This window comes from Eleutherodactylus coqui, chromosome 3 (assembly GCF_035609145.1).
Source record: "Eleutherodactylus coqui strain aEleCoq1 chromosome 3, aEleCoq1.hap1, whole genome shotgun sequence".
NCBI lineage: Eukaryota > Metazoa > Chordata > Amphibia > Anura > Eleutherodactylidae > Eleutherodactylus > Eleutherodactylus coqui.
In genome coordinates, this window is record NC_089839.1 from 25,421,431 (window position 1) to 25,493,519 (window position 72,089).

Sequence of the window (72,089 nt, forward strand, 5' to 3'; positions counted from 1 at the left end):
ATGTCAGCGGTGATTATACAGTAAATGGCGTCTCCAGCGATGAATATATCTCCGTGGTGACGGCGGTGTCCGTCCGGCTCTGGTCACACCGCTGTCAGGCTTCTGTCCTCACAGATACGTCACATCCATCATCATTCCCCTTTATCATCGGTCAGATATCGCTTGTTGTCGCCGGATGGAACCGCGGAGCTCGCCGCGCCATTCTGTCCTCCACAGAGCAATGAGAAGCTGATGAGGAGAGGGACACAATGGTGGACAGAGGCGTTATTATTACCCATCACCATGGTGATCACAGCGGCCCCCACAGACCCAGCAGACCTCCTTGCCCGGCTTACTCCTCATTATCAGCTCCTCACACCCCACAGACCCAGCAGACCTCCCTGCCCGGCTTACTCCTCATTATCAGCTCCTCACACTTCTCTACAAATCTCCATTACTTCTGGAAAATCCCGACATCTTACTTTCACTTTCTCCGCCGTCTAACCTCTCCGGCCTCACTCTGCCCGGCAACTGCTGACCAGCCGCAGATTTATTTTACTATTGGAGGAGAGGATACCTTCCGTCCAATCAGAGCTGAGCTCCGCCTCCAGTCTGCGGAGTCACTGACTGACGGCTCCAGTTGTTTGTAGGAGAAGTTCTTTATGTTCTCGTCACTCGGGGCTACAATGTATCAGGATGAGGAAGATGTTCCCCCTCATTGTGCTTCTCCTTCACTTATCTGCAGTGTATTCTGGTGAGTATGGAGGGGATCAGTTATTATATCACTTATCTGCAGTGTATTCTGGGTAGTATGGAGGGGATCTGTTATTATATCACTTATCTGCAGTGTATTCTGGGTAGTATGGAGGGGATCAGTTATTATATCACTTATCTGCGGTGTATTCTGGTGCGTATGGAGGGGGATCAGTTATTATATCAGTTATCTGCAGTGTATTCTGGGGAGTATGGAGGGGGATCAGTTATTATATCACTTATCTGCAGTGTATTTTGGGTAGTATGGAGGGGATCAGTTATTATATCACTTATCTGCGGTGTATTCTGGGGAGTATGGAGGGAATCAGTAATTATATCACTTATCTGCAGTGTATTCTGGGTAGTATGGAGGAGGATCAGTTATTATATCACTTATCTGCAGTGTATTCTGGGGAGTATGGAGGGGGATCAGTTATTATATCACTTATCTGCAGTGTATTCTGGGTAGTATGGAGGAGGATCAGTTATTATATCACTTATCTGCAGTGTATTCTGGGTAGTATGGAGGGGATCAGTTATTATATCACTTATTTGCAGTGTGTTCTGGGGAGTATAGAGGGAGATCAGTTATTATATCACTTATCTGCAGTGTATTTTGGGGAGTATGGAGGGGATCAGTTATTATCAAATCACATTTGATAATAAGATTTGTCAGCAATAGAAAAAGAGAGGAAAAGAAAACCCTTGCAAAAATAATATAAACTATATTGCTGTTGGAATATGGGGTTATCCCTGTAACTTCCCTGCAGGTGACATGTACGCATAGACCTGCCTGGCATTATTATACTGCTGAACATAACCCTGATGGGCACTACTGTGCAATCAGACAATAAAGTGTATACATGCTGCAGACATGTGTTTTTTTTTTCTACATGAAAAACATATAAAACATAATTACCGTATATACTCGAGTATAAGCTGATCCGAGTATAAGCCGAGTCAACAAGTTTTACCACAAAAAACTGATAAAACTTATTGACTCGACTTATAAGCCTAGCTATACTTGAGTATATACTGTGTGTGTGTGTAATATATATATATAGATATATATAGAGATATATATATATATATCTCTATATATATAAAGACGAAAGCCCTCACTGACTCACTGACTGACTGACTCACTCACTCACTCACTCACTGACTGACTCGCCAAAAGTTCTCCAACTTCCCGATGTCGTAGAAACATGAAATTTGGCACAAGCATAGATTATCTCCAAAATAGGAAAAGTAATTGGGTCCCAACTCGATTATTCAATTCTAGCGCAAAAGAATTGGCGTCGAAATTTTACGTACATAATCTAAATCTGTCACTTCCCAATGCCATAGAAACTTAAAACTTGGCAAGAGCATTGATTATGTCATAAATAGGAAAAGCTAATGGGTCCCAACTCGATTATTCAATTCTATGCGCAAAAGAATTAGCGTGCAAATTTTACACACGGAATCTAATTCTCTCACTTCCCGGTGTCATAGAAACTCGAAATTTGGCACGAGCATTGATTATGTCATAAATAGGAAAAGCTAATGGGTCCCAACTCGATTATTCAATTCTATGCGCAAAAGAATTAGCGTCCAAATTTTACGTACGGAATCTAATTTTCTCACTTTCCGGTGTCATAGAAAAGTGAAATTTGGCACAAGCATTGATTATGTCATAAATAGGAAAGGTTCATAGGTCCCAACTCGATTATTCAATTCTAGCGCAAAAGAATTGGCGTCAAAATTTTACGTGCAGAATGTTATTTTTTCACTTTCCGGTGTCATAGAAACAGGAAATTTGGCACAAGCATTGATTATGTCATAAATAGGAAAAGCTAATGGATCCCAACTCCATTATTCAATTCTATGCGCAAAAGAATTAGCGTCCAAATTTTACGTACGCAATCTAATTTTCTCACTTTCCGGTGTCATAGAAACGTGAAATTTGGCACGAGCATTGATTATGTCAAAAATAGGAAAAGCTAATGGGTCCCAACTCGATTATTCAATTCTAGCGCAAAAGAATTGGCGTCGAAATTTTACGTGCGGAATGTAATTTTTTCACTTTCCGGTGTCATAGAAACGGGAAATTTGGCACGAGCATTTATTATGTCATAAATAGGAAACGCTAATGGGTCCCAACTCGATTATTCAATTCTATTCGCAAAAGAATTAGCGTCCAAATTTTACGTGCGGAATGTAATTTTCTCACTTTCCGGTATCATAGAAACGTGAAATCTGGCACGAGCATTGATTATGTCATAAATAGGAAAAGTTCATAGGTCCCAACTTCATTATTCAATTCTAGCGCAAAAGAATTGGCGTCGAAATTTTACGTGCGGAATGTATTTTTCTCACTTTCCGGTGTCATAGAAACAGGAAATTTGGCACGAGCATTGATTATGTCAGAAATAGGAAAAGCTAATGGGTCCCAACTCCATTATTCAATTCTATGCGCAAAAGAATTAGCGTCCAAATTTTACGTGCGGAATGTAATTTTCTCACTTTCCGGTGTCATAGAAACGGGAAATGTGGCACGAGCATTGATTATGTCATAAATAGGAAAAGCTAATGGGTCCCAACTCCATTATTCAGTTCTATGCCCAAAAGAATTAGTATCCAAATTTTACGTACATAATCTAAATGTCTCACTTCCCAATGTCATAGAAACATGAAATTTGGCACAAGCATTGATTGTGTCCTAAGTATGAAAAGTTAATGGGTCCCAACTCGATTATTCAATTCTAAGCGCAAAATAATTAGTGTCCAAATTTTATGTACGTAATCTAATTCTCTCACTTCCTGATGTCATTTTTTATGAAGGAAACGTCACATGGTTGCCTCCACGTGGTGTTTCCTGGGTAACGCAGAGAACTATGCAAAATGGTGAACATATGTTTTTCCTCAGTATCTCTAAAGTAACCACGACTTCATAAGATTTTCCGTGTGAACACCAGATAAACAGCAGTACCAAATTAACTCGGGCGAAGCCGGGTATATCAGCTAGTATATATATATTACACACACACTATACATATACATACCATATATACACAGACGGTACAGTGTAGTATACAGACATATATACACACATATAAACAGACATTAATACACACATACATAGTATACAGACATATATACAGCCATATTCCCCCATATGGACAGACTACTTACATGCAGCAGGATGAATCTTCCCTCCTTCAGGCGCAGTAGGAGCTTCGGGGATGCAGAGCCACTCACCATTATCTTCTCGGGCCTGGCAGACTGTCCGGCGGGGAGGAGAGGAGGACTGGCATCAGCGCTCAACGGGGGATGGCGACTTCCGGCAGCAGAAGGAGGAAAAGACCTCCCACTACTCCATGGCTGTGCGGCAGAAGAAGGAGCCAGCGCTGTGACTTGATCGAGCTCCGGCTGTGATTGGCTGTGATGCCACTGAATGGCTGTGATTGGTTTATCGAGCGTCGGCTGTGATTGGCCGGCGCTCGATCCAATCACAGCGCTGATGGCAGGGGAATCGAACGAGCCAGGGAGATGACAGCGGGGAGAAGAATGAAGTCGCTTGCCGCACCGCCGGGAAGAGCATCACTTCAGGGAGAGCGACGCCGGCTGAGAAGTGAGTATTGCGTTTTTTGGGTGTTTTTTTAAACACCTCACTCGAGTGTAAGCCGATAGGGGCTAAGCGCTGCGGAATAAGTTGGCGCTATACAAATAAAGATTATTATTATTATTTTTCAGCACATTTTTTGTGCTGAAAATTTGGCTTATACTCGAGTACATACGGTACCAGATATGTCGGCAATAAACCAGCAATAGAAAAAGAAGGGGGGAGCCAACACCTGCTGCAATAATATAGAATGCAGTGGTGTTATATTATGGGATTATCTCTGCAGGTGACATGTGATTCTAGACCTGCCTGACATTATGGTGGTGTCCAACATGACACTATTAGGCATCACTGCGCAGTCAAAAAATAAAAAAAAATAAAAAACTGAAGTGCCTAAGTGCTATAAACATGCATTATTGTTTCTTCATAGAAAGCACAAAAAAAAAAGATTTGTCGGCATTGTACTAGCAGAAGAATCCCCCTCAATAACGTAGATAGTAATTAGTGTCACCATATATCAATATATACATAACAGGGCTGATTTATAATTTCGGCCCTTTGGGGTTCTGGTATGAAGCTCCCGAATCCAGAATGCCTCCCTCTTTACAATCATCTCCTTCCTCACTTTGCATCTCTTACTGCCTTTTACTATCTCCATCCCAAAGCTGGAGAAGCCCCTCATGTTGCCCCCCTGATGATGTATAAATGGTCGGCTGCACCAGCACTCCCTCCGGTGCTTCTGGAGATGTTTCTCCCACGTTCCATCATCCTGGTGTGGAGTCTCCTTGATGCGCCTCCTACAGATGACAAGCTGCATTGTGTACAGTGTGTGTTATATATCACATTCATGGGGCCGCAGTTCATGAAGCTACATGGATCACATTGTTTCCTCCTGTCAGAGGGGCAGAAATCCTTCCTTTTGGCCTCCTGCAGACGGTTGGATCCCGCTGTTATGCGAGCCGTGCCCCTGCAGTGACCACCGTGGTTCACCTCCTCCCGACGTCTTCCCTACTCTGCTATGTGCCAGCTATTGCCCAGCCAGCACATGGGCAGAGCAGAAGCGGCGCGTCAGCCATGACGAGTCTTTGCACAGTTCGCACAGAAATAGGACATCCCGCGATTTGTTTTCCCCCGTGGGGTTTCACGCGGTCAAATCACGGCTATCTGCATAGGATTGCATTATCTATTGGCGTGCGTTACATTTATTTTTACCACATTTACAATACCCTTTGTCTGGCGACCAGTGTTCCCTGCGGGGGGCGCTCCAGAAGGTACTTGGTGACAGTTTGTTCCCTAGACTCCTCCTCTTTTTGGGCACAATATGTACCTTTCTCTAAAATAATTTTCAGCTCCCCGTCTTATTTCAGGATGGGCAACAAATTGCCAGAGTTTCCTGATGCTGTTATATTCCGCAGGCTGGGGTCACACGGGAAACATTCCTGGCGGAAATGTCGCGGTATTGTCACACCGAAAACCTGCAAATGTGAAAACGCAGCTTCAAAATCCGCAGCACTTAGGCGGCTGGGAATCTGTGCCGGTATTGCCCCGACGGATTCGCCGTCCACATGGCTGGCTGAACCCGGATTCAGCGGTCGCAGGCAGATTTGCCACGATGAAACTCCAGATGGAATTTCTGTGGCAAATCCGCCCCGTGTGAACGCAGCCTTCCTGTAGGCTGTTGCATAGGTTAGCCTCTTCTCATTAGATTTGCTAATGTGGTGTTTGTTTATCAAGGTCTTTCCACCCATGGAGTTAACCCTTTCCTTGGCTCTCCCCACAGTTTTTGCATTATCCCCCCCCCTCCCCAATTATAACCTTAGGCATATATCTTTCAGCCTCACTAGAGCCCCTTCCATCAGATCATTCTCTCTTAGCTCTGACTCCCCACTGGTATAGCCTGTATAGTGTGAGACGGGTGACAGCTACTCCCAAGCAGGATGGTACTACCAGCATTGGGCTTGTGGTATAGGGGGATGTTAACCCTATGCTGGCGCACATCACCCCTCATATGGGGATCCAAAGATGAGATCTCCAACGATGATTACAGGTTACAGTTGTTATAAATGAATGCAAAAAGCTGGAAATGTAGTTTGGAACGTGATCCGATGTCCCGGGTGCCTCAATCATACGGCGTTTCTGTTCCGCACCAGAATCAGGTCATCTATATATCTTGCATATCACACCACACAATGCAAAAAAGGGTTAGAATATGAGAAAACGGTATGTTCCTCCCACCAGGCCGCAAACAAGTTAGCCATGGTGGGGAGAACTTGGAGCCCATAGGGGCTCCCACAATCTGTAAACACCATCAAACAAAAAATAATTGTTTTAAGCAGAAATTCAGCCCTGGACAAGATGAGTTCTTTCATGTTTTCACCATACTGACTGTATCTGTTTAGATGTAATGTTAATGCCTGTAGTGCCATGTGGTGCGGTATGCAAGAATAGAGACTTGTAACATCATGTCACCCATCCATATCGGCTCTGACATCTGACATCATCCAGCTGTTGGATGACACTTCTACTGTCATTGGGGAACCCCGGGGCTCCCAACCCAAGAGGCTGTAGAGCTCGATCAATCCCTGCGCTCAACCTTTTACTAAGGGAACCAATGCCCAACACAATTGGACGCATGGGTGGGGGAAGCACATTCTTGGGGACTTTAGGGAGGCTGTAAAAAACGGCTTTAGATGGATTTTCTGGGGCCAAATATTTAGTCTCCTTTTCAGATAATATCCCAAGACTCGAACCTTCTTCTAATAGATTCAGTAGTTTGATGGAGAACAGCCCGGGGGGATCCCCGCTCATTTTTCTGTATGTTGTAGAGTCATCCAGAATAATACGGATCAATTTGGCGTATAACACAGAATCCAGGACAACGATGTTACCGCCTTTATCAGACGGCTTAATTACCAGGCTGTCATTCTCCATCAGACTGTTCAATTCCCTAGGTTCCCCCACTGATACATTCTATATGTTCTTCCTTCTGTGTTCCCTGCTTTGTGTTTCCTTATACGGGTTTTTTAGTTCTCTTTGTATGTTGGAGGTCCTCAATAGCTCTCGGCCTAGATGTTAACTGGGACTTGGGACTGTCAGATGTAGATTCTCACACTCTTCCAAGGAGACCTTACTGTCCTCTTCCAATGCTGCAAATCCAATAGAGCCGTCATCTCCAATAAACGTTTTGCACAGAAATTATCTTGTGTCCCTTGGAGTTCAGAAGAAACATATCGGCCCGATCTCCTTTATTTTTGTTATTTTGAAAATATTTCTTGACAACTAAGGGCTCATGCCCACGGCCGTGTCGGGCTCCGCAGGCAGAATACCCCATACTCACCTCCGGATCCACTGCATAGCTCCCGCATTACGCGCCGGCGGTGTCATATGGCGCTGCTGGTGGTGGGCGTATTTACGCTATACTTCTGTTGTGCTACAGTGGAAGTATAGCGTGACGGGCGGCTTCCATTGACTACAATAGAAGCCGTCCACGCGTATTCCCACGGCAGATAGGACATGCCGTGGGTAATTTCACTCTGTGGAATTCCGCAGCGGGTACATTGAGCTATTAGCTTCAATAGAAATCCGTCCGTGGGCATTAGCCCTAACGTCCTGACAAACTTATTTAGGTCAAGAATAGTTTGAGATGGCTTAGAGGTGGCATCTGGTACAGACGTTAGTCCTTTATTGAGAACATTGATCTGTTCCTGGGACAAAATGTGAGGGGTCATGTAAATATCATTATTCTCCATTATCTCCCTTCGGGTTGGATGCCGTCTTCTCCCTCCTTCTTCTGCGTCGTTTTTTGAACCCCTTTACTTCGGGTTCCCAGAATTTCTTGTATAGGACTTGTCTGAGTTGGATTGCTGGAAGTTGGACGTATGAAAGCACCCGTCAGACTCCTCCAACTCTGAGGATGAAGAAGTCACTCTGGGCCGTGATGTATTATGTGGTCTCCTCGGTTTCGATATGGACCCAGGATAGGTTATTGTAAATGTGGTAAAAGTAAACACAACAAATGCCAATCTGCCTCCAAAAGGAAGGATTTCTGCCCCTCTGACAGGAGGAAACAATGTGATCCATGTAGCTTCATGAACTGCGGCCCCATGAATGTGATATATAACACACACTGTACACAATGCAGCTTGTCATCTGTAGGGGGCGCATCAAGGAGACTCCACACCAGGATGATGGAACGTGGGAGAAACATCTCCAGAAGCACCGGAGGGAGTGCTGGTGCAGCCGACCATTTATACATCATCAGGGGGGCAACATGAGGGGCTTCTCCAGCTTTGGGATGGAGATAGTAAAAGGCAGTAAGAGATGCAAAGTGAGGAAGGAGATGATTGTAAAGAGGGAGGCATTCTGGATTCAGGAGCTTCACAACAGAACCCCAAAGGGCCGAAATTATAAATCAGCCCTGTTATATATATATGGTGACACTAATTACTATCTACGTTATTGAGGGGGATTCTTCTGCTAGCACAATGCCGACAAATCATGTTTTTTGTGTTTTCCATGAAGAAACAATAATGCATGTTTATAGCACTTCAATGTATTAGTTTATTGTTGGACAGCCCTGTAAGGCCGGGTTCACACGGGGCGGATTTGCCATGGAATTTTGCTGTGGCAAAACCCCCTGCGGCCACTAATCCTGGCATCGGCCAGCCATGTGGACGGGATTTGACAAAAGTCTCGTCCACACGGGGCGGACGATCCGTCGCGGCAAAGCTGGCATTATCCGGCTCTGTGGCACAGATTCCCGGGACGCAGCGTGTCAGTTCTATTTTTTTTTTCTGTTGCGGCCTCGCTCCTCTCTGTGGGAGAGCCGGCCACAACGGATATCATTGCAGCGGATTTTCTCCCCCCCCCCCCCCTCTTTCTATTGCTGGTTTATTGCCAACAAATCAGGTAATTATGTTTTATAGGTTTTTCATGTAGAAACAAATCCCATGTCTGCAGCATTTCTGCACATTATTGTCTGGTTGCACATAGTGCCCATCAGGGTGTTCAGCAGTATAATAATGCCTGGCAGGTTATGAACATGTGTAATATGTGATTTACTAATGTGCATGGCTCTGTAGATATATTTATATGTTTAATACACCCACTGTAAGGGCTCATTCACATGGATGTATATCGGTGGGTTTTCACGTCCGGCCGATATATGCTGCCCCTCTCTGCAAGGGGAGGAGGCGGTATGGGTGGGGAGCTCGGTGCACTGAGCTCCCGCCCCCTACGCCCCACACCACTGTTTGCAATGGGAGGGCATGACAGGGTGGAGCTTACCTCTGCCCAATCCCGCAGACAGTGGCAGGGCACGGGAGCTCAGCACCTAGCTCCCACCCCATCCCGCCTCCTCCCCTTGCAGAGAGGGGCAGTGTATATCGGCCGGGTGTGAAAACCCAACTGATGTACGTCCCTGGGAATAAGCCCTAAACCTGCAGCAAACCTGGAGTGAATGAATGGATTGTGGATCCACCCAACAACCAATCAGGTCCGGCATCTGCTTGTCTTTAGATCTGTGTTATATAAGACGTGTTCGTCAGTGTGTACAGAGCTGGTGAGAGGCTGCAGGACCAGCCGAAACGCGTCCAGGACCGCGACAACTTGTCGTCATGTCTGATCCCGGAAGATAAAGATTTCAGACCTAGAAGCCGACCTACCTGTTTATTACATATGTACTGATATGCTGTAATCTATAAGACGGCGGGATGGAATGTGCACTATAGAGGAAATGCAGCTATTGTCGGTGAACTCGGCGTTTGTTCTTCTGTCACTAGAGATGATGCAATCACCGTGTGACAGTATGGCGGTATTACTCCACTACATGTAAAGGGAGGGGAAATAATGGAGAACATGATGTGCGGGAAATATATTATATATTACAGAGCATAGAAAATAGGGGAGCAGCTAAGAGTCATAACATGTGATACATTTATTAAAGCCGTGTCAGTTTGTGGTGCGAGTTATTGGTGTGTATGTACACCCGCCATGAGGTTGTGTAAGGTAAGAAATGTATCTAACATGTCTAGTGACCTGCGGCAGTTATATCACATGCGCCATATCCTCTGCGGTATAGCGTCATGTATCTTATAAGACTGATGATATCCCTCATCCGTACCCCACAAGTCCTACACGGCTGCGTCCTCCCCTCATCATCCTCACAGACTGTACATTATATAATGGCTGATTGATAGTTTGTTATATAAATGCCACAACTGGCGGTCCGTACCGCTCAGACGCCGGATGTAATAATCGCCGCTGTGTGAACGGACATTGGGGTCCAGCTGCTGCAGAACATCTTCTTGATGAAGCAGACAAAGGGTTCTTGTGTACTATTACAGTTTGATATAAAACTTTCAAAAGAGGTTCTGCAGCAGGTTTAGTGTGTGCTAAACAGTAAATAACACCAGCTGCCTCAGAAGCTCTTTGAGGAGCTATAAGGTACTGTGAAGCGCACATTATATCACATACAGGGCAAAAACCCTGAAACAGCTGTCTGTACATGAAGTCTGGCTTTGCTTGTAATTCCCAGTCATTGTAACAAGGCTTGTATAAAAAGTCTGACTTTGGCTTGAAGGAATGCTGCCTTCCAATAGGTGGCGCTGTGGAGGATTTATTCCGTCTCCCTTATTTGCATATTACCCAGAGGAGCGTGCGTGGCCATTTGAGCCTCCTCACTTAGTTTATAATTTATAGTATATAGTTTCTGACCGCTGTACATACATACATGACCAAGACCCTGTCCCCTACATGCTGTACATACATATATGACGGAGACCCTGTAACCTACATGCTGTACATACATATATGACCGAGACCCTGTCACCTACACGCTGTACATACATACATGACCAAGACCCTGTCACCTACACGCTGTACATACATACATGACCGAGACCCTGTCATCTACACGCTGTTCATACATACATAGCCGAGACCCTGTCACCTACACGCTGTACATACATACATGACCAAGACCCTATCACCTACACGCTGTACATACATACATGACCAAGACCATGTCACCTACACGCTGTACATACAAAGATGACCAAGACCCTGTCACCTACACGCTGTGCATACAAACATGACCAAGACCCTGTCACCTACACGCTGTACATACAAACATGACCAAGACCCTGTCACCTACACGCTGTGCATACATACATGACCGAGACCCTGTAACCTATACGCTGTACATACATACATGACCGAGACCCTGTCACCTACACGCTGTACATACATACATGACCGAGACCCGGTCCCCTACACGCTGTACATACATACATGACCGAGACCCGGTCCCCTACACGCTGTACATACATACATGACCAAGACCCTGTCAACTACACGCTGTGCATACATACATGACCGAGACCCGGTCCCCTACACGCTGTACATACATACATGACCAAGACCCTGTCACCTACACGCTGTGCATACATACATGACCGAGACCCTGTAACCTACATGCTGTACATACATACATGACCAAGACCCTGTCCCCTACACGCTGTACATACATACATGACCAAGACTGTCACCTACACGCTGTGCATACATACATGACCAAGACCGTCACCTACACGCTGTGCATACATACATGACCAAGACCCTGTTACCTACACGCTGTACATACATACATGACTGATACCCTGTCACCTACACGCTGTACATACATACATGACCGAGACCCGGTCACCTACACGCTGTACATACAAACATGACCGAGATCCTGTAACCTACACGCTGTACATACATACATGACCAAGACCCTGTCACCTACACGCTGTACATACATACATGACCAAGACCCTGTCACCTACACGCTGTACATGCATACATGACCAAGACCCTGTAACCTACACGCTGTACATACATACATGACCAAGACCCTGTCACCTACACGCTGTACATACATACATGACCAAGACCCTGTCACCTACACGCTGTACATACATACATGACTGAGACCCTGTAATCTACACGCTGTACATACATACATGACCGAGACCCTGTTACCTACACGCTGTACATACATACATGACCGATACCCTGTAACCTACACGCTGTACATACATACATGACTGAGGCCCTGTCACCTACACGCTGTACATACATACATGACCGAGACCCGGTCACCTACACGCTGTACATACAAACATGACCGAGATCCTGTAACCTACACGCTGTACATACATACATGACCAAGACCCTGTCACCTACACGCTGTACATACATACATGACCAAGACCCTGTCACCTACACGCTGTACATGCATACATGACCAAGACCCTGTAACCTACACGCTGTACATACATACATGACCAAGACCCTGTCACCTACACGCTGTACATACATACATGACCAAGACCCTGTCACCTACACGCTGTACATACATACATGACTGAGACCCTGTAATCTACACGCTGTACATACATACATGACCGAGACCCTGTTACCTACACGCTGTACATACATACATGACCGATACCCTGTAACCTACACGCTGTACATACATACATGACCGAGACCCTGTAACCTACACGCTGTACATACATACATGACTGAGGCCCTGTAACCTATATGCTGTACATACATACATGACCGAGACCCGGTCACCTACACGCTGTACATACAAACATGACTGAGATCCTGTAACCTACACGCTGTACATACATACATGACCAAGACCTTGTCGCCTACACGCTGTACATACATACATGACCAAGACCCTGTCACCTACACGCTGTACATACATACATGACCTGTCACCTATAGAAATATACATGATAACTCTTCCTGTGATTGTAGTATATGGCGGCTTCACATCAGTGTAAGCACCGTGTATTTGCTTTGTAAAAGACGTTTTCGCGTGTGTTTTCGCACATATTACTGTACTTTTTGCGCTCGCTGTGTGATTTCACACGCACACGGGTCACAGCCCCTCCCGGATTCACATGCTATTTGAAATGCCTAATGAGTTCCAGATGTGTTCTTTCTTCCTCAAAAATCGTGCAGCGCATTCCGATATCACGCGGGAACTGAATGTGAATTTGCGCACCTCTCAGACTTTCTGTGGGGCTTTTGGAGCGCAAATGTGCACAAAAATACAGCGTGGAGCTTATTTTTCGCAAGCGCAAAAACCAGTAATGAGAATGAAGCTACTGAAATCAGTGGGTTCTATCCTCTGTGTATTGTGTGTGAACACGCTGGTGTGACTCCGCCCCGTGTGATATGTAACACTCTGTATCTCTCAGACAGTCACTCTCTGCGCTACTATTACACGGCGGTCTCGGCTCCGGGGTCCGGGGTACCTGAGTTCTCTTATGTTGGATATGTGGATGATCAGGAGATTGTGAATTATAACTCAGTCAGCCGGAGGTTGTTACCGCGAGCGGAGTGGATGAAGAAGGAGGAACCCGAATACTGGGAGACACAGACACGCATTGGTAAAGGAAATGAGGCTGTATCCAGAAATAATGTGAGGATACTGATGGAGCGCTTCAACCAGACTGGAGGTGAGAGACATATATACTTATATACCCTACTGTATATACACAGTCATATACACGATACACACTAATATACATGGTATACTCTCTGCTCACCGATATATACACACAAAAAATCCAGAATTCCAGAAAAAAAATATCGCTCCTGTGAATACATTCACAGTAAATAATGGCTCCTCTCACTGTACGAGTTCCATCCATGTCGCAGTCCAACAAACCCGCGTGATAACATCGCCCTGTGGGGTGCGACCTCCGAGCGCCTGTGACTCTGGTTTACAGCAGTTTTCCCCCAGTTTCCTGCGTGTGAATGGCGGTGAGCCGCTGCCGCCTGGTATAGTCACATGACATTCCCAGCGGTAACTAACGCGGGGGTCCTAATGTGAGCCGAGGGAGGACAGAAACCTCTATGGAGCGGAAGGACGTGTATTCCCCATCACTACAGAAGGATGGCGCTATGTGATGACGCTCCCCTCCGTCAGGACCTCCTGGGGTTTGTGTTCGGGCAGGAATTCAGCTGTTTTAGCGTTGTGGCTAAACAAGAACAGTTCCCAGCGGTGCTCTGCATGAACCGCCTCATGTGTCCGTATCACCGCTAACTAGAAGGTGGGAGGTCCGATGACATCACATGTGATGTCACCCTGCGATCTGATGACATCACATGGTCACTGATATAGTGGAGTGTGAAGTCCCGGCCGTTGGGTGGCCGTACACACAGCGGATGGTCTATCGTATTTGCATGCAGGTCACAACAGAATGTAAAGGTGTATTTGCGTCGGGATAACAAAACCCACAACACGTCCGTGGAAGCATCTCCGCAGTGAGAATACCCCCCACACCGTTCTCTGCTTGTGTTGTGGATTTTGCGCTGTTTTTAGGCCCCGCCCACACCGGCGTTGTCAGGTACATTTCTTGCAAGCGAAAAACGCAGAGAAAGTGTAAACAGCGCATTTTATAGGATACAATCTCATTATTACATGTATGTGTGATATACGGTAGAATACGCTATAAATGAGCAGCGTCCGTATTTACTGCAATCCTCATAAAATGTCAGAAAAGTTCTGGAACTAAATACAGAAAAACTGAAATCCCAGATAAACGCGCCGCGAGACGAGCGGAAACTAAACCCATTGGCTGCAACGTAAACACATAATTGTATCCGTTATTATCCGCTGTATTTGCGGACAGAACGCGGCGCTTCAATCCCACAAACATAAGAAACGCACAGAAACGTTCGCACGGCTTCACTACATTTAACCCCTTATGGCCTGCGGGTCAGTGAGACGCTACGTAATCAGCCACTTTTTGGACTAAACCGTGTGCGTCTCACGGATGCCCATATGGTGGTGAGGACGGGCGCTGACGCTACATGTGATCCACCATTATTGTATCAGTCGATAGGTCCAGGCGCAGCGCAGATCCGTATGTGGTGACCGCAGATCGTCCGCAGCGAGTTCCAGGCCCTTATAGTTAGTGATCGCCTCCATGATTCTGCAGATTTCCTGCGTACGATGCGGAGTGATAGGTGTGAGGACACGGGACATGTAATAAGTCAGTGAGGAAGTTATATAATAATGTACCGAGAAGTACAAATATGGGGGCATTAACCCCTTCCTCCCCCCGTTTCTCCATTACATCTATCAGTTATAGGAAACATGACAGTTACCTGCCCAGGTGCCATATGTGGGCAGGGCTGTCCACCATTATGCTAGCCTGTCAGTCAGATGACTAGGGATGATGTAGCGGTACATACTGTGTACAGCCCACTGAACTACAACAGGTAGCTGGCGGGGCATGCTGGGAACTGTAGTTCACACACAAGTGTTCGCACTCGGCTGTTAATAAGCCGTGTTATAGACTGTATGTAGTACATGTGAAGGACACGTATAACATCACATGAGTGACCTGTGTATATAATATGTACAGTATGTGTCATACACCTGTATATTACATGTCACACACACACACTGCACATATGACCGGTACATTACATACGTGTTCTGTATAACATGTTCTGTGATGTCTGCAGGTTTCCATACCTCCCAGTGGATGTACGGCTGTGAGCTGGATGATGACGGCAGCATCAGAGGATATGAGCAGTACAGATATGATGGAGGAGAGTTCATGGCGCTGGACACACAGACCTGGACATTCACGGCCACCATGAGCCAGGCGCTGATCACCACACAGAGATTGAACAGTCCGGAAGAACGAGTGGGGGAGATACTGAGGAATTATCTGGAGAATGAATGTATAGACTGGCTGAAGAAATATGTGGAGAACGGGAGAGAAGAGCTGGAGAGGAGAGGTGAGGCTCATCATCATGTCACATACATGTGTGTGATGTATGATATGTGTGTGTGATATGTGTGTGTGATGTATATATGTGTGATATATGTGTGTGTGCTATATATGTATGCGTGATGTGTGATATGTGGAGAACGGGAGAGAAGAGCTGGAGAGGAGAGGTGAGGCTCATCATCATATCACATACATGTGTGTGATGTATGTGTGATATGTGTGTGTGATGTATATACGTGTGATATATGTGTGTGTGCTATATATGTATGCGTGATGTGTGATATGTGGAGCTCCGGCCATCGCACATCTGTATACACAGCGGGTCTTCAGCTTCAGTATAGTCACAGACCTTTTCCTTTCCACCTTCCAAGAGCCATAACTTGTATTCTCCGCCGTACGAGGACTTTGTTTTATCGAGATGATTTTTATTTTTTGATACATATAAAACATATTGTATAACTTATTAGAGGAGTTTTCCACGAAAGCTAAAAAGTTGCAAATTTTTGCAGAAATTTTCCACTTGCGCAGAAATTTTCAAGTTATTTATTCCAGAAACTCTCATTATAAATGTCCCCCAATGAACCTTCCTGTGAATATTCCTCCTGTGCTGACATCGTCCTGACACTTACAAGCTGGATCCAGTGCTTGCTGCAGGGTCTCCAAGCCGTTACTCACCCAGATAGTCCCGGTAGTCTGGCTGCTGACGCTGCACTGGGCCGAGTCGCAGCACCCAACAGTCTGAACAGGAGTCTTGCAGTAATACAGGCTACAATCAGGGCCGGCAGCACAAGTGTATTAACGAGGTCCAGGCTACAATCAGGGTTGGCAGCACAAGTGTATTAACGAGGTCCAGGCTGAATATCAGGGCCGACAGCACAAGTGTATTAACGAGGTCCAGGCTGAACATCAGGGCCGGCCGCACAAGTGTATTAACGAGGTCCAGGCTGATCATCAGGGCCGGCAGCACAAGTGTATTAACGAGGTCCAGGCTGATCATCAGGGCCGGCAGCACAAGTGTATTAACGAGGTCCGGGCTGAACATCAGGGCCGGCAGCACAAGTGTATTAATGAGGTCCAGGCTACAATCAGGGTTGGCAGCACAAGTGTATTAACGAGGTCCGGGCTGAACATCAGGGCCGGCAGCACAAGTGTATTAACGAGGTCCAGGCTACAATCAGGGTTGGCAGCACAAGTGTATTAACGAGGTCCAGGCTGATCATCAGGGCCGGCAGCACAAGTGTATTAACGAGGTCCGGGCTGAACATCAGGGCCGGCAGCACAAGTGTATTAATGAGGTCCAGGCTGAACATCAGGGCCAGCAGCACAAGTGTATTAATGAGGTCCAGGCTGAACATCAGGGCCAGCAGCACAAGTGTATTAACGAGGTCCGTATTAATGAGGTCTCTGCTTAACATCAGGGCCGGCAGCACAAGTGTATTAACGAGGTCCGGGCTGAACATCAGGGCGGGCAGCACAAGTGTATTAATGAGGTCAAGGCTGAACATCAGGGTCGGCAGCACAAGTGTATTAATGAGGTCAAGGCTGAACATCAGGGCCAGCAGCACAAGTGTATTAATGAGCTCTCTGCTGAACATCAGGGCCAGCAGCACAAGTGTATTAACGAGGTCCGGGCTGAACATCAGGGCCAGCAGCACAAGTGTATTAACGAGGTCCAGACTGAACATCAGGGCCGGCAGCACAAGTGTATTAACGAGGTCTGGGCTGAACATCAGGGTCGGCAGTACAAGTGTATTAACGAGGTCCAGGCTGAACATCAGGGCAGGCAGCACAAGTGTATTAACGAGGTCCGGGCTACAATCAGGGTTGGCAGCACAAGTGTATTAACGAGGTCCAGGCTGAACATCAGGGCCGGCCGCACAAGTGTATTAACGAGGTCCAGGCTGATCATCAGGGCCGGCAGCACAAGTGTATTAACGAGGTCCAGGCTGATCATCAGGGCCGGCAGCACAAGTGTATTAACGAGGTCCGGGCTGAACATCAGGGCCGGCAGCTAGAGATGAGCGAACACGTTCGGCCCCGCCCCTTTTTCGCCCGAACACCGAACTTTGCGAACACCTCGGTGTTCGGGCGAAAAAGTTCGGGGGCCGCCGTGGCAGCGCGGGGGGGTGCGGCGGGGAGCGGGGGGGAGAGGGAGAGAGAGAGGGCTCCCCCCTGTTCCCCGCTACTGCCGCCCGCGCCGCCGCGCATCTCCCCGCCCCCCGGCGGCACCCGGACACTTACGCGCGAACACTCCAGTGTTCGCTAAAGCCGGTGTCCGGGTGCGGATGTGTCCGTTACGGACACGTTCGCTCATCTCTACCGGCAGCACAAGTGTATTAATGAGGTCCAGGCTACAATCAGGGTTGGCAGCACAAGTGTATTAACGAGGTCCGGGCTGAACATCAGGGCCGGCAGCACAAGTGTATTAACGAGGTCCAGGCTACAATCAGGGTTGGCAGCACAAGTGTATTAACGAGGTCCAGGCTGATCATCAGGGCCGGCAGCACAAGTGTATTAACGAGGTCCGGGCTGAACATCAGGGCCGGCAGCACAAGTGTATTAATGAGGTCCAGGCTGAACATCAGGGCCAGCAGCACAAGTGTATTAATGAGGTCCAGGCTGAACATCAGGGCCAGCAGCACAAGTGTATTAACGAGGTCCGTATTAATGAGGTCTCTGCTTAACATCAGGGCCGGCAGCACAAGTGTATTAACGAGGTCCGGGCTGAACATCAGGGCGGGCAGCACAAGTGTATTAATGAGGTCAAGGCTGAACATCAGGGTCGGCAGCACAAGTGTATTAATGAGGTCAAGGCTGAACATCAGGGCCAGCAGCACAAGTGTATTAATGAGGTCTCTGCTGAACATCAGGGCCAGCAGCACAAGTGTATTAACGAGGTCCGGGCTGAACATCAGGGCCAGCAGCACAAGTGTATTAACGAGGTCCAGACTGAACATCAGGGCCGGCAGCACAAGTGTATTAACGAGGTCTGGGCTGAACATCAGGGTCGGCAGCACAAGTGTATTAACGAGGTCCAGGCTGAACATCAGGGCAGGCAGCAAGCAATAATAACGTCCAAAGTCAGAATGGTCAGAGTCAGGCAAGGATCAGCACCAGGATATACACAAATGGGGGCTTTACAAGAAGTGGCAGTTAGAGAGCAACTGATTAGGTATTCTCCATAAGGGGGGAGGATGTCTAATATAACAGGGAATGGCTGGTGATTGGTGGGGGGTAGGATTCAGGATCTCGCATTAGCCCTTTAAGAAAGGGGAAGGTAGGGTGTAGCAGCCCTATGGGCAGAGGACTGGGAGTCAGAGGTGCAGCGTGGAACATGGAAGAGTTGGCTGACTGTAAATTTATGAATAGATGAGTAGCAGCGGCGCGCCATGACAGTTTATTACCGGCCAGGTAACAAGCCTACCTGCCATCGTGAACTCCCTGTTTCAGATGTTGCAGTGCTTGAGAGGGTTTAAAGAAAGGATTAACAAATCACAGTGGTATGAGGAATCTATATATTCAAAACTAGGGCCGTCACAGATATAGAATTTTAAAAGAAATAACTTTATTAGAAATTAGGTTAAAAAAGTCAAGGCCAACAAACAAGACGCAATTACATAAAACATATAGTGACAGGATAGACATACAGACAGTGGACAGAATCGAGGAGAGGTGGGGGAAGGAAATTGTGTTACTGGGGGGACTCCCCACCTCATACCTCGCTCCCTTTGATAATATACACGGGACCACTTCTTGTTAATAAAACTTCTTTATTGAAACCATTTACTTTATGCTGGCATAAACTATGTGGGAAGGCCACAGCTTATTTATTTATTAATATATAACCTTAACTTATTTACTTCTTCCCATGCCTATCAACTATCCTTAACTCCTAACGCTCAAACTCTTTCGAGGCGCGAGAAAGCCCGTTACGGCCTGTACGCACCCTCAAATTCCCAGCTGGCATGGGAATTCCCCTATAACCGCCACGAAGGATGCAGCCTGCCTACGCTGCCATCCGCCCCCCACATGCCAGCGACAGAGCCGCCTCGACCCCGTCCTGCAGCCCCGATAGGAATGTGTCCATACCTATGTCACTTAATTGGACACCATCCTTCCTTCACATCCCTGTCACCTTCTTCTCCAACTCCCAATGCCTAATGGCCACCCCTCCTATTGACCTAACGAATTTCGAGATTTTAAAATTAACACTCTTTCTGACCCTGTCAATAGCCTCTACGTCCCTTGCTTCTTTCCACACTCTCCTCGCGACTATATTGGACCATACCAGAATGGTCTCCTCAAAAAATCTCCTGAACCTCAACATATCTTCCTTCATAAGCGCCACTAACTCCGCTACCTTTACCCTCCCCAAATCATTGCCTCCTGCGTGAATTACTAATATCACTTTCCCCTGGGACCATCTGCTGACACACAATATCTCCTGTAGCAGCCTGGCCCATTGTAGACCTCTTATCCCGTGCCATTTCACCTGGACCTCTTTCAGGCCCAGGTTTCTGCCAATAGGCCGGGTCCCCGCTCTTTTCTCTGCCCAATGTATAAACGAGTGTCCTACCACCCAAATAGTCCATTCCGAACCTGCAAAATAAAACAATAACAGCACGCCAACAGTTAAAACATTTACCACCCTTATAAAACTCGCAAATTTGGTCGGACGTACGACTTGTACGCCTCCGACCTCCAGCGTCCGACCCGCTTCACCTCATCTCCTCTTAATCCGCATGCGAACGCCGACGTTGCTGCGCCAATCCTGAACGAATGCGTGCCAAACTCGCTGGGTTCGAACCCCAACCTCCTCAGGCATGCGCGCATGACCGCCCCTAACTGGAACTTAGTTAGTGGGGCCCCCGAAGCGTGCTCCAGCAGCTGTCCTTTCCCGCTGTGGTGCGACAAAAACTGCTTTAGCAACGCTACCGGGCATGAAGCTGTCCCCAAAGCAGTTAAGCGCAGCCACTCGCCTGCGCCGTACACATCAGTTTTAGACTTTTTAATGCATAACTTTATATCCGACTCGCTGCACAGCACATCCTCGAAACGCAACCCCCCCAGCTCCTACAGCTGGGGGCTACTATTTCGCTCAGTCTTAACGCCGCAAAAAATGCTAACGAAAAAGCGACCCGAAAAAGCAGCGCCTCACCTTCATCCTTGCACACCACTTCCAAAACGCTCAGCATCGCATTCAGCAATTCAAAGGTTATCGGCCGCCTGTCGTCTCTCGACGAACTCTCTTTTTTCCATCCTTTTATGATCTGTCCGAAGACAAATTCCTTGGTCACGTCGCGCCGTCCGTGTATGCGCAACAAAAACGCGATAGCCGATAAATGCTTGCGCGCCGCACCTGCCGACGCGCCTCGTCGCCGCAGCCCCGCCAGTAAATCCAATGTAACCGCTCTCGCCCGCGCTCCTCCGGGGAATTGTCCCCCTGCTGCAGCCAACCATGTTTTCCATATCGCGTTATAGCGTTTCCACGTCGATTCCGCAACAGAGTTGCGAATCAGAGTCGTGAGCTCTCTTCTACTATCTCCCATAAGATCCACGGGCAACATACCCCTTTGACATCCGCTGTCGGGTGAAGTTCCCTGAATCTCTCCATCTGGAAACGAGAAAGAGCGTCAGCCGTGTTATTATTTACTCCGGATATGTGTCTCGCCTTCAGCTTGATATTATTTTGCAAGCATCTCAAAACCAAATGGCGTAACACTGCCAAAACCAAGGGAGATCTGGATGTCTGCTTGTTCACTGCTGTCACTACTGCCTGGTTATCCGACCAGAAGCAGATGTTCTTATTCTCCAAAACCGGCCCCCAGATCTCCACCGCCACCATTAAAGGAAAAATCTCCAGCAGTGTTATATTCTTCACCCACCGTCTTTTGAACCATTCTCTGGGCCATGATGCACTGCACCAACTGTCCTCCAAAATTACTCCAAAACCACAGGAGCCCGATGTATCCAACAACAGGCCAAATTCTTCATTTGCAGTCTCCGCTGTCTGGCAAATCACCTGTCCGTTAAACGTTTGAAGAAAGACTTGCCATACGTGCAAGTCCTCCCTCATGCCCCTTGTCACTCTGACAAAGTGGTGTTTTTCTTTTATCCCAACTGTTGCCAATGACAGCCGCCTCGCAAACGGGCGGCCCATTGGAATGACCTGACATGCAAAATTTAACAAGCCTATGAGTACTTGAAGCTGGTGTAGTGTAACCTTCTTAGAACTGCCAACCAACTTTACTTCTTGACGCAAGCGCGCTACTTTCTTCTCCGGTAGTCGAAATACCATTGACACTGTGTCAATTTCAATCCCTAAAAATGTTAAGCATGTGACCGGACCGACGGTTTTCTCGCGCGACAACGGCACCCCCGCTTTTCCCATCAGATCCTGAAATGATGCCAATAACAACCCGCACACCTCCGAATCTGATGGCCCGACGAAAAGGAAGTCATCCAGGTAATGCAACACCGATCGAAAGCCCGTCTCGTATCGAAGCATCCAGTCCAGAAATGAGCTGAACACTTCGAAGTAATAGCACGAGATGGAACACCCCATTGGTAAGCACATATCCACAAAATACAGGCCCTCCAATCGGCAGCCCAACAAGTGAAAGCAATCTGGATGCACCGGCAGTAGTCTAAAAGCGGACTCAATGTCGGCTTTCGCCAACAGAGCCCCCTTTCCTGCCTGCCGGACTAGGCAGACCGCCCTATCGAAGGAAGCATACGATACAGCTGTCTGCTCCTTTGAAATCCCGTCGTTAACTGACTCGCCCGCCGGGTAGGAAAGGTGATGGATAAGCCGGAACTTGCCCGGTTCCTTGTTTGGTACCAAGCCCAACGGTGAAACTCGCAAGTTCTCGAATGGCGGCTCCTGGAAAGGCCCCGCCATCCGACCAAACTCTACCTCTTTTAGCAGCTTCTCCATCACCATCTCCTTGTTGTCGTATGCCGATTTCAAATTGCGACTAAGTGTTAACGCGGAACTCGGGTTATGCGGAATTACAAAACCCACAGCAAAACCTTCTTTAAGCAGGTTTGCTTCCCGTCTCCTGTGGTATTTGTCTAACCACCCCTCCAGGAACTGGGAGTTCACTGGCGTTGCCCCCGGACACAGTTGTACCCGCGGGCACGTTTTGTTTTTGTCTCCGAAAGCAACGTACCGCTGCATGTGCGCCGCCACAAAAGGAGCACTCATGCCGAAACTTGCAGGCGGCGAGAAACTAGCAGTGTCCTTCGTTAAATGCCCAACAGGAACCCGAGGGCTTGTGTGCCACGGGTGCCTGCTGTCCACCTGCTCCCGTGGTATTGGTCTGAAAAAGAGGCTTCGCCGGCTTTTGTGCCAGGATCAATTGGATCCATGCATCTGTCGCCTTCGTTGCCCAGCTCACCTCTTTCATTCCCGAAATTCGGCGACAAAAATCTTCGTCATAGCGCCACCACGCCGCACCCCCGTGCAGCTTGTAAGCGCTATGAATTGTGTTGATATATACCAGTAACTCCGGGCCTTTACCCGGCTGATGCTGACATATAACATGAGCCAGGGTCAACATGGCTTGCAACCAATTGCTAAAAGTCTTCGCTATTTTTGGTTTCTTGTCCCGTTCCGCGAAGCGCTTCTTGTCAACTGACACATGCTCCACCGATAGGAGCGACCAAATGTCTACATATATTCCATTTTTTATTTTCTCAATTGTTTCTTCCGCGAGGCCCACCCCCAGCGGGGCCACGCCACAAAAAAGAGAATCGGAGAACCGTAGACCATCTTTCACCGACTCTTCGCTTTTCCCGCTCGCCACAGCTGACGAGCTCCCGGGAGCGTGAGCCACAATTTCAACCACGGGCGAGTCTCGTCTCCCCGGATTAACATATGACACCGTTACTTTCTCTTTCTCAAACTCCTTCATCAGCGCTCTCAGCGCTACCATAAAATTATTCATATTACCGGGCGACGAATCACCCCACACTCTGTCACATGATAACTCACCCTCCAATTCGTCCTCCAACCTTGCCGAGGGAAAAGACGGGTCACTCGGTCCCGGTTGGCTCCTCGCCGAACTCGCCACCGCGTGTCGTAACCTGTCCCTATTGCGGGAGACACCACGGGGTAGCATGCTGTAGCCACCTGAAGCTCTGGAGGCTGCAGCCTGTTCGCTCTGCCTGTTGGTGCGGGAGGCCCGCCTCTCATCTGTGGAGGAAGCCGGGGAATATGGTAACGCCTGCCGCAAAGCCCAAGCCGAAGCCACTTGGCTGCTACGCCTACTGCTCCTTTCCACCGCTTCCGATCGCCTACGCCCTTTGCCGTATGGGGGCACCTCCCGACCTGCGCGAAACTCTCCTGACTCCGATGACGAGCTACCCGTTCTTGCTTCGCTGCGCCAGCTCCCTCCCGCCCTATTGAAAACCCCTTGCCTGCTGCCTAACCCCCTCTCTGTTCCGCTACCGGCCCCTTGGCTACCGGGCGTGTAGCTTCCCCCTCTACCCGTACCCTTCCTCTGTCTAGCCTGTCCCCTTTGCGCTGCCCCGTAAGCCCCTTGCCGGCTTGAGGTGTCTGCATAAACTCTTGTTAGATTGCCCCTCACATCAGGGCATGAGCCCCGGGGTGAAATGGGCACCATGTTCACTGCCCCCTTCCCCCCCTCCCTCCTACCCCGTAGGCCCCTTGCCGGCCTGAGGCTTCTTTGTTCCTTTCTGTGGTATTGCCCCTCATATCCAGGCATGAGCCCCGGGGCGAAAAGAGGGCCATGCTGACTGACTCTACCCCCCCTCCTTTCCCCCCCTGCCCCCCTCTGTTTACCCGCCCTGCACCTCTTCCTCCTAACTCCCCCCCCCTCCGGTCCCGCTCCTATCTCCCGTACTGCGGCTGCTGTTGTCGCCTGCGCTGCTGTCCGCCTCGCTCCTGCCACTGCCACTTGTCTCCCTCCGCTCCAGAGTCCCGGCGCCGGAACTTCTTCTGGCCCGCGGATCCATCCGCCCTCCGCCGGCGCGGCGCGAAGGCCGTTCCCCCTCTCTCTCCGACTGCCGCTGGACAGCCGCGGGGCAACCCCTTCCCGCGCCGGACTTACCCGCTCCCGATACCGCCGCTGAGGTCCTGGTAAGTCCTGGGGATGCCTCCGCCATTCTTCCGGCGCTTCTTCCGGAAGCGCCCTGGGTGTTTCCCGCCGGTGCTCGCTGCGACCGCGCTCCGCCACCGGTACTTGCTCGTGAAGCTCTCGGGCTCACATTCTGGCCCCCCTTTTTCGCGGCTGGACTCGGGCTCAGCCTGGTGGGGGGGATCCTTCTCCTTTGGGGTCTTCCGCGGGGCATACTGGTCGCAATCTGTAGCGGCGGCTCTTCTCCTGCCCCGGCTTCTCCTGACGGCGTGGCACCGATCTCCGCAGCCATCCTCATCAGCCACTCCGGACCCTGGCTGGCAACTGCTTCCTTTATTTGGCGTATTAACTGATCCATGCTTCTTTTCTTTGCTGTCTTCTGCACACGTCTTCACTCTTCTTTACTCCACGTGGAATGGCCGATTCTCCTCCTCTCCCTCTCTCCTCTTCCTGTTCTAACTCCTCCTACCTACTCCGGTCGCTTAACCCTTTCCTGTCCTAACATCCCGCCCCCCAGTCCCTCGCTCCCTCGTTACTTGCTTCGTAGCTATCTAATCTCAGTCTTCCTCCCAGCCGTATCCAGGATCTGCCAAGAGTCTCTTATATTTCACGGAATTATTATAGAGAGGAAATGATGCCCCTTTTAAGGTGAGTATTCGATATCACCTTAGATGTAACCAGATTCGTATAAAATCCAAAGAAGATTTTGATTTCAGTGAAGATAGTGATTTATATACGAATCGATCAACACAATCCTCCTTTAGGGACTCTTATGGTTTTTAGCATTTCAATTTCAATATACTATGGTGCTTCATTTTTTACTGTTTTCAAATTTTCCATTTTTTTGTGCACTCTTAGAATACAATGTAGTATAGTGTTCTTATACACAATTTCGTGGTTTTTGTGTGCTCTTTTTTGTTCACTCTTAGAATACACTGTGGTATAGTGTTTTTATACACGATGTCGTGTTTTTTTGTGTATGCTCGACGCGTTTCCCTATCGGAATGACTGATAGTTCTTCAGGAGCAGGGCCTCGGTAGAGCCACGAGTGATGGAAACAAATTGTAAAGATAACTGGCTAAAATACGCCTGTCACTATTAGGTATGTGAGGATCACTCCGATTGCCTAATTGTGTAGATATCGTTAGGACCCTACCAATCGTTTGAGTCCCAAACGTGCTCTAATAATTCAATATTGACGGAAAATAGCGGTCAGAAGTAGATGTTACGAGATGTCTCAGGTTCGCCCCCAGCGTGGAATAGAATGACGTGACTATGCGCTATACGCGTCTCAATAAAACCGGAGGGGACCCAGCATCTCGTAGTGCGTATTTATGCCACCAAGATTACCCTGACCAGGATAATGCATCAGTCGTAGAAAGGAAGGTTGGCAAAACCTGCCGCAATTAGCCAAAATACATAGTTCATAGAATAGTGGCTTCAGAATTCTATGGCCATAGCCCAATATTTTTAAGCAAGTAGCGTCCCGGGGATAATACCCCAATTCAACCTATCAACTAATAGTAGCTGCCACAATGGCCAAATTGCTTATTAAGCTAGCTATAAGGGCGCCCACCCACTGGCGTTTGCGTTTTCCGTGCGTGAAAAACGCCGCGTTTTCGCGGCTTTTTTTGCCGCGTTTTTGCGGCGTTTCCATTAATTTCCATTGACTTTCATGGGTGCATTAGGAGAAAAATAAGGACACATATGCAACTGCCGGTTCCTATGTTAAAAAACGCCACGCAACGCAACGCAAAACGCCAGTGGGTGGGAGTACATTCAATTCTAATGGCTCATGAGAAAAAACGCAAAACGCAGAGAAACGCAAATCGCCAGTGGGTGGGCGCCCTAAGGCTTGAGTTAATAGATCAAGATTCGCTAAAATAGCTGTAGAGCATAGGAGAGGTAATAGAGCAAGGCAATAGTGGTGCTAGGAGTGATCTCAAGCCTTATAGCTAGCTTAATAAGCAATTTTGCCATTGTGGCAAAGATCAGACTTTTTTGGACGTGGCGATACCAAATATGTTTTTTTTTATGGTTTCGATTCTTTTATTATAGATATGGCAAAAGGAGGGGGAGGGGTGATTTAAACTTTTAATTAGTAAAACTTTATTGATCTTATCATATTGTGGCACTTGCCGGCTTCTGGTCAGTCTTCTCATGCCGGAACTAGCCATAAGACGAGTGTCTGGTACTTCACCACTTCCACCAGCTTCAGTAGCCTTCATCAGACTAATGGCAGCTCCATGGGGTACAGCAGGATTCCCATTCCATTTACACCTCTCATCACCAGCAACCGTCAGCATTTCGATGATCACTGGCCTCAAGCGGGTAACCTCTACCCTAACGGGCATTCTTCTTATTTGAGAGGACCAACACAGAGGTGGACCATCAGATGAGCCCAGGGCCTGGTGGGTAGGTGTCTCTGTACACCATAATTACATTGGGCTACCACACATAGACGTTACCCTCACTACTACTAGTAGGAATAATAGTGTCACAGCGAGTATATGCCTACCAGCAATGCCCTGTTATGGCAAGCATCAAGCAGCCACATTACTGCCATAGGAGAAGTAACTGAATTACAGCGAGACTCCAGATCCTCCATGACTATACAATTATACTTCAGGGGACAAGTAGTTACCAGCTGGTCATGACAATCATCCTCGATCTCATTACCCTCTTTTACAGGAGGAGTATTCAGCATGATTGATAAATGGTGACCACCGTCATTCACCACATTTCCCCCAACCATAGGAGGAGTAATAGTAAGCTGTGTGACTATTTCAGTATCAATCATAACAAGCATCCTCTATCTCATTACCCCCTACTATGGGAGGAGTAATGGAAGGACTGCGGGTCTGGATTTTGCATGATTATTCAATGATGACTACTGTCATCCTCCACTTGACTCCCTTCCATAGGAGGAGTAATAGTAAGATGTCTGACTCTCCATCTCTGTATCACACAGGTTCAAGTCAATAATGACAGCCATTCTCTATCTCATTACCCCCTTTTACAGGAGGAGTAATGGTAGGACTGCGGGTCTCCGTGATCTACATGATTACTGGATGAGGTCTACTAGCATCCACCATATTAATCTCTTCTATAAGAGGAGTAATAGTAAGCTGTGTGACTCTTCCTCATATCGTGGGCATCGCACGGATCCGGTCACTCATGAACTTTATACTATATGCTATCACCCTCTCTTATACGAGAACTAATACTAGGACTGTGAGTCTCAGGTCCCCCATAACTACTTCTTCATGGCTTCCAACTTCCACCACATTACCCCCTTCCACAGGAGGAGTAATTTTAGTGATGGCTGACTCTGTGTCTCTCCTGCCTCAGTCTGGCACATATCCAGTCTTTAACAACAACTATACTCTATCTCATTACCCTCTTCTGAGGGAGGAGTAATGGTAGGGCAAGGGGTCTCAGTTTCCTTGTGGCCATGGCTATGAAGTTCATCCTTACGCATCCCTTGTATGGGGAGAGCGATGGTAGTTCTAGAAGACATTGTATACCTCATGACTACCCAATGTCACAACCATCATCCGCCTCATTGCCCCTAATTAGATGGGATCAATTTATTACTGCATTAATCCTAGGACTCTGATGTCTATACAATTTGTGAGGATGAAACAATACCTCTGCAGCGCCACCTATTGGATGGCATCATTCTTTCAAATCAATGTCAGACCCTTTAAACAAGTCTTTAAAACAATGATTGGGAATTGAAAGCCAAGCCAGAATCTATACACAGACAGCTGTTTTGGAATTTTTGCCCCTCATCAGTGTGCGGTAGGATCCTGGTTTGGCTAGTGAGAGGCCTGTGATGCTGGTTGGGAGGGTATTATCTATCCTTAATGAGAGCCCCTAGGTGTGTGGAGACACCTAGGAGGTGAGTGAGGAGGCCTAAAGGCCATGCATGCTCCTCTGGGAAATATATGCAAATAAGGTAGATGAAACAGTAGGTGGCGCTACAGAGGTATTCACACACCTTGTAGGGGCTCTCCTCAAGGAGAGATGATATCCCTCCCTACCCACATCACAGGCCTTTTAGTAGCCAAACAGGAAACTAGTGCACATTGATGAGGAGCAAAAATCCTAAAACAGCTGCCTGTATATGGATTCTGGCTTGGCTTTCATTTCCCATGATACCCCTCTCGATATACAATCATGACAAACATAACCTCCCTGCCCATATGCCTTCTTTCTATGGATGCTGATGAGGCCTTTGACAGAATTGACTGGGATTTCTTGAAAGAAACGCTTTGTCACTTAGGGTTGGGTCACAACATGCTGAACTGGATCTTTAGCCTATACTCCTCCCCCACAGCCTCGGTCAAAGCAAATGGTATATTTTCATCCCCCTTCAATATCTCAAATGGCACGCGACAGGGTTGTCCTCTTTCTCCTCTCCTCTTTATCCTGTGCCTGGAACCCCTCCTCTGCCATATTCAATCCAATGTCAACATAGGGGGCGTCCGGATGGGGGGAACAATACAGAAAGTAGCCGCATATGCGGACGATCTACTGCTCTTTCTATCATCCCCTCGGGTCTCCCTTCCTGTCCTTCTGCACGAACGTCGCACCTATGCCACGTTCTCAAATTTTAAAGTTAATTATCAAAAATCGGCGGCTCTCAATATTTCCCTCCTTTTCTCACTGATGGCCAAGATAAAAGACTCCTTCGCTTTTAAGTGGGCCAGAGACAGCATCAAATACCTAGGGGTATATCTCACGGCATACAACTCCGGCCTCTATGCAGCCAATTTCACAAATCTCTTAAATAACATCAAAAGAGACCTTACCTCATGGACAAAGGGCTTTTTCTCCTGGTTTGGCAGATGTTCAATATTTAAGATGAACATCCTACCCAGGGTACTATACACTCTCCAAGCTTTACCCATTGACATCCCTAGACTTTTTTTCCGACACCTGTCTTCCCTGCTCACGAAGTTTGTCTGGGCAGATAAGCCTAACCGTATAGCCTTGGCCTTCCAGATCTAGTGGCTTACCACCAGGCTTCCCAATTAATGAGTGTGGTTGACTGGGTCAAAATAAGCAGTGGATGTCAATGGAATAGACATTTTCCTCAATACCCTTGTTGGCCCTCCCTCGGGTTCAAGGAGACATCCCAGCGGAGATTAGGTCGCATCCTACAATAGGACCAACTCTTATAGTGCTATCTCGGGTACTCCACAGGCCTGGGGTTTCATTGAGTCCCTCACCACTGTTTCCTATCCTAGGTAACGCAGCCTTCCCTCCTAGTCTAGAGGTTGGGGGGTTTCAAGCCTGGCTTCGTAACGGCAGGCTTAGAGCATTCCATTTTATCTCAGAGGGACATTGGTTGTCGGTAGATGAGCTGACCAACATCACAGACCCAGTGCTGCTGAACTTCTGGCAAAGTCATCAAATTAGGCATTTTCTCCTTTCTGTACCCTCAACCATGGGATTTTCACAAGCAAAGACCCTACTTGAGCAACTTTGTACTGGGGCGGGTCCCTCATGCCATACCCTCTCACGCATGTATAATATTCTATCGTTGGATGCGGAGAACTCCACACCTCCATATGTCTTGGCCTGGGAGAGGGAGTTGGGGATGTCATTTACACCTGAACAGTTAACAAAAATCTACACTTACACGCATAAGTCCTCCAATTCAAGCAAGATTCAGGAAACAGGATTCACAATTCTCTCTCGCTGGTACAGGGTGCCCTCCCGGTTACATAAAATGTTCCCTGCAGTCTCCCCACTTTGTTGGAGATGCGGTGCTGGCCAGGGGACTTTACTACACATTTCCTGGGACTGCCCGGTGCTGACGGGTTTTTGGTCCGAGGTGTGGCGTATTGCCTCCAAATTCACGGACTGCGCTCTGCTAAAATCGCCCGCATTCTTCCTTCTGCATCTCAGTGACATCGCGGAGTATACCTACAGGCGCTGGGTGGTGAGACACCTGGTAAACGCAGCAAGGGCATGTGTCCCCAAACTTTGGAGACAAACACTACCGCCCTCCATTTCATTGTGGTTTCATCTTATATGTGAGATCAGAGAGATGGAAGAGCTCACAGCATCACTCAAAGACGCTCATGAAAAATATGCCAAAACGTGGCATCATTGGCTGGAGTTCCAAAACTCTGATGAATATAAGAATCTCTCTGAACAGAACGTTAGGTAGCTTTTCCAACAGGGGTTTTCAGCCAGTTATTAAGTCCCCCACCTCCACGCCTTATATGCCTTCTCTTACGGAACATAGGGACCTGTATTTGTTCTTCTCCCCCCCCCCCCCCTCTTTTTTTTTTGTGTTATCTGTCTTTGTCTTCTTGCTTTTCCCTCCACCTCAAACCTTCTGTGTTCCCTTTCCCTACGCTTGCTACAAGTTAAGGTACATATGGTCAGGACCTATCTGGTCCCATATTGTGACTGATATTTTGGAATGTTAAAGATGTATGCACACATATATTTTGTTTTTGTATTTGGTAAATGTTGAATTGTAGTCTCTTATGCATCGTGGTGAGGCAGCAGCTCCACTCCCTCCTCCTGAGGGGCACCTTGGTGTTTTATAGAAGCTACTGAGGAGCAGACCCACAAATATTGGGGATGAAGATATTTAGCAGCACAGGGGGTGTAACAGTGGGTCTCCTGGAGGCAGATGACGTCCGGCTTGGATGTGCGATATTGTATGATGGCCTTTAACGTTATGAGATAGTATTATGACTATAAAATTGTAATGAGGGGGGAGTAAACCTAATTATTGTAAGAGGGGAACGGAGACCGCCAGAGCTCTGGGCTATAATATCACCATGTGTGGGCACATAGTCAGACATGACAGAAGGTCAGAATGTAGTACAGTATTGGGTCAGTGACGGGGCTTTGAATACCCTGCCTCTAGCAAAACGAGAGCTTTGATTGGATCGAGCACCAGCCAATCAGAGCAGGTGCTCGATGAACCAGTCACAGCCATTCAGTGAAGTCATTCACTGAATGGCTGTGAATGATTGAGCGCCGGCTCTGATTGGCTGGGGCTCGATCCAAATCACAGCGCTCGTTTTGCTAGAGCGGGGTATTCAAAGCCCCGTCACCAGAAAGAAAGTGATATGTCAGCGCGGAGGACACTGCAACTTGCTGCAGCGCCTGGGACTAGCGTGAGGGACTCGGACACCGTGGACCAGGCAAGTATTGATGTTTTTTTCATGTAGGTTAGCTAGGGCTTACTTTCAGGTGAGGGCTTATATTTTCGGGGAAACACAGTAAACTTGCACACAAATATAGCATACACAGATATGGTGCACTACACGTTCTATGTGGCCTGACGCAAGAAAGAGTCCCCAGAATGTAAGTGACTCAGTACTGCCCCCATGCATGTTATTCATATGCCCAGCTACTGGAGGGTCGGCTCTCGTTCTTACCGAGTGAAGATGTTTAGATGCGTCATCTTAATTCTTGTCATTTTATGTTCTTCATTTTGCTTCTCAGTTCAGCCAACGGTGAAGGTATCCGGTCAGCATAAAGATGGCACCTTGATGCTTTACTGTCAGGTGTACGGATTCCATCCCAGACATGTGGATGTGAAGTGGATGAAGAACGGGGTGGACGACGTTCCCACATATGAGACCACACATGTCCTCCCCAATCCTGACGGCACCTATCAGATGAGGGTCAGTGCGGACGTGATGCCCAGCGAGGATGTCAGTTACTCCTGTTATGTGGATCACAGCAGCCTGGGGGCGCCGCTGAACATTGTGTGGGGTGAGTTGCATCCTTACTGGCTGGATGACAGAAGACTATGGAATATGTCATGATTGGCGATTACTACTGTGATATATAATTGTATGATCTATTGATTGATCGCCTGCATCTTATTAAAGGGAACCTGCCACCTCTGATGAGCACCATAAAGTAACTTATGTTGGTGTTTGAGGAGGTAATGGTGGAGCCAGGGGATGTAATCTTTATATAATTACCCTCTTCCCGCTCCGTCCCTCCAGTGAAGGCCACACACAGTCCGAAACTCTGACTCTTTTCAGAGCACCGTGCACATGCTGTCCTATAGAAGTCCATGGAAGAGCGCACAGCAGTCTGAAAAGAGTCAGATTTTCAGCCCACGGGTGGTCTTCACCCAGGTGGGAACATCGGGGTAGACAGCGGGGGAACAACAGAGCGGGTGAGTATAAACATTACATCCCTCAGCTCCCCCATCACCTTCCCTGAACAGCACCATGACTTAGTTTGTGGTGATCAGAGGTGATGGGTTCCCTTTAACCCCTTCATGACGTGGCCCCTTTTTCTTTTTCCATTTTCGTTTCCCCCCCCCTTCAAAAAAATCGTAACTCCTTTATTTATCCATCGACGTCGCTGTATGAGGGCTTGTTTTTTGCGGGACGAGTTGTATTTTTCAATGGGGCTATTTAAAGTACCATATAATGTACTGAAAAACTTTAAAAAAATTCTAAGTGGAGTAAAATGAAAAAGAAAAAACGACATTTCGCCATTTTTAATGCGTCTTGTTTCTACGGCGCACAAGCGGCAACAAAAGTGACATGATAACTTTATTCTATGGGTCGGTACGATTACTACGATACCAAACTTGTATAGGGTTTTTCTTACTATACTACTTTTTTTTTTTCAAAGACATTTAATTTTTTTCAATTATTTTCTGCCGTCATTTTGTGCGCGCAATAACTTTTTTATTTTTCCGTCGACGTAGTTGAGCGAGGGCTCATTTTTTGCGGGATGTCCTGTAGTTTCCGATGGTATCAATTTGGAGTACATACAGAGTTTTTGATCGCTTTTTATTGCGCTTTTTCTGGGAGACAGGGTGACTAAAAATTTGCATTTCTGGCGTTCTTTATTTTTTTCGGACGACGTTCACCTTGGGGAAAAATAATGCGCTACTTTGATATTTCGGACTTTTACGGACGCGGTGATACCAAATACATATTTTTATTTTATAATTTAGATTGTTTAATAATAGATATGGCAAAAGGGGGGTGATTTAAACTTTTATAACTTTTTGTTTTTTTTTACAATTAAAAAAACTTTATTGATTTTTTTTTTTTACTTTACTTTGAAGTTCCCCTTGGGGGACTTTAACATGCGATGCTTTGATCGCTCCTGCAGTATGATGTAATGCTATAGCATTACGTCATACTGCAATTTAACAGGCAGTCTATCAAGCCGTCCCCACGGGGACGGCTTGATAGGCAGTCTGGTAAGGCAGCCCTGGAGCCTTTCATTAGGCCCCCGGCTGCCATGACACCTGCACAGCTCCCCCGATCTCACCGCGGGGGAGCCGTGCGGGACCCCTGAACATCGTTCGGGCATTCAAATGGTTAATAGCCACGATCGGCCAAACAGGGCGAGAGAGACGACGTATATCGGCTGGGCGTGAAAACCGAACCGATATACGGTCGTCTGAATCCACCCTAAGTGTGGTGGAGTAATAGAAAAAGATCGCCCCTCACATGTTGTCCCGGAAAATACAGCCATGTGAATGGGCCATAAGAGGGAGTTGTGTGAAGAAATATAAACCTAGATCCTGCACATGTATGTGATACTATTACACTACACGTATGTCATTACTACAGTGGGGGAGACTCCCGTGTGGATCTCTGATACATGAAGCTCTCAGTATAATCCGCAGCTCATCGTTACCCTTCTGTTTTCTAACCAGAACCTCCGAGTTCCTGGGTGACACCGGTGGTCGTCGCTGTGGTGGTCGTCGCTCTTCTTGTTGCTGCGGTTGTTGGATTTCTCCTATATAGAAGTAAGTATCAGTATAGCGCTATATTCACACCGCCGGATCCATGTGGCGCTCAAGAAAACTGGGAGCAAAACCCTTTAGAAGCCCATGATGATCACGGATCCCTCACATTGTGCACTATTCAAGGCTGTGGAAATGGATGAGAATACAACAAGCTGATGGATTTCACGTAGATCATCAGTCCGTGTGAAACATCAGCCTAGTGAATGGCCTCATGGACTGTTATGGGGGCGAACATACAGTCATCTGAATGGGCCTTAGTGTCAGTAATAATGCAGTGCTGCTGCTCTCCCATACAGGGTCATGTGTACATATGTAGTATACATATTGGGGCAGATCTACTATTGAAAATGCGCAACTATTTTGGGTAAATTGTGCCAAAAAACAGCCTTGCATGCTTTGTATCACAATTATCACCTTTTAGACACTTTGGATCTCATCCAAAAAATGATCTTGGCTTTATGGCAAAGGGGTGTGGCCAAACTGCCATAAACTAATGTTCATTTTACATCTAATAAGAATCTCAGGATTCCCATTTACAGGAGCGGACGAGGCGGTGACGTCATCAGTTCACACTCAGGCAGTCTGTTTAGACAGGCAAATCATTGTTGGGAATCGTGAACTTCTCATTCACTTCTCATTCAGTGTTTTCTCATTCCTATGTGAAGCATAATGAATGATCGTGTTTAACTGCAACGAGAAGCCGACGAGCCGACGATGATTTTATGTCGGCTGAAACTGATGAGAAGCGCAGATTCTTGTTTGTTGTTCAGTAGTTGGCGCTTAAACTGAACAATTCTCATTCCCTTTTCTTCATTCTAATGATTTTTGGAATGATAATTGTTCCGTCTAAACGCATCTTAAGCCAAAATAAGTGTTAGGGCCCCCACCCACTAGGCTTTTTTTTATCACTGCGGTTTTTTTTCACTCGATTGTCAATGGGACTTTCTAATGTTAAAAACGCAGTGCAATGCAATTGTGTTTTTGGTGACTTGCGTTTTTAACATTACAAAGTCTCATTGACAATCGTGTTAAAAAAAAACGCAGCGATAAAAAAGGCTAATGGAAAGGAGCCCTTATAAGGTCAGACAAAGGAGTCTAAAGATGAGCCAGATTTCTCACCCACATGAGCCACTGTGATAAATCTGCCCTCCTCAGACCCCGGTGCGCACATCAGGCTTAGTTTGTACTTCATTCCTCGGGATCAAGATAATCAACAAAATATCCAAAACGAATAAAAGCCCCATCTGTCCCCCAACATGGGGGGGGGGGGTGACCGGACATTCCCATAAGAGTTGGCTGATTGTTCCCAGCATTCCCCTCTCATCTGTCACCAATTATAATGGACTCTTCATGTTTCCTAATTTCATCTCCTCTTCTTATTTTAGGAAATAAAGCCGGCTACAGGACGGCCAGCAGTGAGTATTCTGTGTCTGCGGCTCCGCTGGGGGGTCTCACTATTGGTGACGATGACTGATGTGCTGTTAGTGATGGAGTATGGAGGACAGTATGTGATGTATATGAGAGCGGCTGTGACTGCGGCTCCCAAGTTGTGGAGACAGTGAAGTGTATTGTTGCGAGGCGCACGAATATGAACCTCGTTCTTTTGAATGGGGTTATACACATGAGCATTTTTTGTCTTTTTTTCCCGAAAAATCAGCGCACATCCTATCTTGAGTCGTCCTCTCGCATCTCCTATTGTTTTCAATGGGGTCAACGGAAGCTTTGCGCCACGTGTGATGCCAGGTACCGCAATTGAAAACAATGGGAGAAACTTTGCGATCCCCCACCATGACTGTCAGCTGTGGAGGAAGACTGCTACTTCCCCTAACTGATGCGAGGCAATTTTGCCGCCTGGCATCACCCAGCCGCACCAGAGGATCAGCAAGTGCTTCCCACTGTTTTCAATGGAACCCCCGCATCAAATTTGTGTGCACTGTGCACGCTGTGCAATGCTTTTTCCGACCCCATTCAATGAGTGATGAGTTCCAAGAGAACACCCAAAGAAAGGAGATGCTGTGATTTTTTTTTTTTCCATGTGTAAGACCCCATTTAAAAGAATGGGCTTCATATCCGTGCGACATTTTCTTGGCTGTGTGCAAACAGTCTAGAGCCCTCTCTATGAACTCCATATGCTCCAATATGACATGTGGGCAGGACTTGTCTTCATGAGGTTTTTAGGGTTATAGAAACAGGTCTGCTTTCTCTCTAAACAGCGCCACACCCGTCCACAGGTTGGATGTGGTATTGCAGCTCAGCCACATTCCCTACAATAAAACTGTTCTGCAACACCAGACAACACCTGGACCGGCGCGGCGCTGTGTGTGGAGGAAAGCAGCCATACTGTTATAATCCCGTATGATCCCTTTTAATTTTACATAAATTGTTGCATAACTTTGTAAATTGTTTGCCTTACTTATCTTGTGAAGTCACATGACCGTCCGCAGAACGGAGGTAATCGCTGTCTGGGCGAAACTAAACCAGAAGGATTTTCTGCCATCCATGAATGAGGAAAAAATAACAAACAATCTGTACAAAAACTGTAAAGCAAAGAATCTACAAAGTTTCTAAACTTTATATTTTAGCTGCGAAACATTAATGTGGAATGTCGCTTTTACATAATTTCCTATTTTTCAGCTTCAGACGCATCATCTGACTCTAATAATACCGCCAGAGCCTAACGGTGAGTGATAATGTCTTATATAAGCGCTGCCGCCATGTAATGAGATGTGGAATGTGCTGCTGCGTAGGATATCCAGGAAAGCGCTGTATGTTTGTGACTGAAGTATAGAAGTTCAGCTGTTGGAGGCGTCTGCTGACAAGATTGTTGACAGTTTCCAATGAAAACTAACTAAAGGCCCATTTAGACACAACGATTATCGCTCAAAATTCGATTAAAAAAGCCATCTTTTGAGCGATAATCGTTGTGTGTAACTGCCGTGACATCGCGCAGTTTTTTCGTTACCCTGTCGCTCATCGTCGTCTTTCAGCGTGCTATAAGACAATGATAAGCCTTATCAGGGATTCACAGCGGGATACAGCTGATGCTATTGTTTCAGCTGTATCCCGCTCCCTGATGACAGGCGGAGTATGAAGGACAGAACGCTCCAGCTCTGTGCTCCATACCCAGCACGGAGCACTCGGCTGTATAACAGCTGGGCGCTCCGTGCACAAAACAGCTGAATGCAGAAGGCAAGCGAGGACACCCTGTTTTTCTTCTGCATCCTCCGCTGGCAGCGCAAGGTGATCACTCATCTTAAGCGATGATCTTGTGCTGCAAATGAGACAACGATTATCGCTCAAAAGACATCTTTTGAGCGATAATCGTTGCGTCTAAAGGGGCCTTTAGCGCGATAACAGCTCAGGACCGGTGCAAAGCATGTGATATAATTCTATCTACAGCTCTGCCCATTATATATAAGCTATATACAGCGCTGCTCCGAGCCGTCGGGTCTTTTACAATATGTTGGTTCTCACTTCCTGCTGTAATAACACTCATGTAATATTATACTGTATTGTCTCCTGTTCTAGAAGGTTATTGAGCATTTAGGGTATTATTAGCCCCGTACAATGACCTCTGATGGGAATGTTCTCTACTATTCTCTCATTACAGAACCGGACAAGTTTTCTTCTGGGATCCAACAATTCTCCCCTATAAATCTGTCATTATTTCCTTGTGTGATATAAGAGGATCCTGCCGGATACAAGAATCTCAGTCTGTTCAGCCGAATCCTCATATATAACAGCCTCTCCGGCAATATCACCCACAGGAACATCTCCCAAAGCTGAAGAGAGTTGAAGTTCCTTAGTTCTGCCACTTCTGTCTCCCATAGAGGTTACCCTACTGCTGGGATTTGTAGTGTTCACTGAGCGTCCAGCCGGCGCCTGACGGGTCATTGATATGATGGGACACTGATGGAAATATTCATCTGATGACTTCCTAATAATCACTATGTGCCGTCAGGGTGTCACCGGAGGTCCCCACTTTCTGGGTCATAAGGTACATTTACACACAGCGATAATCACTCAAAAGCCATCTTGAGCAATGATCGTTGTCTGTAAATGTGTGCCCATTGTGCACTTTTCGTCCATCGCTGAGTTCAGCTCAGCATAAAATCCATCATTGGACCCACACTGAGTTCTCCGCGGGCAGCGCTTATAACAGTCTTTCAGCTGCTGTCCCGCTGCAGAACTATAGTGATGTATTTAGAGAACAGACCACCCACTGTTCTTTAAATACATGCAAATGAAGCTGATCAGCTTCTAATGAGCTGATTAACCCATTAGTAGCTAATGCAAAATGATTGATCACAACTGTCAGTTTCTGACGAATTTTTAGCGATCATCTGTGTGTGTAAATGGACCTTTATCCATTTCGCTGTGAGGACATATCAGAGGGAGGGGGAACTCCTGTGTGTGGAAAGATTTTTAAAGAGACTGACTTAAAGGGGTTGTCCCAACTTGACAACCTTTGACCATCTGCTCTGCTAGAATATATGGATGTCATAGAAGGCGGCTTTATTTCAGGCTTTTCATATTTTCAGTAGGGATTTCGGTTACATTTTATTGTAGTTCATGATTTGATGTAATTTAGTGGATTGTTTTGTGTTTGTACAACGTGATATCAGCGCAGGAGACGTCACACCGCACAGGTAACAGTTGTATCTGAGGTAAGGCACAGTTATCCGTTCTTCCATATTACAGGGAGATGTCTGCTGTAAATAGACTAAAGAATAGTTCTTCATCCCTCCAGTCCTCACACTGCAGACCCCATACCAGATACAGCTCAGGAGCGCCCCCCCGCTGGCCGCTCTGCACGGATTAGTCATGTCACATCTACAATGCAGGGAAACAACGTTCTTTGCACTTTACGTTCCTGCGTGGAGATGGTGAGTGGGGGTTGGGTTACTTGGGGACCCCTGATAGTGATGCCAGGTGACCATGAGACTAATGAGGGGTCAGTAAAGGCCTATTTAGACACAACGATTCTCGCTCGAAAAAACGTCTTTTGAGCGATAATCATTGTGTGCATGTACATGGCAAGATGATTGCTCAAACGATAGTTTGAGTGACAGTTTGGAGCGTTCAGTTTCCATAAGTGTGTAAAAGAAGGCTCACGGTGTATTGAGAAATCAAGCGGGACCGCTATCTTCTGCATACAGCAATTGTCTTCTCGGAGCGCTCAGCTGGTATACACCTGAGAGTTCTCCATAAGCCCCCTTTAGATCTCATCTCGGCCACCCATGTGTCTATATAGATGCAATAACCAGTTTATTGTATGGATGTATAGGCTTGCTGAGATGTTGTTTTGCCTACAGAATGGGGATAATCATCACTGTGTAAGTACAGATGGAGCAAAGTTTTACTTGATTTACCTGTTATGATAACTTTCTGTGCTGCAGTTTGTTTACACTTTAAATTGCTTTACAATGGCTTCTGTTATGTTAAGAGCAAAATAAGTTTTGAATAACATAATCTAACTTGTCTCAGAAAGGAATGTCAGTCAAATTAAACCTTGCTACATCTGTAAACAGGATGACAATGTAAGCGCTGCTACTGTGCGGGTCTGAAATAAATCCATCTTGCACTTTTTTCTGTTTACTGACCTTCTGTTGATTAAATTTATCAATAAAGTCCATTTAGACAAAGATCTCACCTGTTGTCTTCCTGGCGCTGCATGGTGACTAATGATAGAAGTCTGACCAAGAAAGTTGATGAACTGTAAGTAATAATATCTAAGAAACTACGACATAGTGGGAATAACTGAGACCTGGTTGGGTGAAAGCTGGGACTGAGCAGAGAAACTTACAGGGTTACAGTCTGTTCAGCGGAGATTGTAAAGACTTGAAAGAGGGAAGAGTTTGTCTTTATGTTAATTCCTGACTATACTATGAAAAGATATATGCGAGACAGATGAACATGTGGAGTCTTTATGGGTAGAAATACATGGGGGGAAACAATAATATAATCCTCATATGGGTTTGCTATAAGTCACCAAATATGACAGAATCCACTGAAACCCTATTACTAATGCCCCTTATAGACCAGATGATTCTCGTTTGAATGAGCGCTAACTCTTTTGGCACTCGGGGAGCCTGCTTAGACAAGCAGATCATTGTTGAAAATCATTCACATCTCATTCACATTCCTAATTAAATTAAATTAAGCTGGATTAAAGTTTTGTATCACCAGTCTTAATTGAGAATATTAGGGGAAGTGGAACTCTACTCTATATTAGGCGGGGATCATCAAAGCTGGCCTTGCGCATATATAATTATTGTGGTAAATTTCCCATATATCATGCACTGCAAGACCAGAGGATTGTAGATTCAATTATACTTGATCCTTGTATCTTGATCCACATAGCAATAGGCAATATTAATAGAAGTGGATCTTACTGAATTGCTGGCAAACTGGGGAAAGGTCACCGTGACAGGCGAATATCCCAATTAATTAGAACAAATAGATCACCGATGGGAATCACTAATAATTAAAATATAACCTTTAATAGATTTGATTAAAAAATGCGGGATCAAAACTGTTCATTTAACTGCAGCCTGTCATGCTGCTCACTACTTGTGGCCGTAACTAACTTATGCATACTACCCTGATGACACGGCTAACGTCATGTTAGCCGCAGAAACGCGTCGGTAGTGTAGTGCTATGCTCTTGAGGGGTCTTTTTAGCCTTGCTGGACGATACAATCAAGGTCCTGTGTTGGCTATGAATATACCCATATCAGTGAGAGGGCATAAATAGCGAAAATGAACAAGAGCTGAGTGTCTCCATTGATCTATACAGGGACCAGCTCCCATTACATCACAGGGGTCGCGTCACCAGTTATCAGATGACACCAGTGATACAGTGGAGCCAAATAAACGGCTTAGAGGAAACTATCCATGGATATCTATATATCAGGATAATCTATTTAGAGCCCGTGTACTAAGAGTGGTGTGAATTACTCTGGTATAGGGTATAAAGGGGATAGAATCTCGCTATATAAAAAAAAGTGTGGATCTATATTTCCCTGTGGTTACCCTTTGTGTATGGTTCTTTATGGACTAGCTCAGTTTATGTGTCCACTACGGACTAAATGAACAACACATTGGACATTTATGTTACAGTGGGGAACATAGCGCTATACGTATACACATGAGCGCAGCCCCAGACATTTGAGTGTCCGGATTTAGTGTCCAATAATTTCAAACCTGACTTGGGGTACACAATTTCGGTGTTTGATTGCAGTTTGTGTGAATCACATTATTTCACAAACAACTGGCTATCGATCAAACGAAACGAATATTTACTTGGTGTTTTGATTTGGTGTCTTCATTTGAGATCACCAATGGAATTTCAACTTGCACCAAGCACTAGATGATCCGTGGTTAGGACTCTAGTGTGAGTGGGATTACCCCCAATGTGAATGGTGTCATGAGGACACAACGATTTACACTTTAGGCATAAAGCATATCAGTGCTGTTCTATTAAATAAGAGGCACCAATTTTAGTTGTTTTGATCGCGCATTTTTTAATCAAATCTATTAAAGGTTATATTTTAATTATTAGTGATTCCCATCGGTGATCTAAACTGGGGAAAGGAACTGAACTTTTGGAATTAATCCTCAACAATGTTTGTAGATCAGCAATTTGAGTGATATCAAATATTACTTCTAATACTGACCAAGATTCAAATATACAGGAGTAGAGGCCAGCCCACATTGTCTCAAACATTGGACATACCCGAGAAGTAATCAGTGAGAGTGATAGTGATCACCCAATTGAAATATTTTTAGATTTATCTATGCACGCAATGTTCTTTTAATTATTTTATAATAAAAGTTATGTTTTAGACTTAGTGGTTTCCTTCGGTGACACTAAAACAAGAAGGCAGTGAAGAAGCAATAAAAATCTAGAGACTTCAACTTTACCAAGGACCATAATATTGATTCCACTTCCCCGGTCCCTCCCACAAGAGACAGAGGACTGAGAAACAGGTTCAACATAGTAACATAGTATGTAAGGCTGAATGAAGACAATGTCCATCTAGTCCAGCCTGTCTATCCTACTGTGTTGATCCAGAGGAAGGCAAAAAAAAACCCAAGGCCACAAGCCAATTAGCCCTTTTGGGGGAAAAATTCCTTCCCGACTCCCTAATGGCAATCAGACTGTTCCCTGGATCAACCCCTAATAGTTCCTACCTGCCTATATACCAGGATTGACACTCAACCTAATAATTATATCCTGTAATATCCTTCTTCTCCAGAAAGACATCAAGTCCCCTTTTAAACTCCTCTATGGATTTTGCCATCACCACTTCCTCCGGCAGAGAGTTCGACAGTCTAACCGCTCTTACAGTAAAAGAATCCCCTTCTATGTTGGTGATGAAACCTACTTTCCTCTAATCATAGCGGATGTCCTCTTGTTACCGTCGTGGTCCTGGGTGTAAACAGATCGCGGGAGAGATCCATGTGTTGTCCCCTCATGTACTTATACATAGTTATTTGGTCGCCTCTTAACCTTCTTTTTTCTAGAGTAAATAGTCCCAATTTGGATAGCCTCTCTGGGTATTCCAGTCCCGTCATTCCATGTATTAGTTTAGTTGCCCTTCTTTGAACCCCCTCAAGCACTGTGACATCTTTCCTGAGCACCAGTGTCCAGAATTGTACGCAGTATTCCATGTGAGGCCTGACAAGTGCCTTATATAATGGAAGGATAATGTTCTCGTCCTTTGCCCCTATACCTCTTTTAATGCACCCCAAGACTTTATTTGCCTTTGCAGCAGCTGACTGGCATTGGTTATTCCAGTTTAGTCTATTATCCACTAATACCCCCAGATCCTTTTCCATCTCACTTTTCCCTAGTGGTACTCCATTAATTGAATATTGGTGACATCCGTTCCTCCTGCCCATGTGCATAGTCTTACATTTTTCAACATTGAACTTCATTTGCCATTTTTCTGCCCAAGCCCCCATCTTGTCCAGGTCCGTTTGTAGTCTCACATTGTCCTCCATTGCATTAATTATATTGTATAATTTTGTGTCATCTGCAAATATTGATATTTTGCTGTGCAGCCCCTCTATCAGGTCATTGATAAATATGTTGAAGAGAGTGGGGCCTAATACTGAACCCCGTGGCACCCCGCTAGCGACTGTGGTCCAATCAGAGTACGCACCATTTATTACGACCCTCTGCTTTCTATCATTGAGCCAATTTTTTATCCACTTACACACGTTTTCGCCCAGTCCGAGCTGCCTCATTTTGTATATTAGCCTATTATGTGGCACGGTGTCAAAGGCTTTAGAGAAGTCCAGATATACAAGATCAATAGATTCTCCCAGGTCCAGCTTAGAGCTTACTTCATCGTAGAAACTGATCAGATTTGTCTGACATGAGCGACCCTTCATGAATCCGTGCTGGTGAGGAGTTATTCCCTTAATCTCCTTGAGGTACTCATCGATGGCATCTCTCAGAATCCCCTCGAAAATTTTTCCCGTTACTGAAGTGAGACTTACTGGACTGTAGTTACCAGGCTCACTTTTGCTCCCTTTTTTGTAAATTGGAACCACGTTAGCAATGCGCCAATCCAATGGTACTACATCGGTCTTGATGGTGTCTAGAAATATTAGGTATAGCGGCCTAGCTATCTCGTCACTTAGTTTCCTTAATATCCTTGGGTGTATTCCATCTGGGCCCGGCGATTTATCAATTTTAGTTTTCTTTAGATGCTTCCGCACCTCCTCCTGCGTTAGGTATGAGATATTTTGTGAGGGGTTCGTTTTATTCCCCTGCATCTCGTGTGGCATTTCCTTTTCTTTGGTGAACACACTTGAGAAAAAACTGTTTAGTAGATTTGCTTTCCCTTCGCCATCATCAATGATTTCTCCTGCATTGTTTTTTAAAGGGCCAGCGTTCTCCCTGCAAATCCTTTTGCTGTTAATGTAGTTGAAAAATAGCTTCGGGTTGTTTTTGCTCTCTTTGGCGATTCGTCTTTCTGCTTCCTCCTTGGCAGTTTTGATCGTATCTTTGCATATTTTGTTTTTTTCCCTGTATGATTTTAGCGCTTCTTCGCTGCCTTGTTGCTTTAGTAGTTTGAACGCTTTCTTTTTTTCGTTTATTGCCCCTCTTACCGTCTTGTCGAGCCACATTGGTTTCCTTTTAGCTGAGTTTCTTTTATTTTTAAATGGAATGAACTGCTCACATGAGGTGATTAGGATCCTTTTGAACTTTTCCCATTTGTCCTCCGTACTGATATTTTTGAGGATGTTGTCCCAATTAATATTACCGATAGTAGTTCTAAGCTCATCAAATTTTGCTTTACTAAAGTTTAGTTTCTTTGTCACTCCCTGATAAGGCTTCCTATTGATTGACAGCTGGAAGTTGATTATATTGTGGTCACTGTTCCCCAAGTGCCCCTCAACCTGCACCCCCTTTATACGTTCCGGTTTGTTGGTTAGTACTAGGTCCAGAGTGGCCCTCCCTCTTGTTGGTTCCTGCACAAGTTGGTTCAGGTAATTGTCTTTAATTACTCTCAAGAATTTGTCACCCCTGTGAGATTTGCAGGTTTCCTTCTCCCATGTTATATCTGGGTAATTAAAGTCCCCCATGATAATTACTTCGTTTCGCTTTGACACCTCTTCTATCTGCCTTAGTAGTAGGTTTTCAGTTTCTTCTGTTGCTTTTGGTGGTCGATAGAAGACCCCTATCAGGATTTTGTTATTTTTTTCTCCCTGTATTTCTACCCACAGAGATTCCACCTGTTCGTCTCCTACCCCTATATCCTCCCGTAGCCTCGGATTCAAGTTCGTTTTGACGTACAGACATACCCCTCCCCCTTTCTGGTTCCTTCGGTCTCTTCTGAAGAGATCGTACCCCTGCAAATTCACCGCCCAATCGCACTTATCATCAAGCCATGTTTCCGTAATTCCGACTATATCATAGTTTTCATCGGTCATTCTCGCTTCAAGCTCGCCCACTTTACCAATCAGACTTCTTGCATTCGTGGTCATACAATTTATATCATTTTTTTTGTTTTTTAAATTAGTTTTGTTGCTATTCGTACTTATGGCTGATCTATCAGTTCTAACTGTTCTAACCCCACCCCCTGCTCGACCCCCATTCCCGTTTACTTGGACCCGGTTCGCTAGTTACACTGGCTACCCCACTATTTCTCATTTTACCCTCCCCCCCAGTCCCTAGTTTAAACACTCCTCCAGCCTCTAGCCATCAAGGAAAACCTCCAGCTATTAACATTAGCAGACACCTGGAGGGAATTCAATCAGACCAAGAGAGGATACACCTACTTCTCACCAGTACACAAGCACCACTACAGACTGGACTGGATCCTCACTAATTCACTGACCCTCCCCCTGCTATCTTTTTTTCGTCATCTGGTAAGCGCAGGTCAGACCATGACGCAGTCCTAGCCGAGTTTCTATTATCTCCCCAAACACGAATCCCATACACATTGAAACTAAATGAAGCCCCCCTCACCAACCCCATACTAACCACCATGTACAGCAGAAACTCGAAGAGTACTTTCACCACAACACTCCTGAAGACACAGAATTAGACATCCGCTGCCTAGCCCACAAACCTGTGATACGAGATGTTCTGATAGCTATGGCCTCATGGAAGAAAAGAGAGAAAACCAGAGCCCAAACTACTCTAGAACACAAAATTCACAAATTAGAAATAGTCTACACGCAACACCCCATCTCTTACCTAAGAAAATCCATTCAGGACACCAGACTGGAATTAAACGTACTATTGTCCCATAAAACAGAAAGAGCACTTGTCTGGACGCAGGCAACGTACTTTCAATATGCGAACAAACCGGACAGACTCTTAGCGAGAAAACTCAGGGAAAAGCAAACCATTAACACAATTCATAAAATTCAGACTAGGCGGGGCCAACTCACTTCCAATCCCGCTAAGATCTACAAAACCTTCCATCAATACTACCAAAAACGATATAAAGACCAGCAAACCCCATTGGAGAACCACATCACCAACTTCTTCTCGCAACTTAAACTACCCCATTTGTCAGAATCCGGCTTATCGGATCTCAACGCCAACATAACCGAAGAGGATATTGACTGGGCAATCAAACGCCTCAAACGAGGCAAAGCCCCAGGACCGGACGGATGTACGCCTCTATATTATAAAAAATTCGCCCCAATATTAAAACCCCACTTAACCGCACTTTTTAACTACATTCTCCGCAAAGGCCACATTCATCCAGACTTTTTACAAGCCCTTTTTCACAACCATCCCAAAACCAGGAAAAGACCACACTCTTCACGCTAATTACAGACCCATTTCCCTTCTTAATGTAGACCTAAAACTATTTACTTCCATAATAGCTAATAGGGTTAACAGGCTACTCCATTCACTAGTACATCGGGACCAGGTAGGCTTCATTCCAGGTAGACAAGCCCCCGACAATGTAAGAAAAATTCTTAATCTCATTTATATTGCAAACAGCACCAAAACCCCCATGTCGGTATTAGCATTAGATATAGAGAAAGCCTTTGACTCCCTCTCATGGTCCTACCTTCAATTAGTCCTTAACAAATTGGGATTTACTGGCCCATTCCTAATAATAATCTCAGCGCTCTACTCTAAACCTACGGCATACCTTAAAATTCCATCGACCCAGCCATCTCCAATACAAATCATGAGAGGCACCCATCAAGGATGCCCACTCTCACCCCCTCAATTTGCACTGGCAATGGAACCACTGGCAATTGCTATCCGAGAGAATCCCAATATCACGGGAATACAGGTAGGTACCGTCAACAATATTCTGAGTTTATTTGCCAACAACCTACTCCTAACTTTAACTAAACCATTAACATCCCTACCTAACCTGCTAAAGTTATTAAAAAAAAATTCAGTCTCATCTCCGGACTTAAAATCAACAAGACAAAGTCAGAAATCCTCCACTGCAATACCCCCCTAAACACACAAAAACTAATCGAAACCAACTTTCAATTTAAAACTCAACGCCATTATCTACCCTATCTGGGGATCAAGCTTACAAATACACTAGATTCTCTATACAAGTGCAACTACGATCCACTCTTCCGCCAACTCAGACTAGATCTAGAGAGATGGGATTGCACATATCTCTCATGGATTGGTCATATCCATAACATCAAGATGACCCTACTACCTAAACTGCTTTACCTGTTCAGAATCCTTCCCATCCCTGTCCCAGCCTCAGACCTCCGAGCGCACATAAACGACCCAGAATCTCTAAATCTATAATGTGTCTGCACAAGAAATGCAGTGGCCTTTCAGTACCTTGCATTCTGAAGTATTATAAAGCTGCCCGCCTGGCGCAGATCCCACCCATCTATGCTGGTCACCAGTCCCCATTGTGGACCTCTATTGAGGAAACCCAGTTCTCCCCGCACACCTGACCAGCCCTACTCTGGACAAAAGCCCCTCTCCCATCCAGTTTCAGAACGAATACACCCTTCACCTTTTTCTCCATTCTACTATGGAGACAAGTTAGATTCAAGCTTAACCCCACAATCACCCCATCCCCACTTACCCCCCTACTACACAACCCAGAATTCCCACCTGGCCAAGACGCGACTCAATTTACATGGTGGAAAACAAACAACCTGACGTCTTTGTATGATTTCCTTATACACGACAAACTGATCTCAATGTCTGCCTTCACTAATCAGTATAGGCCACCTCCACAAGAATGGTGTAGAAAAATACAAGCCTTCCACTACTGGTCCACTATTTTACCCTCCTCAACCAAGACTGAAATGACCCACATGGAGGCCGTGTGTAAATTCTGCCCCACTCACCCAGGCACTCTTTCCCATTTCTACAATATGCTGAGTAAATCACTACAAAACAGTCCTTCATGTTACAGTGGGAATCCGACCTACACTTCTCCCTATCATTAGAACGGTGGCACCACTGCTGCGAGACCATAAGCAAAAACAGCTGGCAAGTCTCTGACAGAGACATCCATAAAAGTCCTACATAGGGCATACTTAGTACCAGAGAGATTGAATGCGATCTACCCTGAGGCCTCTAATCTGTGCTTCCGAGGATGTAATGACGTGGGCTCTCAACTCCACATCTGGTGGTCATGCCCAGTGGCGCAGGCCTTTTGGAAAAGGGTCTCCCACCTTATAGCTTCTGTGACCGGGACAACCCTCAGACCCGACCCCTTTGTACTACTGCTGGGAAACAAACCAGCCAAAATGCGCAACGCCCCCTTCAAACTTCTACAATATATTACAATGGCAGCACGAATTTTGATAACATAGCAGTGGCACAAACCAACACTCCCATTCGAACTCCTAGTAATCCGCATCAACAAAACCCTTTTAAATGAAAAACTCATAGCCATACGACAAGACAAAGTCCAGCAATTCGAAAAGGTGTGGAGCCCCTGGATAGCTTACACTAATTTACCGAACCTAACCTACTTTGTGAGATTATAGGCAGAAAATGAATAAGACACGCTCCAAAAATAATGAGACAGACATTAGAGCAACCCCACACCATCATTCAGTCCGCAATCTATAGCACAACAATGAGTGGGAGATATCGGGATCAGTTCCCCCCTTTCAGTGTGATGTAAGATGAGATGTTGATTTTTCTAAGCATGCAATTGAAAACTGTACCCTGTCTATTGTTCCTTTTTTCTTTCTTTCTCTACCTTTCCCCCTCTTCCCCAGCACCACCAAATTTTTCATAGCCCTTTCTTCTTTTTCTTCCTACCCTTCCCCCTATGTTGTATTAATACCAATGATGCATGCCCGTCTGAAGTAAGGGAACTCTGTACTCCAATGTTAAAAATTGACTATATCCCCCTGCGTGGGGTCTTCGAGGCAGAGTGTTGCCAACTTTAAGTTTAAACCCAATAAAACTCTTTGAAGCATAAAAATCTAGAGACAGTTACTGACAAAGAGAATAAAATGAACATTAAACTGTTCTTCAATTATATAAATAGTAAAAAGATAAATACTGACAGCGTTGGCCTCTTAAAAATAATGTAGGAAACATTGTAGAGGGTATTGAGAAGAAAGCAAATCTATTTAACTGTTTTTTCACAAGTATATCACTCAGGAAAATAAAATGTTAGGTGCAATGCAGAGTGATAAAGTATACTCTCCTTTAAATGTCACCAGTCTAACCCAAGAAGTGCAGAGCAGCCTTAAAAGGATCAAAATAGACAAATTGCCAGATCCTCATGGCATACACCCCTGGGTTCTAAAAGATTTAAGTAATGTAATAGATAGACCATTGTTTCTTATATTTATGGACTGTATAGCGATGGGGTCTCTTCCACTGAATTGGTGCATAGCTAATATGATGCCGATATTCAAAGAGGGGTTAAAAAGTGAACCAGGAAGCTATAGGCTGGTAAGACTAATTTCTGTTGTGGGTGAAATGCTTGAAGGGTTTCTAAGAGATGCTATCCTAGAATGCCTCAAGGAAAATAGCTGTATAACTCCCTATCACTAGGGGTATAAGAGTGGTCGATCCTGTCAAACCAATCTAATCAGCTTCTCCAAAGAAGTATATTCTAGACCCGACCTGGGAGTATCATTAGATGTCATATACCTTGATTTTTCCAAGGCATGCCATACAGAAGGTTGGTATATAAAATGAGAATGCTTGGTCTGAGCGAGAATGTGTGTAGGTGGGTAAGTAACTGGCTCAATGATAGAAAGTAGAGAGTGGGTATTAATGGCATACACTTTGATCAGGTCACTTTTACTAAAAAGGTACCAGAGGGAAGAGTATTGGGTTCTCTTCTTTTAAATATATTAACAACCTTGTATACAGGAAAATAGCAATATTTGAGGATGATACAAAACTATGTAATTAGTAACATAGTAGGTTAGGCTGATTAAAAACAATGTCCATCTAGTTCAGCCTGTTTCAACCCCCTGTCTTGTTGATCCAGAGGAAGACAAAGAAGCCCCAATGAGGCAGATGCCAATTTTGCTCATTAGGAGAAAAAAAATTCCTTCCCAACTCCATAATGGCAGTCAGAATAATCCATGGATCAACGTTTTAGTTCCTACCTGACTCCAAGAACCGGATCAACAACCCTGCTGGTCACCTAAAGTCTATATCTTGTAATATCATAGCGCTCTAGAAAGACATCTAGTCCCCTCTTGAATCCCTCTATGGATTTTGCCATCACCTCTTCCTCAGGCAAAGAGTTCCACAGTCTCACTGCTTTTACAGTAAAGAAGCCTTTTCTGTGTTGGTGATGAAACCTGCTTTCTTCTAGACATAGCGGATGCCCTCTTGTTACTGTTGCAGTCCTAGGTATAAACTGATCATGGTAGAGACCCTTGTATTGTCCCCTCATGTATTTATACATAGTTATTTGGTTTCCCCTTAACCATCTTTTTTCCAGGGTGAATAATCCCAATTTTGATCACCTCTCTGGGTATTCCAGTCCTCCTATTCCATTTATTAATTTAGTTGCCCTTCTTTGAACCCCCTCAAGCACTGCAACATCATTCCTGAGCACCGGTGTCCAGAACTGTATGCAGTATTCCATGTGAGTAGAGATGAGCGAGCATACTCGCTAAGGCTAACTACTCGAGCGAGTAGTGCCTTATTCGAGTACCTGCCCACTCGTCTCCAAAGATTCGGCTGCCGGCGCGGGTGAGAGGTGAGTTGCGGCAGTGAGCAGGGGGTAGCGGGGCGAGAGAGAGATCTCCCCTCAGTTCCACCCCGCTCTCCCCCGCTGCTCCCCACCCCCCGCCGGCAGCCAAATCTTTAGAGACGAGTGGGCAGGTACTCGAATAAGGTACTACTCGCTCGAGTAGTTAGCCTTAGTGAGTATGCTCGCTCATCTCTACATGTGAGGCCTGACAAGTGCCTTATAGTGGAAGAATAATATTCTCGTCCCTCACTGCTATATCTCTTTTAATGCACCCCAAGACTTTATTTGCTTTTGCAGCAGCTGACTGGCATTGATTGCTCCAGTTAAGTCTACACTCCACAAGTACCCCCAGGTCTTTTTCCATCTCACTTTTTCCTAGCAGTAGCCCATTTTGTGTATATGGGTGGCATCCAATTCTTCTGCCCTTGTGCATAACCTTTCATTTATCAATATTGAACTTCATTTGCCATTTTTTAACCCAAGCCCCCAATTTATCTAGGTCCGTTTGTAGCCGTATATTGTTCTCCTTTGTATTAATTATCTTGTATAGTTTAGTATCATCTGCAAATATTGATATTCTACTGTGTAGTCCCTCTATAAGGTCATTAAAAAGTATATTGAACAGAATGGGGCCTAATACTGAAACCTGTGGCATCCCACTAGCAACAGTGGCCCAATCAGAGTACAAACCATTCATTATCACCCTTTGTTTTCTGTCTCCGAGACTGTTCTTTACCTAGTTACACACGTTTTCGCCCAGTCCAAGCTGTGTCATTTTATATATCAGCCTATTAAGTGGCACGGTGTCAAATACTTGATTGATCTAGTATATCTAGATTTTTCTAGACTCTCCCAGGTCCAGCCTAGAACTTACTTCATTGTAGAAGATGATCAAATTGGTCTGACATGATCGACCCGTCATGAGCCTGTGCTGATGAGGAGTTATGCTGTTGTTCTCCTTGAGGCATTCTAGGATGGCGTCTCTCAGAAACCCCTCAAATATTTTTCCAAGTTAGACTTACTGGCCTGTAGTTACCAGGTTCTCTTTTAAACCCCTTTTTGTATATTGGGACAACACTGGCAATGCACCAATCTAGTGGTACAACCCCGGTCTCAAGGGTGTCCCTAAATATAAGAAAGAGCAGTCTATCTATCACGTTACTTGGTTCTCTTAGAACTCTTGGGTATTCCATCTGGGCCCGGCAATTTGTCAATTTTGAATCATTCTTAACCAGCTCTGCCCTTCCTTCTGTGTTAGGGCTCATTTAGACGGAAAGATCGCTCAAATGGCAGTTTGAGTGACAGTTTTGAGCGATCACTTTGCATAAGCTCTTAAGTAGCTAATCAGCTACTTAAGAGTTTATTAGCATGTAAATTAAGCAGTCTGCTGTATGCAGAAGTCAGCGTGAGCGCTGTCATCTGCATCCAGCTGCTTTGTTCCCCGGAGCTATCAGCTGGTATCCCTCTGAGAGCTCCAAGTGGGATACCAGCTGAAAGAATAGTATCAGCGGTATCCAGCTGAGAATTCAGAGCGCAGCTCTGATAAGAGTCATGGCTGGCTTTTAGCTTGCTAAAAGTTAGCGATGAATGAATAGTGCACAAAAAGTGCACGATGGGCGCGCGTTTAGAAAGCCATTATTGCTCAAAAGATGGCTTTTGAGCGATAAGCGTTGTGTCTAAATGGGCCTTAAGGCATGCAACACTTAGTTAGAGGTTTGTTTTATTCCTCTGCGTCTCTTGTGACATTTCTTTTTCATTTGTGAATATTCTTGAGAAAAAACTTTAATAGATTTGCCTCCCCCCACCCCCACCCAATCGTCTTCTATAGTTTCTCCTGCATTATTTGTTAAGGGGCCAGTACTCTCAGTGCAAACCATTTTACTGTTTATGTAATTGAAGAATGGTTTAGGGTTATTTTTCTCCTCCTTGGCATTTTTGATCTTTTCCTTAAATAATTAGTTTTTTTCCTTTTATGATTTTAGCGCTTCTTCGCTGCTTTCTTGTTTTAGTAATTTACATGCTTTCTTTTTTATCGCTTATTGCCCCCCTTGTCTAGCCACATTGGTTTCCTTCTACTTGTATTTTTTTTATTTTTAAAGTGTATGAACTGCTCACATGAGGTGATTAGAATGTTTTTAAACTTCTACCATTTGTAATCTGTATGGTTATTTTTGAGGACTTTGTCCCAATTAATGTTCTCAAGAGTAATTCTGAGCAGATCAAATTTTGCTTCACTGAAGCTTTACTGAAGTTTAGTTTTATTTGTCTCTCCCTGATAAGGCTTACTATTGAATGACAGCTGAAATTTAAGTATATTGTGGTCACTATTTCGCAAGTGTCCCTCAACCTGCACCCCCATTATTTGGTCCGGTTTGTTAGGGCCACTCTGGACTTAGTATTAACTATCAGGATTTTGCTATTTTTCTCTCCCTGTATTTCTACCCACAGAGATACCACGTGTTGATCTCATACACCTATATCTTCTCGTAGCTTCGGCATGAAGTACGATTTAACATACAGACACACCCCTTCCCCTTTCTGCTTCCCACAGTCTTTTCTGAAGAGATTGTAACCCTGTAAGTTCACTGCCCAATCGCACTTATCATCAAACCATTTGTAGTGTCCCAAAAAGTCATCCTGGTCCCCTTAATAATTGTCATACATGTATTGTCTTATGTAGATGTACTTTGCAAATCTGTTATGTCAATCTTCTGTATGTGTGTTGCACAGCTGCAGTGTCTGAAGGGTTAACTCTCATAAAATCATTGCCTGTTAGCTCTGTCTACATGTATCGATCTTACTGTGTCATGTGGTACAAGTGAGGTTATAAATGTGAGTGTCTGAGAGTGGAAAAGGAGTTCCGAGTTCTGGGTTGTCTTTATCTTGAGTGCTAACACATAGCCAAATGGAAGCACCATCAGCTTCCATGTTGGTGAAGATGGAAGAGGAGGAACAACATCCCGCAGCGCATGGAGAGTGGATGTGAGAGGAATAAGTCCCTTCCAGAGAGAGAGAGAGAGAGAGAGAGAGAGAGCTCAACAAACCCCAGTTCTCTTAACCAGGTACCCGTTCACACTACAAGCCTCTTTTTCTTGTGTCGCCACCCGCTATTAGGATCACCACACAAAGGTACGCGATTGTGATACCCACACAGATGCTGTGCGGGGTGCATCTAGGCTAAGCCTTTCTTAAGTAATTGTCTGCTAGAGTGTATGTGGAGCGACTCCTACCTTCTACCTCCTCGGGGGTATACTTAATTTCCAGGACCGGTGACATATAGATAACGTGGACTATAGGGCCTTATTGTTCCTTTGTTTTCCTCTCAACCTCTGAGCTTCTGACTGTAATTTTATGCAAGTGAACTGTACCTGTAACTGCCTGTCATTACTAGTTTATTTCAAGTAAAGAGGTACAACACACAAGCCTCTGTATTTATTACTCCGCCGTATAGAATAACGGTGTGGGAACGGTGGCGTCACGACATGACAAATATACCTTTACAAATATCCACCTTGTATTACTACTCAGCAACAACATGACAAGGATTAGGCCTCCAGCCATACGCACTGTGAGTGTATGTGTATTGGGGTATTACAGGCTCTGATAATTTTTGGCATCTCTCACAGGGCGTTACACATGTTTCCGTTGTTCCACTATATCGTAATTTTCTTCAGACATTTTTGCTTCGAGCTCGCCCATTTTACTGATCAGACTTCTTGCATTTGTTGCTATAGAACTTATATGGTGGTTGTGATTCTTTATTTTCATTGTTCTATCTCTGGTCCTATTAGCTGTTCTGCCAGTTCTAGCTTTACTTACAGCTGCACCCTCTTCATTGAGATGCAGGCCATCCCTATGGTAGAGCCTGTAGCTGACAGCAAAGTCAGTCCAGTTCTCCAGGAACCCAAACCCATCCTTGTTACACCAACTCCGGAGCCACTTGTTTACCTCCCTAAGATCCTGCTGCCTTTCTAGTGTGGCTTGTGGTACAGGTAGTATTTCTGAGAAAACTACCTTGGAGGTCCTCACCCTAAGCTTGGATCCTAGGTCCGTGAAATCGTTTTTGGGGGTCCTCTATTGACCTCTAATTTGTTCATTGCTACCAATGTGCACCATGACCGCTAGATCCTCACCAGCCCCTCCTATGAATCTTTCAACCCAATCCGCGATGTGTCGAACTTGAGCGCCAGGAAGACAACACACCGTTATAAGGGGGACAGATAGGGAAATCTGCCATAAAGACTGGTATCATCGAACAGTGTATTTTCTTCTTGGCGCTCGAGTTTGACACATCGCAGATCGGATTGACAGATTGCTGGTGAGGATGCAACAGTCATGCTGCACATTGGCACCAATGAACAAATTAGAGGTCAATAGAGGGCCCTCAAAAATGATTTCAGGGACTTAGGGTCCAAGCTTAGGGCGAGGACCTGCAGGGTAGTTTTCTCAGAAATACTACCTGCACCTAAAGCCACACTAGAAAGACAGTAGGATCTTAGGGAGGTAAACAATTGGCTCCGGAGTTGGTGTAAGAAGGAGGAGTTCGGGTTCCCGGAGAACTGGGCTAACTTTGCTGTCGGCTACAGGCTCTAACGTAACATAGTAACATAGTTCGTAAGGCTGAATGAAGACAATGTCCATCTAGTCCAGCCTGTCTAGCCTCCTGTTTTGTTGATCCAGAGGAAGGCAAAAAAAACCCAAGAGCAGAAGCCAATAGCCCTTTTGGGGGAAAAAATTCCTTCCCGACTCCCTAATGGCAATCAGACTTTTCCCTGGATCAACCCCTAATAGTTCCTACCTGCCTGTATACCCGGATTAACAAATAACCTTAGATTTATAGCCTATAATATCCTTTCTCTCCAGAAAGACATCAAGTGCCCTTTTAAACTTCTCTAAGGATTTTGCCATCACTACGTCCTCAGGCAGAGAGTTCCACAGTCTAACTGCTCTAACAGTAAAGAACCCCTTTCTATGTTGGTGATGAAACCTGCTTTCCTCTAAACGTAGCGGATGTCCTCTTGTTACCGTTGCAGTCCTGGGTGTAAACAGATCCTGGGAGAAATCCTTGTATTGTCCCCTCATGTATTTATACATGGTTATTTGGTCGCCTCTTAACCTTCTTTTTTCTAGAGTAAATAATCCCAGTTTGGATAGCCTCTCTGGGTATTCCAGTCCCGTCATTCCATGTATTAGTTTAGTTGCCCTTCTTTGAACCCCCTCCAGTACTGTAACATCTTTCCTGAGCACCGGTGACCAGCACTGTACGCAGTATTCCATGGGAGTCCTGACAAGTGCCTTATATAGTGGAAGGATAATGTTCTCGTCCTTCGCCCCTATACCTACCTTAATGCATCCCAAAACTTTATTTGCCTTTGCAGCAGCTGACTGGCATTGGTTGCTCCAGTTTAGTCTACAATCCACTAATACCCCCAGGTCTTTTTCCATTTCACTTTTCCCTAGCGGTACCCCATTAAGTGAATATTGGTAACATCCATTCTTGCTGCCCATGTGCATAACCTTACATTTATCAACATTGAACTTCATTTGCCATTTTTCTGCCCAAGCCCCCATCTTATCTAGGTCAGTTTGTAGCCGCACATTGTCCTCCATTGCATTAATTATATTGTATAATTTTGTGTCATCTGCAAATATTGATATTTTACTGTGCAGCCCCTCTATCAGGTCATTGATAAATATGTTGAACAGAGTGGGGCCTAATACTGAACCCTGTGGCACCCCACTAGTGACTGTGGCCCAATCAGAATATGAACCATTTATTACCACTCTCTGCTTTCTATCATTGAGCCAATTTTTAACCCAATTACACACGTTTTCACCCAATCCGAGCTGTCTCATTTTGTATATTAGCCTATTATGTGGCACGGTGTCAAACGCTTTAGAGAAGTCCAGATATACGAGATCAATAGACTCTCCCAGGTCCAGCCTAGAGCTTACTTCATCGTAGAAACTGATCAGATTTGTCTGACATGAGCGACCCTTCATGAATCCATGCTGGTGAGGAGTTATTCCCTTGTTCTCCTTGAGGTGCTCATCGATGGCGTCTCTCAGAATCCCCTCGAAAATGTTTCCCGTTACTGAGGTGAGACTTACCGGCCTGTAGTTACCAGGCTCACTTTTGGTCCCCTTTTTATAAATTGGAACCACATTGGCAATTCGCCAATCCAATGGTACAACACCGGTCTTGATAGTGTCTAGAAATATTAGGTATAGCGGCCTAGCTATTTTATCACTTAGTTCCCTTAGTATCCTTGGGTGTATTCCATCTGGGCCTGGCGATTTATCGATTTTAATCTTCTTTAACCTGTTCCGCACATCCTCCTGCGTTAGGTATGACATATTTTGTGAGGGGTTTATTTTATTCCCCTGTATCTCGTGTGGCATTTCCTTTTCGCTTGTGAATACGCTTGAAGAGAAACTATACCTGTAGGGACAGGTCGCATCTTAATGGGGAGGGTGCAGCTGTGTTGGGGGAGAAGATGGTTAGAAGGCTGGATGAGTGTGTAAACTAGGGACTGGGGAGAGGGAAAAAAGAGAAACAAGGGGGTAGTTAGTGTAGCTAGCGAACCAGGTCCAAGTAGTGAGAACGGGGGTTGAGCAGGTGGTGGGGTTAGTACAGTTAGAACTGACAGAACGGCCAAAAGTACCATTAGTACCAAAATGAATTTAAAGAACAAAAATACCCATATAAATTGTATGGCAACGAATGCAAGAAGTCTGATTGGTAAAGTGATGAAAACTCATCAGAAGAGACCGTAGAAACCAGAAAGGGGGATGGGTATGTATGTTAAATCCTACTTAATGCCGAGGCTACGGGAGGATATAGGTGCAGGAGATGAACCATGTCGAATCCCTGTGGGTAGAAATACAGGGAGAAAAAAATTACAAAATACTGATAGGGGTTTTCTATAGGCCACCAAAAGCAACAGAAGAAACTGAAGCCTTACTATTAAGGCAGATAGAAGAGATGTCAAACCATAATGAAGTTATTATTATGGGGGACTTTAATTATCCGGATATAACATGGGATAACGAGACCTGCAAATCTCACAGGGGTGATAAATTCTTGAGAACAATTAAAGATAACTACGTTACCCAACTTCTGCGGGAGTCAAAGAGAGGGAGGGCCACTCTCGACTTAGCATTAACTAACAAACCAGACTGAATAATGGGGGTGCAGGTTGAGGGGCACTTGAGGAACAGTGACCACAATATAATTAACTTCCAGCTGTCATTCAATAAGAAACCTTATCAGGGAGCGACAAAAAACACTAAACTTTATTAAAGAAAAATTTGATCAGCTCAGAACTACTATTGGTAACATTAATTGGGACAACATCCTCAAAAATAACAGTACAGAGGACAAATGGGAAAAGTTTAAAAAGATCCTAATCACCTCATGTGAACAGCTCATGGCCTTTAAGAATAAAAGAACTGCAAGTTGAAGGAAACTGATGTGGCTCCACAAGACTGTAAGGGGGGCAATAAACAAAGAAAAGAAAGCATTTAAACTATTAAAACAAGAAGGCAGCGAAGAAGCGCTAAAATCATACAGGGAAAAAAACAAAATATGTAAAGAAAAGATCAAAATTGCCAAGGAGGAGGCAGAAAGACTGGTCGCCAAAGAGAGCAAAAACAACCCTAAACTATTCTTCAATTATATTAAGAGTTAAAGGATTTGCACTGAGAGCACTGGCCCTTTAACAAATAATGCAAGAGAAATCATAGAAGACGATTGGGGGAAGGCAAACCTATTAAATAGTTTCTCTTCAAGTGTATTCACGAACGAAAAGGAAATGCCACATGAGATGCAGGGGAATAAAATGAACCCCCCGCAAAATATCTCATACCTAACGCAGGAGGAATTACGGAACCGGTTAAAGAGGAGTAAAATCGATAAATCACCAGGCCAAGATGGATTACACCCAAGAGTACTAAGGGATCCAAGTTATGTGATAGCTAGGCCGCTATTTCTAATATTTATGGATACTATGAAGAACGGGGTTGTACCACTGGATTGGTGCATTGCCAATGTAGTTCCAATAAACAAAAAGGGGTCCAAAAATGAGCCTGGTAACTGCAGGTCGGAAAGTCTCACTTTAGTAACTGGAAAAATATTCGAGGGGTTTCTGAGAGATGCCATCCTAAACTACCTCAAGGAGAACAACGAAATAACTCCTCACCAGCACGGGTTCATGAGGGGTCGATCGTGTCAGACCAATCTGATCAGCTTCTATGATGAAGTAAGCTCGAGGCTGGACCTGGGAGAGTCTTGATCTCGTATATCTGGACTTCTCTAAAGCATTTGACACCGTGCCAGATAGTAGGCTGATATATAAAATGAGACAGCTCGGATTGGGTGAAAACGTGTGTATATGGGTAAAGAATTGGTTCAGAGATAGAAAGCAGAGGGTGGTAATAAATGGTTCATATTTTGATTGGGCCACCGTTGCTATTGGGATGCAACAGGGCTCAGTATTGGGCCCCATTCTGTTCAATATATTTATCAACGACCTGATAGAGGGGCTGCACAGCAAAATATCAATATTTGCAGATGACACAAAATTATACAATATAATTAGTGATGAGCGAGCATTGCCCTTAGTGAGTACCTGCCCACTCGAGACAAAAGGTTCGTGTGCCGGCGGCGGGCAGGAAGCTGCGGGGGAGAGCGGGGAGGAACGGAGGGGAGATCTCTCTCTCCCTCTCTCCCCCCCGCTGACTGCCGCTACTCACCGCTCCCCTGCGCCGACACCCGAACCTTTGTCTTGAGCGGGCAGGTACTCGCTAAGGGCAATGCTCGCTCGAGCAATTGCCCTTAGCGAGTATGCTCGCTCATCTCTAAATATAATCAATGCAATGGAGGACAATATACGGCTACAAACGGACCTCGATAACCTGGGGGATGGGCAGAAAAATGACAAATGAAGTTCAATATTGATAAATGTAAGGTTATGCACATGGGCAGGAGAAACGGATGTCACTAATATACACGAAATGGGGTACTAGTAGGGAAAAGTGATCTGGAAAAAGACCTGGGGGTAGTAGTGGATTGTAGACTAAACTGGAGTAACTAGTGCCAGTCAGCTGCTGCAAAAGCAAATAAAGTCTTGGGGTGCATTAAAAGAGATATAGGGGTGAGGGACGAGAACATTATCCTCCCACTATATAAGGCACTTGTCAGGCCTCACATGGAATACTGCGTACAGTTCTGGACACCGATGCTCAGGAAAGATGTTGCAGCGCTTGAGGGGGTTCAAAGAAGGGCAACTAAATTAATAAACTGAATGGTAAAACTGGAATACCCAGAGAGGCATCAAAATTAGGATTATTTACTCTGGAAAAAAAGACGGTTAAGGGTGACTACCCACTACAGTTTTTTTCACTGCGAAATTTGCAGCATTTTTGTTTTCTGCAGGGGTCTATGAGACTTGTAAAGTTAAAATCGCGATCGCGCAAAATCACGATTTCACGGTAAACCGCGATTTTAACATTACAAGTCCCACAGACCCCTGCAGAAAACAAAAATGCTGCAAATTTCGCAGTAAAAAATAACTGTAGTGGGTAGTCACCCTAAGGGGCGACCAAATAACTATGTAAAAATACATTAGGGGACGATACAAGGATCTCTCCCATGATCTGTTTCATCACCAACACAGAAAGGGGTTCCTTACTGTAAGAGCAGTGAGACTGTGGAACTCTCCGCCTGGGGACGTGGTGACCCCACAGTTTTTGAATGAATATAAGCAAAGCAAAAGGAAAAATTACAATTTTTATTTTTTTAGCAATCGTGTCATTTAAAAAAACATTTTTTTTGTACAGCAGACATATGAATGAAGAGTTGGGGCCCAAAATTAATACCCCCGTTTGTCCCGTGTTCAGAGACATACCCTAATATTATGTCCGTATGCACAACAGGGCTCAAACCGAAAGGAGTAGGCAGGGGCTTTCAGAACAGACATTTTGCTTGAAGGCGATTTAGGCCCCGTTGCCCTCTTGTAGAGCCCTTGAGCGGCCAAAACGACAGAGAACCCCCACAAATGACCCCATTTTGAAAACTAAACCCGTCAGTGAATTCATCTAGGGGTGTACTGTGTGTTTTGACCCCACAGTTTGTGAATGAATCTAAGCAAAGAAGAAGGAAAAAATTACAATTTTTTTTGGCAATTCTGTCATTTTAAAAACAGGTTTTTTTTGTACAGCACACATATAAATTAAGACTTACACCCCAAAATGGATCCCCCTGTTTCTCCCGTGTTCAGAAATATACCCATTGTGGCCCTAATCTTATGTCTGGCTTCACAGCGGGGCCCAAACTGAAAGGAGCATTGAAGTTCAACTGCTTTTAACTTTTATGTGATTGCCGTTATCCGTTGGCTAACTGACTGGGGACCGCGGCCCTCGGTCACTGCTCCAGGCTCTCAGCTACCTTTAGTAGCCAGGAGAAAGGAGATTTCTTTTTAGCTTTTGCACTAGCGTCCGCCATTTTGCCAATGGGCGCATGCGCCAAAGTTGGGGAAAGGTCAGCAGATAAAGATCCCATTGAAGGACATCGCTGGAGGCCTTAGGTAAGTAATTTCACCTCCCCTCATGAATTGGATCCATGATGGGAGGTGAAATTTTAACTTTTTTTTATGTTTAGGTGATCGCCATTATCCATTACATAGTGGCGATCACATGACCAGGGAACGCATATCATGGCACCCTGTAAAATCTCCAGGTTCTCGGCCTATGTTTAGTAGCCAGGAGCAATCTGCGGCTTTTGTGCATGCGTCCGCCACTTTGGCAATGGGCGCAAGTGCAGAAGCGGGGGTAAGGTTTACAGATAAATCCGGGGCCTTAGGTACATCATTTCATCCACCCTCACAGATATGATCCATGACGGGAGATGAAACTTTAACTTTTTCAACATTTTTTTTCTTTTTTTCTACACTTTTTTTTTTACTTTACACGATCACTGTTATCCTTTGGATAACAGTGATCTTGTGACTGGGAACTGCATACAGCGATCCCCGGTAACATCTCTCTGCTCCAGGCTGAACATGCTGGCTGGGAGCAGAGGGATCTTAAACCTCCTGGGGGTGCGAGCCCTTCTATGCACGCGCTCGACATTTCCGTCAGCTGTGCATGTGCAGAAGGCGAAGCGAGGTCCTGGAAGAACCAGATCACTGCGGGACATCCCAGTGGATGGGAAGAAGTATTTTCACTTCCCCTCATGGTATCCGATCCATGAGAGGAGGTGAAACTAACTTTATTTTACTTTTTGGCACTTTTCCGTGATCGCCATTATCCATTAGATAGTGGTGATCAGGGACCGGTCTCATCAGTCCCTGGTGACATCTCCTGCTTCCCAGCTACCTTCAGCATAAGAACGGCCTGATAAGAATGGCCCCACTGTCCCTAACGGAGTACAGGAGAGAAGCAGAAACCAAAATGGCAACAGCAAGCAAAATAAATGTACTATCAGAGGTATATATACCTATAACCAATACTCTAACCACATTAGATAATGCAAGGTTCTTGGTATATAATGTGATCGAATTACATTGGCCCATCTACCAACGTCCAGGTGACCAAGCTCAGATGGGTCCTAACGCTAATACCAGGTGGTTTAATAATAGCCTGGGAAGGTTGGGTTTCTACCTCTCAGAATGCTCCTCTCTAAGTTTCTACTTCTATTGTATGTTGCAGCCATGGTTTAACATGCACCTATATATTTCTATATATTTCCATTTGGTAGTGCTGATCAATTTTATCTTTTTTTTTTTACAAATATTGTGAAGTTTTGGCTGCCTTCACCTGGTCGTGCACACCTGTCACCCATTTACCTTCTGTCCCTCCTACTGGAGCATATGAATGGTATCCTACCTTCCCTGGTTTTATTTGTAGGCTTAGTCCCAAGAGAGGAGCATTCTGAGAGGTAGGAACTCAGCTTTCCCAGGTTGAGATTTCCCAGCTGGTATTAGCATTAGGACCCATCTGAGAGCTTGGTCACCTGGACGTTGGTAGATGGGCCAATGTAATTTGAGCGAATTATATACCAAGAACTAGAGATGAGCCAGTCTACTCGGTTCGGGTGTTTTTGAACTCGAGCACCGCTTTTTCCGAGTAACTGACTACTCGGAGGAAAAGATTCGGGGGGCGCCGGGGGTGAGCGGGGGGGGGAGAGAGAGCGAGAGCTCCCCCCTGTTCCCCACTGCTACCCCCCACTCCACCACACTGCTCCACCACGTAAGTGTTTGATTCGTAGTAATAAGCGAATCAGTGAAATGCATTAGATTACACATTTCCGCTCACATTAGCGGGTCAGTTACGTAATCCACTCACAGAAAGCAGAACGCAGCATGTTCTATTTTACCGCGGATATCCGCAACATAGGGCCGCTTCTCCATCAATAGTGTCACGTGTCATAGAAGGCGTTACCACCCACAATGGACAGCACAGTGGCGCCCATGGGTGCTCAATGACCACGACCAGCGACATCTTGTTAGAATTGTCAGTGTGAACAGAAAAGCGACTCTGGCAGAAATCACATTCAGTGCAGGAGCCCCCCATGTATATCCTGCAGGTCAGTGCAGGAGCCCCCATGTATATCCCGCAGGTCAGTGCAGGAGCCCCCATGTATGTCCCACAGGTCAGTGCAGGAGCCCCCATGTATGTCCCGCAGGTCAGTGCAGGAGCCCCCATGTATGTCCTGCAGGTCAGTGCAGGAGCCCCCATGTATGTCCTGCAGGTCAGTGCAGGAGCCCCCATGTATGTCCTGCAGGTCAGTGCAGGAGCCCCCATGTATGTCCTGCAGGTCAGTGCAGGAGCCCCCATGTATGTCCTGCAGGTCAGTGCAGGAGCCCCTCATTTATATCCTGCAGGTCAGTGCAGGAGCCCCCATGTATGTCCTGCAGGTCAGTGCAGGAGCCCCCCATGTATGTCCTGCAGGTCAGTGCAGGAGCCCCCCATGTATGTCCTGCAGGTCAATGCAGGAGCCCCCCATGTATATCCCGCAGGTCAATGCAGGAGCCCCCCATGTATATCCTGCAGTTCAGTGCAGGAGCCCCCATGTATATCCCGCAGGTCAGTGCAGGAGACCCCCATGTATATCCCACAGGTCAGTGCAGGAGCCCCCATGTATGTCCCACAGGTCAGTGCAGGAGCCCCCATGTATGTCCTGCAGGTCAGTGCAGGAGCCCCCATGTATGTCCTGCAGGTCAGTGCAGGAGCCCCCATGTATGTCCTGCAGGTCAGTGCAGGAGCCCCCATGTATGTCCTGCAGGTCAGTGCAGGAGCCCCCATGTATGTCCTGCAGGTCAGTGCAGGAGCCCCTCATTTATATCCTGCAGGTCAGTGCAGGAGCCCCCATGTATGTCCTGCAGGTCAGTGCAGGAGCCCCCCATGTATGTCCTGCAGGTCAGTGCAGGAGCCCCCCATGTATGTCCTGCAGGTCAGTGCAGGAGCCCCCCATGTATGTCCTGCAGGTCAATGCAGGAGCCCCCCATGTATATCCTGCAGTTCAGTGCAGGAGCCCCCCATGTATATCCTGCAGGTCAGTGCAGGAGCCCCCATGTATATCCCGCAGGTCAGTGCAGGAGCCCCCATGTATGTCCCACAGGTCAGTGCAGGAGCCCCCATGTATGTCCTGCAGGTCAGTGCAGGAGCCCCCATGTATGTCCTGCAGGTCAGTGCAGGAGCCCCCATGTATGTCCTGCAGGTCAGTGCAGGAGCCCCCATGTATGTCCTGCAGGTCAGTGCAGGAGCCCCCATGTACGTCCTGCAGGTCAGTGCAGGAGCCCCCCCATGTATATCTCGCAGGTCAGTGCAGAAGCCCCCTATGTATATCCCACAGGTCAGTGCAGGAGCTCCCCGCATGTATATCCCGCAGGTCAGTGCAGGAGCCCCCATGTATATCCCGCAGGTCAGTGAGGGAGCCCCCAATGCATGTCCTGCAGCTGAGTGCAGGAGACCCCACATGTATATCCCACAGGTCAGTGCAGGAGACCCCACATGTATATCCCGCAGGTCAGTGCAGGAGACCCCCCATGTATATCCCGCAGGTCAGTGCAGGAGACCCCCCATGTATATCCCGCAGGTCAGTGCAGGATACCCCACATGTATATCCGGCAGATCAGTGCAGGAGACCCCCCATGTATATCCCGAAGGTCAGTGCAGGAGCCCCCATGTATATCCTGCAGGTCAGTGCAGGAGTCCCCACATGTATATCCCGCAGGTCAGTGCAGGAGCCCCCCATGCATGTCCTTCAGCTCAGTGCAGGAGACCCACATGTATATCCCGCAGATCAGTGCAGGAGTCCCCCATGTATTTTCCACAGATCAGGGTAGGAGTCCCCCATGTATATCCCACAGGTCAGGGCAAGGGACCCCACATGTATATCCCGCAGGTCAGTGCAGGAGCCCCCCATGTATATCCCACAGGTCAGTGCAGGAGACCCCACATGTATTTCTCACAGGTCAGGGCAGGAGTCCCCCATGTATATCCCACAGGTCAGTGCAGGAGTCCCCCATGTATATCCCGCAGGTCAGGGCAGGAGACCCCACATGTATATCCCGCAGGTCAGTGCAGGAGCCCCCCATGCATGTCCTTCAGCTCAGTGCAGGAGACCCCACATGTATATCCCACAGGTCAGTGCAGGAGCCCCCCATGTATATCCCGCAGGTCAGTGCAGGAGCCCCCATGTATATCCCGCAGGTCAGTGCAAGAGTCCTCACATGTATATCCCGCAGATCAGTGCAGGAGCCCCCCATGTATTTTCCACAGATCAGGGTAGGAGTCCCCCATGTATATCCCACAGGTCAGGGCAAGAGACCCCACATGTATATCCCGCAGGTCAGTGCAGGAGCCCCCATGTATATCCCGCAGGTCAGTGCAGGAGCCCCCATGTATATCCCACAGGTCAGTGCAGGAGCCCCCATGTATATCCCACAGGTCAGTGCAGGAGCCCCCATGTATATCCCACAGGTCAGTGCAGGAGCCCCCATGTATATCCCACAGGTCAGTGCAGGAGCCCCCATGTATATCCCACAGGTCAGTGCAGGAGCCCCCATGTATATCCCACAGGTCAGTGCAGGAGACCCCCATGTATATCCCGCAGGTCAGTGCAGGAGCCCCCCATGTATATCCCACAGGTCAGTGCAGGAGCCCCCCATGTATATCCCACAGGTCAGTGCAGGAGCCCCCATGTATATTCCGCAGGTCAGTGCAGAAGATCCCACGTATATCCTGCAGGTCGCCTCTTTATTAGGTTCCACTGGAAAACATAGACAACGTTTCGGCTGGACACCCAGCCTTTTTCAAGCCACATTAAGGGTGCCCACCCACTAGCGTTTTTTTACTGCGAAATTCGCAGCGTTTTTTTTTCTGCAGGGGTCTTTGGGCTATGGGACATGCAAAGCTAAAATCGCGATTGCGCAAAATCGCGATACCGCGGTAAATCGCGATTTTGCGCAATCGCGATTTTTGCATTACAAGTCTCATAGACCCCCTGCAGAAAAAAAAACCTGCGAATTTCGCAGTGAAAAAAAACGCCAGTGGGGGGCGCCCTTACACTGTTATAAGGAGGCGTCCTCGGTGCTTTGCGGATGTGAATTTTTACTTTTGCACCAGATTGCTGCTCCATCTATTTTCTTTGGAAGTGTTTGAAGCTTGGATCCGTGGTCGGGGTCTTTTTGGAGCGTGCATCAGCTGTTCGCTTCCCACTACGTGTGTGGTATAAGTGTGTACTGCTTCTCACATATAGTCTTTGGACACCCTATAGGACCCAATCAGGCATTTATAGGATGTGGTGGAGAAGTCCATTTACACCTGAGATCCTGCACCTACAAATACCCCGGAGCAGTGGGGGGCATCCAGACGGCTCAACATCCCTCCAGACGTCTTCCATCCACTTGTGGAGTCGATGCCATATCGAGTTGCTGCACTTCGTCGGGCTACAGGGGGTCCTACATGATATTAGTTCCTGTCCCGGGACTTTTGACATGTCAGTGTTTAACCCCTTTTTCATCTCAGATTAATGGGACCCAACAACTCGCTTCAGAATAGAAAAGAGAATGTTATTTTCAGCCTTCTCCACTAGGGGGCGATCTTGCTTTACCTACGATAAATGTTGGGTCTTTTAAAGTGTATTTCCTGAATTAAATTATATTTCATTTATTTACATTCATATTATTTATTTATTTTTTGGAAACATGAACCTTCAAAGACCAATCACCATGTATGGGATCTAGGGAGGGGGGGATTACTGCAGAGAGAAGGGCAGTGAGCTGCATATTCTAAACGATCATATGGGTTTAGGCCGCTTTCAGAGCAGCGTTAGGGCACTTTTACATGTCTGAGAAAATCGTGTGAGATTTGTATGTGACATCAGTCCTCGGCTCAGTCCGCAGTTTCCATCTCTCTGCTCCAATTTTGGAGGAGAGAAACTGAAATCAAACTGAAAAAAAAACAACGGATCAGTTTTTTCCCCATTGATTTCAATAGGTATATTAAGAAAAAGAAAGACTTCCGTTCGCTTCCATTCCGTCAGGACTGCGGACTGCGCTATTTTTCTGTCCAAAAAATGGAAACCTGACAGGATGAAGATGCTTGATAAAGGCGTCGCATGACGCAGAAACGCGTTGCATATTTTATTGTATGGCTTAAGAGGTCCGGATTACCTGGTATTTTTTTATATATGTTATTAAATTATTTTTTTTAAAAAGCAACACTTGGACCGAGGACCTTCATCCCTTTCTGTGGTCTATAGAGGCTAATCCATTGTAGCGCAAGCATATAAGGGGGCTTTTTATTATTTTCTGTTATTGTTTATACCCCCCAATGCTGCAGCTCTCCAAGCAATTGGATAGGATGGAAGACTCCTCTAAAGAAACCTGCTTAAGGCTTGCTTGGACTCCAGGTGCAGGCGGGACGCATACCATTTGTGTCCGGCCTGACACCGGGTAAGTTATACTGCCCTTTGGACCACATTGTGTATACATATAGTGTGTGGCGCTCTCCCCGATCATCAGGTGTGCTTGAGATAAAACACATCAAATACCTGGACTGGCGAGAGCTTTGACTGTGATGCTTGATTGTTACAAACATGGCAGCCAGGAGACGGGTCCAGAAAGTACAGAGAAGAGATTATTGCCTACAAGCAATGAAAATGTTACAAAAAGATACAAATGCACTGAATGTTCCTAGAGATCCAGCTGGAAGCAGTTCACAAGTACAGAGTTAAAGGAACACTGTCTACACTACCTGGACATGGGAGAAAGAGGAAGCGATCACCGGCTGCCACCAGATTCCTGAGGAAGCAGGAGGTCAAAACCCTCCAGTGACTGCAAAAGACTGTTTGTGCAACCCGAACTCCAAGATGTCCATCTCTACTGACCCAAAAACACAAGAGAAGTCGATCCGATAGGCTCAGAGCCATATAAATGAGCCACAGAGGTTTAGGGATTCTGTTCTGTGGAGCGATGAAAGAAAACTGGAGCTTTTCAGACCTCTGGATCAGCGGAGGAACAATGAAGCAGGTGCTAGAAAGAACCCCCTGCCTACAGTGAGGCATGGCGGCGGCTCGGTGAGGCTCTGGAGCTGCTCTGTCTCCTCTGGCGATGGAAACCTGCAGCGAGTGGGGAACAAGATGGATCCAATCAGGAAATCCTAGGAGACAACGTCATGTCTTCTGTGAGGAAGCTGAAGCTTGGGCGTCATTGGACATTCCAACGGGACAAGGATCACAAGTGTACCTCAAAGTCCACCAAGGCTCAGTGTATGGAGAAGTCCTGGAAGACTGTAGAGTGGTGTCAGAATCATGTGATTTGAACCCCATAGAAAATCTTTGGTGGGATGTGAAGAAGACGGTTGCAGCACACAAAGCCAAGAATATTAGTGAGCTGGAGGTCATTGTCCATTTACATAATATACAATGTAACACCAGCAGAGATAAGCGGCACGTAGGAACATGTAACAGTCTGATCACCCTGTAATCTATATAATAATGACCGGTAACATGACGATGGCGTGTAGTGATGTGCGTCCTCACAGTCAGCACACATGGTCTGCTCAGATACCCTGGCTCAGCAGGCAGTATCTCACAGGATAGGCTTAGATACATTTTCTCAGCAGGTGGTATCCCACAGGATAGGCTTAGATACATTTTCTCAGCAGGTGGTATCCCACAGGATAGGCTTAGATACATTTTCTCAGCAGGTGGTATCTCACAGGGTAGGCTTAGATACATTTTCCCAGCAGGTGGTATCACACAGGATAGGCTTAGATACATTTTCTCAGCAGGTGGTATCACACATAGCTTTAGAGATGGTTTGGGATGTTTACTTACTCGGTTTTAAGCCGAGCTCACACAGCTGTAGGCAGCTGCGCACAAGCATGCATAATTGCTGCGCGCTGTCAATCCCCGTGCACTACCTTGGCGTGTGCAAATAATCCATGCTGAGATAGAAAACATTGTGAGGTTTTTTTGTGCGCGAAAAAAAAATCTCAGGTGTGAGGGGCGCAATACAAACCAATGGGCTACTGGCATCACCTGCTGCGCACAGGAAAATTGTGTGACCGACACGCAATGACAATACGCCCGTGTAAGACGGCCTTAGGCTACTTTTTCTCACTAGGGTTTAAGCTGTGTTTGGGCAGCTTCACATGTGCGTAATTCACTGTGTGCCCCCCGCATGAGACAGATGCGCGGCATGTACGTAATGACATTGTGTCCTTTTTGCGCGCCGCTGATCGCCATGCACTAAGGCGCCCCTAGGCTGTGCTTTTCTTTTTTGGATTGAGGGCTCCTTCACACGAATGTATTGTTACAGTGCAGGTTTTGCGTGCGGAATACATTGTACCGATCCGCCATGGGCTCCCCTGCTGCAGAGCGCACATACTGCGCGAAATACGCGGGCAATAAAGATCGCAGCATGTTCTACATTGGCGCACATACATGTCAAAATAGTGCATGGTGAATGGCGGCCCGCAGCAGGTATGCAATGTCATTGTGTACTCGCTGCGCTTTGCACGACTGTCACATACGAGCGGCGTGCAGTGGATTACGCTCGTGTGCAGCTGCCCTTAAGATGTCTTTTCTTGTTTGGGTTTAGACTATTTGCTGCTTTCAGCAGAAATGATCACACATGTTAGGGTTAGATACATTTTCTCCGCAGGCAGTATCACACAGGATAGGCTTAGATACATTTTCTCTGTAGGCAGTATCACACAGGATAGGCTTAGATACATTTTCCCCGCAGGCTGTATCACTCATTCTAGGTTTAGATATGGTTTAGGCAGCGTGGGTTTGCTCACTTGGTTTAGGCTGTGTAGAGTGCTAACGATATTGGTTTGTGACAATACGCTATGTGAAAACGAATTACCGATGTCTGAAAATAAGTAATTTAGCATTTTTCCTAAGAGGCAAAACTGTATTGCTTGTTCTGGTGGGGCTCTTCTATCTTTGGTAATTTGCTACCATCTTCTGGCCAATTCTGGTAATGCAGTTTTAATGTGATGTGCAGTGATTTTTCTGATTGGCAGTGGAGATCACATGACGGTCTGGGCCGAGGCAGGAAGTAGGATCTAAGATCCTCAGAGTAGCAGAAACCACGTAAGGATTTACATTACAGAATCCGCGGTCAGCGTCCGCCACAAATACCGTTTGTTACATGCTATGGAAAATCGCTTCTTCCTGCACAGTCGCGGAATCAAATTGCGAGGAACAATAGTAGCATGTTCTATTCCGCATGGGCGGCTTCTATTGAAGTCAATGGAAGCCGTCTGACCCGTGGCACTTCTGTAATTGACACAGCAGAAAGGTTGCGGATTCCGCGCCATCGCTTAACGACGAAACAAGAAAAGCAAACATTTAAAAATGAAATATGTACTGCGCATGTCTGCATAGGTATACGTGGGCGCCGGCTGCTGTCAGGGTCGGATTCAGCTGAAGACTCCGGCATGTGGAACTTGACCCGTTTGTGAGCAGGCAGCCTTACTGTTCAGATGTAAAACTGGCGGCTGTATCAGGGCCTACCGTTTGGCCACAGTTTAGGTGGAAAAATTCCTTTTCAGCACAGAAGGTCTCCTCAACTACTATGGGAGACCCAGAGACGGAGTATCAATAGAGCCCAAAAAGTCCACATTGTCTCTCCCGAAATCGAGTTGGCACCACATGCACACACCAGTGCCGGACGCTATAAGGCCTGGACTCTGATCATCCTGTTGTAGTCATTGTAACAGTTCCAGCTTTTCTTAGCTTACCTCTGTATAGTGGAAGAGGTTAAATCTTTAATCAATTGTTTTAGTGCTGTTGGAGTAATCACTTAATATAGGTTATACTCAAGGGATATTAGTAGCCTTATCAATCAGGTGTGCCTATTTATTAGTCGATGCATCGGAG

The 72,089-nt window shown here is 46.0% G+C and overlaps 1 protein-coding gene across 1 annotated transcript; it reads left to right on the plus strand.

Moving 5' to 3' along the window:
* Window positions 1-579: 579 nt before the first annotated feature.
* Window positions 580-40,614, plus strand: LOC136620520 (class I histocompatibility antigen, F10 alpha chain-like). Its single transcript, XM_066595354.1, has 7 exons — window positions 580-733; window positions 13,603-13,863; window positions 15,884-16,162; window positions 32,739-33,011; window positions 34,936-35,028; window positions 36,414-36,443; window positions 38,639-40,614. The coding sequence occupies exons 1-7, from the start codon at window positions 676-678 to the stop codon at window positions 38,710-38,712; spliced, it is 1,068 nt and encodes a 355-aa protein (XP_066451451.1). The 5' UTR covers window positions 580-675; the 3' UTR covers window positions 38,713-40,614.
* Window positions 40,615-72,089: the final 31,475 nt, after the last annotated feature.

Excerpts from the sequence above, each read along its gene's own strand:
- LOC136620520 (XM_066595354.1), top strand. The coding sequence starts at position 676 with ATGAGGAAGATGTTCCCCCTCATTGTGCTTCTCCTTCACTTATCTGCA. Across the intron at positions 13,864-15,883 it reads GCGCTTCAACCAGACTGGAG|GTTTCCATACCTCCCAGTGG; the intron begins GTGAGAGACATA and ends TGATGTCTGCAG. Across the intron at positions 36,444-38,638 it reads CGGCTACAGGACGGCCAGCA|AACCGGACAAGTTTTCTTCT; the intron begins GTGAGTATTCTG and ends CTCTCATTACAG.